General features: G+C 39.7%; 1 long non-coding RNA gene across 1 annotated transcript; it reads right to left on the bottom strand.

The window, feature by feature from the left end:
* Positions 1 to 31,687: 31,687 nt before the first annotated feature.
* On the bottom strand, positions 31,688 to 64,938 carry LOC145994321 (uncharacterized). Its single transcript, XR_014442332.1, has 3 exons — positions 64,847 to 64,938; positions 61,544 to 61,718; positions 31,688 to 31,812 (listed from the first exon to the last, which is right to left on the bottom strand). It is a non-coding gene; the product is annotated as an uncharacterized LOC145994321 (long non-coding RNA).
* Between the last annotated feature and the right edge of the window lie 7,151 nt (positions 64,939 to 72,089).

Genomic DNA, 72,089 nt, shown 5'->3' with positions numbered 1-72,089 from the left:
CTTCGCAGGAACTGAAAAGCGTGAAGAGGACCCTGAACCGAATACTCAAATCGGACGTCATTAAAAACATCCAAACCGAAATTGCAACGCTTCGGGATGCTGTTGCCACCTTGCCTACCAACAAGAACGTCGGCGAGCTACATGCCTTGTTTGCAGAAATTAGGACCCAGGTCCACGACCTTGCTGCTCAAAACTCCAAGTTGACACTTGTGGAGAGCCTGCAGCAAATTATCGCCAACGTAAAAGAGCAAATTGGTAGCATAGAAGGAGGCCAGGAATCTGCCATAGCTAATTTCAGTACCCAGCTGCGCGAGTTAAACGAAAAATTCAAGAGACTTGTCGACGTGAAAATCAAGCCCGACTACGACACTGTTGTTGGTGCTATCGAGGAACACCTGGAATCGGTAAACGGTAGATTGGAGGGTGTGGAGAGCGAGGTTCGATCCAACGTAACTACCCTGAATGCCAGCATCGACAATCTTAAGTCCACTATTGTTTTAGAACTGTACAGCATTCCGAACAGAGAGTTTACCTCCCCCTTCAATCCGAGGGCCAAACTTTACATGCTGACCCCTGCCAAAGCCTATCACCAGTTTTTTATTGCTGGTACACTCCAGTTTGTCAAGGTTTCTTATTGGTCTTTGCCTCATGCTTCCCACTACCCTACCATGACCGTAACGAACGTTGGGGACGAGCCTAAAATAAGAGAAGTGGAGTTGGTTGATTTTATCCATCCCGAAAGTCGCGAGACAGCCTATGCCGAAGATGCCACTCAAATTATCGACATAGAAATAGGGGACAAGCGCCCTATTAACCTTACTGTGCATAAAGCGGACTTAAACACCAACTCAATCAATCAATTAATATTTAGAAGGCCAAGACGAAGATCGAGGGACAACGTTGAGATGGACCTAAAGGAATGTAGGGATGGAAAAGAGTATACAGATGGAAGGTCTGTGTTGCTGCAGCCATGAACCTTCGGGTTTAAGAAGGGTAGAGAGTTAGTTAGTTAGTTAGTAGAAAAGTTGCATAAAATAAACAAAGCAGAAGTATAAACTGCGGAGGTAAAAAATAACAGGAAAAATATATGGATATGAAACCGAAACCTAATTTTATCTACACTAATCATTTAGTTTGATATCTTCAAATTTGCCTCAAATTTTGATATTTTTCATCCAATATCCCTTTTCGCTTAAAATTCGGTCCGAATATCCCAGCAAAGGGAAATTTTCCTTGAAGAAAGGGAAAGTTTCCTGCGAAAAGGGAAATTTCCCTCCTTGTGGCAACACTACCAATATGCACGCCAAGATGTGGAAACTCTTGGTGGCCATCTCTACGGATGACTTGCCGACATGCGTCTAGGAGGGGAGTCCCTCTGTAGATCCACCACGCCCTCTGAGAACAAGCATCGCTTATGCTCAAGAGATAAAGCTCCATGACAAATGAGCTTGCACGTTTGTTGGTACAGCAAATGCGAACGGAAGGATCCGCGGGGGATCCTTGTTTATTCTGCGCTGAAAGCAAGCTGGGATCACATCAGTTGATGCCACGTCACCCTCCGGAAATGGAAAGTATAATTACCGGAAGTGGACACGCGACCATTTTTCTTCTCTCTGTGCTGGTCCATTTCCGAAACGGAACCCCCCCCCTTTTGCAAATTGAAGTTACATACCAATTTGCAATTCAAGAATATTTTCGTCAACGATCGGACGACAGGGAGGACTTCGCATACTTCCGTTGCGGAATGTAACGATGCCAGGGACACTGGCGGTTTCAGGATTCGTGAACAAAGGGTACGATAAGCAAAACAGCGCCCCCCCCCCCCCGTACGTATACAGAATGAAAATCGATTACACAGTTACACACCTTCTTTTAATACCTTTACCAATTGACGTGACTAATGTAGTACAATTTACTGCAAAAACCAAACCTATTTTTGTTCACATTGAATTTCAATAAATTTAAAATTTCCTGTTTTTCAGTTGATCCATTGATAATTTTGTATAATAAAATTTGCTCATGGATTTCTAGTATTCTAGTACTTTAGAATATACCAGAGGCGCAACCACGAATTTTTGTCTGGGGAGAGGTCAAGTGCCAGGATAAACGTACCAATAATAATAATAATGCTAATAATAATAATGTTATCATTATAACATTATAGTTATTGCTATTATTGATTTGCTATATTTTACTTCGCCTTTGTGCCACTTTTGGCTAATGAGTGATGATATGATGAAATTAATGAATGGACACTGACAAACATCCAGCCCAAGCCGGGATGCGAACCCGGGACCAACATTTTTATTATTATTATTATTAGTAGTAGTAGTATCGAAGATGTTATTACCCTCTTAAATTATGCAAAAAGGTGGTAGAAGTTGGTGCTATAGCATTTGTGTTCGAAGAAACGATTTGAATTATTTTTTCAACAAGTTCAATTTCACATTAATAACACTGATTAACAAAAAAAAATTTCGGCGGATATCTTGGTATCCAACATGCGTTCTAAGACAATTGAAACATGCTGATTCAAAATATGCAAACCATTTGTCTGTAACACCCACCATTCTTGAGATATACGACATCAACCATTTATATGTGTTTAACATTGTATCAAAGCAAACAACTCACAGACGTAGGTTTCACTAGAGCACTTATTGCTACATGGAGTACTAGTGAACATGGCTTTAGCTAAGAAAATAGTGCAAATGCATCACATGACACATATTCTATATAGTGTAGCGTGACGTCGGGTAAGGTACGGGATCGAGTCACGCCGGGACGTAGCTCAGATAAATACAATAGGTCTTAAGTTTGACTTGGCTAACCACCTCTACCCTTAAGGAGGCTGATGAAGGATTGTTGGGAGCCTGTGTTGTTGAACGCTACTCACCCCTTGCTGTTGGTCTGGCCCTCGGCTTCTGGCGTCGGCGACGGTGACAGGTGTCCGCTGGAGAGATCGAAGATGACGATAAGAGACGGCAGGCAATTCGGCGACTTGTTTTATTCTTGCAGATTCTTCGGTTGGCTTAATCCGGACTGCTATGGACTTCTCGCTTGTTGCCGCCTCGTAGTGTCGCGATCTCTCAGCAGGCCGTCGTCCTCTTCTCGTCGATCAGTTTGGTGGTGATATTGGAGCGAAGTGAGAGATCGATTTACTGTCTCCAGCGGTTTTATACATTGGATTTGAGTCATAGGTTGGTGGACTTTGCACCTCCACTGTGCACCTGGGGTATCCCTGGATGCAGATGGAAATTTACAGTGGAGGTGCACTCACCGCTGGCGAGGGCCGTTGCCTTGCTGACTGTGCAGAGCCGAGTGGAAAAATTCTTGTTGCTTGGCTCTGCATCCGGTGGAATGTGGGGTGAATGAGCGTTCAACTTGCGAGCTTCAGAGCGATGTTTGAGGCAAATTAATGTTTCGACTTTTATGCTCCCAATTCCTTCATCATTCCCCTGGCCAAGATGTATCCACTGTGAGTGGATACGAAGCAGAGTAGAGATGGTTATGGAGAGTATATTTTGAAATAATACTTGAAAGTACATTGAGTAAAGAAAAATAAAAACCCTGTATATAATAATGTGGAAAAAAAAAAAAGTTGGAGCTGTCGGCATAGCTGTACTGCACGGGTCTGGCTGCATGTTCAGCTGGAATGCTGACTACTGGTGGTATGGTGTCTGGCTGGCTGCAAGATGTCTGCATGGTGTGCTGCAATAAGATATCTGCTGGCTGGCCGGCTGCATGATGTCTGCATGGTGTGCCGCAATAAGATATATGCTGGCTGGCCGGCTGCATGATGTCTGATGCAATAGGAAGGCTCCTGGCTGGCTGGCTGCATGATGTCTGGCTGGCTGCAATAGGATGCCTGCTGGCTGGCTGGCTGCATGATGTCTGCATGGTGTGCTGCAATAAGATATCTGCTGGCTGGCCGGCTGCATGATGTCTGCTGCAATAGGAAGGCTCCTGGCTGGCTGGCTGCATGATGTCTGCATGGTGTCTGGCTGGCTGCAATAGGATGCCTGCTGGCTGGCTGGCTGCATGATGTCCACTGGCCGACTGGCGGGCTGCATGATGAGCTGAAATAAGATATCTGCTGGCTGCATGATGTCTGCAATAGATGGCCGCTGGTTGGCTGGCTGCATGGTGTCTGCAATAGATGGCTGCTGGCTGGCTGGCTGCATGGTGTCTGCAATAGATGGCTGCTAGCTGGCTGGCTGCTTGTACAGCTGCTCCAGGATGACTGCTGCGCCATGATGATTCCTCGCTGACCGACTGCTGGGTGACTGGCTCTATGCGGAACTGCCGAAGAGATGCTTGAGAAGGCCGTGAGTGTAGTATGGCCAGATGGTGACGTTGTGCAAGGGGGAGCCGACAAGCGTAGGGAAGGGGAAGTTATAATAAAAGGTGTTCGCCTAAGTGCGGAAGAGTAAAGGTTGGAGTCGAAGGTGACATAAGTGAAATGACAGGGGTGGGTAGACAGTAGCCATCATCGAAGGTGATACGTGTGGGAAGAGGAGGAGCTAAGCGAGTGGGAGTTGTAAGTTGACGAAGAGTGGGAGGGGGTGGTGGAGAATGTGCGGGACGTTGAGATATAGCAGCTACGGAAATAGGAGGACTAATAATAGGGACGGAACATGTCTTAGGAGGAGATGGGGTTCGCCGGTGACAACATGAATAGCAAGAAGTGTGACGTTTTAGACGTAAGTACATGTATGTAATGCAAATACAAAGAAGCAGGAGAGCTATGAAAATTAAGAAGAGATAGGAGGTTGTATGTGCAGGAGATTTTACAAGGTCATGAGGGGTAAGTGCACGAGCCTTAGAAGTAAAACATAAGAAAAGGGGAATGTGGAGAAGTTTAAATTGGTATATGACACCTAGAGTGAGACATGTAAGCCAGACAAAAATTATAATGATAGGAAAATCCGCATGTCTGTAAAGTGGAGTTATAGGAGGGATGTCAAGAACTTTATATTGGGAGAGGTTAAGGTGAGGGATATGAAATGTCCATTGTTTATGATAAAGAGCCGTTGCATTCACAAGGGGGGAAATTTTGTAATGGGTGTCGAGTAGAAAATTGGGATTGTTGGTCCAGGCAGCAGGAAGGATATGAATTGTTCGGTGGATTGTTGAATGATCGAAACCACAAGGAAAGATAGCATGAATTTTGATATCGGGGGTGATAAGTACATCTGTACGGCAAGCCACGTGTAACAATACTGCAACGGGTTCGCCGTTTTTACTTTCTACTTCTTTATTATTATTTTGTGGAATTTTAAAATTTATTTTAGTCTTCGAACTTGCTTTTAAAGTTAATTCCCGACTCTTTTATGTGTACAGTATTTGAGGAGGAGGGAACAGGAAGAAGAGGGTACTATGTGAATCAAAATGTCGGAACTTCCGTTTTTACATGTGCTCGTTCTTGTGTGCGGCTGAGTGAAAAATGTTAGTTGTGAAAAAATCGCGTTGCGAAAAAATTGCGAAAATACAAGTATTATATTGACATGTGGGTGCGAAAAGAATATTTATAAAGTGTGAATGGACTGTGCAACGGTGAAAAATGGAAAAATTGAGTATTTAAGTGACAGACTCGTCCGAGTCAAGGTGCCTTGGTTTCAAACGGTGAATCGTGATAGCATCAGTTTTCAGTTTGCCACGACCATCGGTGTATTCCACCAAATAGGAATTTGCGTCGTTTTGTGAAATTATTTTCCCTTGAAATTTGTAGGAGGAGGAAAATGCCTTGGGTACGTGGGGATGAGGGGTAGTGTCCAAAATATACACTAATTGTCCAGGGGAGTAGGTTGTTTGTTGTGTCTTTTTGTCGGCACATTGTTTTTGCTGCTCAAATCGCTTTGCTAAATGTTTGTGTGCTAGTTCTCGAGCGGCTTGGAGTTGTTCTATTCTCTGTTCATTAGAGTGGATAGTGGTGTTGGGATTAGTAGGGAGAACAGCATCTGCAATTAACCTAGGGTGTTGTCCAAATAGCAAAAAATAGGGGGAGTTGTTCATGCCAAGATGTGTACTTACATTGTGGGCATGGGTCGCGCTAGCCAAAAGTTCATGCCATTTACCTTGTTTTTGTACCACATAAGTTTTCATGATGGATTTCAAGTAGTGAAAAGATGATTCGACTACACCATTTCTGAAGTGGGCAGCAGTATCAACAAATTTTAATGTGACACCAGTAATTTTGGATAATTCCTGTATTAATTTGCTACAGTTCGGGGAGCTCCTGTCAAGCATAATCGTCTCTGGAAGACCAAAAATGAGAAAAACATGGGAGACAAGAGCATTAGCTATTGAGTTGGCATCATGGTTGGGGAGGGTTGTAGTTATGGCAAATCTGGTACAATTGTCAACAACGGATAGAAAATATTTGTGTCCTGTGTCAGAGGTTGAAGTCAGTTGTCCACACACGTCAATATGTATTTGACTAAAGGGGTGACTAGCGGGTGGGCTCGTTTGCAGTGTATGTTGTACGGCTCCGTGAGCTCTTTTTGCTACTTGACATTCAGTGCATTTGCGTACTGCAACGTACACATATTTCTTTAGATTAGGCCAATAGTAGCGTAAAGAGAGATGGGAGTATGTTTTAGCAGCACCTTGATGTGCGGCCATCATTTTGTTACAGTGAATTAATTGAAACACTTCTTTCTTAGTTTTTGGGGAATACATAACTGTCTTCTATAGCCTGGTGAAAATTTAGTGTTCCTATAAAGGATTCCATTGTCAAGAACAAATGAGTAGGCTGTTTTCTCTAATTTGTGATCAGCATCTGGGTGGTTTTCATGAATTTTGATTAATGCTTGTAAGTATGGGTCCTCTCTTTGTGCCGTACCTATGTCAAAGTCATCGGATTGTAACACGAAGACTTGATTTAGTATGTCCTCCTCGTCTGTGTCAAGGGAAGTGTCTTGTGCTGTGTTGTTGGGCAAGGAAGGGGCTGGGTCTACAGGATTCCTCGATAATGCATCAGCAATACCATTCTGTGATGATGGGATATGGTGGATTTGGAAGTCGAACTCTTGGAAGAAGAGTGATCTTCGAGCAAGGACCCCGGACAACTGTTTTGTTGTTCTAAGGTAAGACAATGCATGGTTATCTGTGAAAACTATAAAAGGTGTGTTGATTAAGAAGAATTTGAATGATTTTAGGACATAAAAGGCAGCTGCAATTTCAAGAGAAAAGACGTCTGCTTTTTTCTCAGTGTCTGTAAGGTGTCTGCTGCAGAAGGCTATCGGATGTAGTATTCCATCAGTATCTTTCTGCATAAGACAACCGCCCATATCCTGGTATGACGCGTCGATGTATACGCATGAAGTCTGCTTTGGGTCATAAGGTCTAAGAATGGGTGCGGAAATAATTTTGTCTTTTAATGCCTCAAAGCTTTTCTGATGCTCTTCATGCCAATGAAAGTTTACTTTCTTTTTGAGTAATTTGAACAAACATTCTGCGGGTTCCGCAAACCCTTGTACATAGCGTCTGATGAAATTGCATATGCCTAGGAAAGATTTCAAATTCTTCTTAGATTTAGGTGGAGGGAATTCTTTGATTGCACGCAGGATGTGATCAGAAATTTTAAATCCCTTTTGCGACACAAGATGGCCTAAGACTGGAATTTCCTCAAAGCAAAATTTACATTTATTTGGCCCTAGTTTCAAATTGGCTGCACGTAATTTAGCAAAGACTTTATGTAAAACTTGTAGCATTGCGTCAACTGAGTTTGTGTAGCAAATTATGTCATAAGTATATGCAGATATCTCGGAACTATCTATGCCAGATAGAGCCATAGACATTACATTGTTCATGACCTGACTACTTGTCTTCAATCCCATTGGTAATACTTCATACTCGTAATTTCCACAATTACTAATTGCAAATGAGGTCATTTTCTTTGACCTTTCTGTTAATTTTACCTGAAAAAATGCCGATTTAAGGTCAAGGGTTGTGTAATATTTCTTCCCTGCCATGTCTGCTAAAATGTTATCAATGTTAGGTGTGGGGAGAGAAGAGGGCTGAATAATTTTATTCAGCGCCCGAAGGTCAGACACCACGCGGAACGAATTGTCTCGCTTGCGCACTAAGAGAACTGGGTGTCGGAATGGACTACCTTCTGACCTTCGAACGATGCCATCTTGTAAGAGCTTGTTAAGCTCAATTTTCATTTGCTCTCTAAGATTCAAAGGGATGGGGTATTGTCTCATATAGGGAGGTTGATTGTCGCCAATGTCAATGTCGTACCCATAAATTGGGGTTGTGGTGAGTTTATCGCCTTTCCAAGCTAAAACATCAGCATAATCAAATACTAACTTTATGATTTTTTGTTTGTCTGCCTCTGATAAGTCAGGGTTAATACTGATGCAAGATGGGTCAAATTTTTGCTGACTTTCCTTCAGTCTTGTGTTGTCTGTATTGTCTTCTGTGCATGCGTATGTGGTGGTAGTCATGTCAGTGTTGGATGCGTCTGTCATGTCTACTAGAATGTCACATGGGGTTGCTTGGCCAAGTGGGGTGTTGGATTTGAGTGTGACTGGTTTCTCTGAGGGGTTATGAATTAGTAACAGAGGGGAAGAAGTGTTAAGGAGAGCATGGGGTATGAGGATATTGTATGTAAGGAGTGTTTCCTGAGAGGGTGTGAGTAGGATATTGTGGGGGAGGGGGGGAGTGATGGAAACTGGAACATATGTTCGGGTTCTAGGTTTCAGGGTTACATTTTCTGGGATTGTTACTAAACTGTGTTGGTTGCTAGTAGGGTGTAGTTTAGAAAAAATTACATCAGGGATGGTGTAGGTGTGTGATTTTGTGGGAAAGTTATAGTTCGGAATATGGCCTAAGCGTCTAAGAGTTAACAGGTTAGTACTAAGTGAAATGTCACAATTTTGTGTCTTCAAGAAGTCATTGCCAAGGAGAGGAGGTAATTCTTTGGATTGCACAACTCTAAAAGGGTGGGAGTACCTATATCTTCCTATGTGAAGGGGGAGTATTACAATTTCTGAGATAGGAAGTCTGTTACCAGTGACGCCTTTAATAATGCTGTGCATTTGAATTTTCTTTGCATTGGGTGGAATTAAATGCTGAGGACAAATACTAATCTGGCTTGCGTTGTCAATCATAATTTCTAGGGGGGTATTATTTACATGAGCTTGAATGAAGAATAGGTTGTTTTTTTCAAGGATAGGAACTGTGTCAAATTTTGTCTTGCGTGTGGATCCGTCCCATCGATTCACACGGTTTTTCAGTTTAAATCGTCCTTGTTTTCATTGTTTGGGTTATAAAAACAGTCCCTGGTAGAGTGATTTGAACGGAAACAGATCTGGCATTGCGAAAACTGTGAATTTTGTCGCCCCCCGGCTGAATTATTATTTCCACCTCGAGATCTGAAATTACGTCGCATGCCGCGAGTAGAACCTCTGCGATTGCCATTCCCCTGGCCGTAAAAAGTAGGCCGGGTCTGAAATTGATTACTGTTATTTGATTGTATTTGGTCCGCCAGGTTCTGTACAGTGTGACACAACGCTTCAACTTTATTTTCTAATGTTAAGGTTTGCAATTGATTTGTGACTGAATCTAGTTGGTTCGCTGTTGAACCGCCAGATGGCAAAATTGCGTTGCAAGACTGGGAAACGGCCGCGCTGGTAGAACTAGCGGATTGCGTGTGTGGAGCTTGACTGGAGGGGAGGGAAGGAGGGGCTGTGGGCGTGGTTTGGACCTGCCAGGAGTTGGTCGGGAGAGCTGGTGTTGCTTGATAAGATTGCTGCGGAAGAAAGTTGTAAGGAGCTTGAGAGATCTGCGGGAGGGGGGTAGGGGGGAATACGTCACAAATGACGAAGCAGGCTGAGGTGTGGGGAAAGGATGCGTGTTGCTGACCTGTGGTTGCGTACAGCTGGGAAACTGAGGGGAGGCTGTTGCGTAAATGGAGTGCATGTACTTAGCAGCATCTATCAGTTTCATCGCTTCACTTTGTTCCTCATTGCGTCTAGCTTGAATCAGCATGTCTTGCCTTTCTTGATTCTGCAGATGTGCAATGAGAGAACTTGTGTCGGTGAACTCTTTGTCTCCTATCGCAGCGATGTGTTTAGATCGAAGTCCCGACACAACATAGGAAAGGATTAGAGGGTTCGTCGCTTGCGGGAAGAATTGAAGGACGAGATTTTTCTTACGAATAACATAATCATGAATGGGCTGGTTAATTTCCTCCTTTGTCTCTAATAAAATTTGGATGGGCATGCTGACTAAGTGACTGCCTTTAAATAATGAAATTAATTCTTTTTTGATTTGCGGAAAGGTGAGGGTGTTGAAGTTTGGCTGCTTCTTGAGATCGTTCAAAAATGTGAGCGCTATGTCTGCGAGGAACAATGGCAACATTTCGCGTTTTTTATTTTCCTCCCACGCCAAAGCGCCCGCAATACTATCGAACTTTTCAAAAAACTGCTCAACTTCTTGAGGGTTTTTTCCTGTGAAGGGGGCGGGGTATAAGCCATGGGGTATATTTACGGACATTCTTGACGGGGATGGATTGATAGTGGTAGGGGTAGGATTGATGGTGGTAGGGGTGTTAGTTCTAGGTGTACTGGTTTGGGGTTCTGGGTGTTTCTTTTTTCGTTTGGGAGTTTCTAGACCACCTAGAAACTGTGGATAATCGGGATGTTGAGCCTTGGATCTGGTTATTCGGGGGGAAGGAGCGGGGGAATTAATAGCGGAGGCTAAGGAGATAATCTGGTCAAGAGAACGGTCTAGCTCTTCGTGAAGAATAATTTGGGATTCGTTCATGCGAATTTAGGGAGGGGGAATTTTTATGCACTTATTCACAAGAAATGAAGGATAGTGAGCGGAAGAGAAATTTTACGAGTGGGGAGTTTATAATACGAAGTGTATTATCGAAAAAGAAGAATTTCTAGGGTTGCTGCTGTGTGCGGCGGGGATTTTAAATTATGGGGTTTTGAGTGACGTAAAAAAAAATTAAAATTTTATGGAAATCCACGGAGTGGAGCCGGCTATCTCCACCATGTAGCGTGACGTCGGGTAAGGTACGGGATCGAGTCACGCCGGGACGTAGCTCAGATAAATACAATAGGTCTTAAGTTTGACTTGGCTAACCACCTCTACCCTTAAGGAGGCTGATGAAGGATTGTTGGGAGCCTGTGTTGTTGAACGCTACTCACCCCTTGCTGTTGGTCTGGCCCTCGGCTTCTGGCGTCGGCGACGGTGACAGGTGTCCGCTGGAGAGATCGAAGATGACGATAAGAGACGGCAGGCAATTCGGCGACTTGTTTTATTCTTGCAGATTCTTCGGTTGGCTTAATCCGGACTGCTATGGACTTCTCGCTTGTTGCCGCCTCGTAGTGTCGCGATCTCTCAGCAGGCCGTCGTCCTCTTCTCGTCGATCAGTTTGGTGGTGATATTGGAGCGAAGTGAGAGATCGATTTACTGTCTCCAGCGGTTTTATACATTGGATTTGAGTCATAGGTTGGTGGACTTTGCACCTCCACTGTGCACCTGGGGTATCCCTGGATGCAGATGGAAATTTACAGTGGAGGTGCACTCACCGCTGGCGAGGGCCGTTGCCTTGCTGACTGTGCAGAGCCGAGTGGAAAAATTCTTGTTACTTGGCTCTGCATCCGGTGGAATGTGGGGTGAATGAGCGTTCAACTTGCGAGCTTCAGAGCGATGTTTGAGGCAAATTAATGTTTCGACTTTTATGCTCCCAATTCCTTCATCAATAGTAACATCTAGTTGTAGGTATAATACACATATAAAATACATAAATATAGAATATACTTCCTTAATTTGAGGTGTGTTTGGTTTGAATTTCTTGGCTGTAGAGTTGCGTTTGTGCTGAGCATTTGGCAAGTCGCGCTGAAGCATCCAACAGTAATCCGCCAACATTGCTGCACTCCATCGACCCTGATAGCGTGACTCCATCACCAAGATGTCCTGATGAAAACGTTCACCATGTTTGTCGCTGACTGAACCTAGGTTCTCGGGGAAGAAGTCAAGATGTGAGTCAAGGAGATGTATTTTGAGGGACATGTTGCAAGCCAGCTGTCTGTACGCACTAGCGCAGTTCTGCACAACATTCACATAGTCAGCAGATTTATAATTTCCAAGGAAATTGGCTACAACTGACTTGAATGCCACCCATGCGTCTCTTTCAGTGCCACCCAGTAAGTCCTGGAAGTGGCTGTCAGCAATGATCTTCCTTATTTGTGGACCTATGAACACACCTTCTTTCACTTTCGCATAACTCAACTCCGGAAACTTGTTGCACAGGTACCGAAAAGCATCTGAGTCGTTGTCTAGTGCCTTCATAAAATTCTTCATGAACCCCAGCTTCAAATGAAGCGGTGGCATGATAACTTTTTCACGCTCAACCAACGGCACACGAAGGACGTTTTTACTTCATGACTGCATTCTATCTCTGATCGGCCACTCTTTCTTTATGTAGTGGTGCTTTCTATCTCTGCTATCCCACTCGCAGATGAAGCAGCATCACTTCTTCGCCTTCCTTATCCAACCGCGCAAGTTGCATGCACATGCCAAACAGATGAACTGTGGTGACCACGACTTACCACTATCCACCTTCAAATCAAAGTATACGAGTTTCATATGCTTTCTTCAGAAACGGTGTAAAAAAACTTCCGATGGTGTTTGTCTGTTAGATAGCCGCACACGTAGCAAAACAGATCTGGTAAATTTATGCAACCTCTGGATGCCATAATCCACTCTCACTCAAAATAAAAAAGAAACAAATGAAAGTATAGTAATGCGATCTTGTAAATATATCGACGTATTACATTAAGTATAACTGTTTTCACAAACGACGAAAAAATATTTCGGTGTTGTATGAAAAATAACGAAAAACGACGAAACATTTTTCGACGAACGGTATTCCATGAAAAATAAAATGTTGTCGATATCTTCAAAACCTGACGTGATAGAGCAAAACGGTTTTTAGATTTGAAATCAGCATGAAAAACTGCATTAGAAAACATAAACATCATGTCAGATATCTACGGCTTGTTTATCAGTGTAATGGGAAACAAGCACGCAAACGATTTTTGAAAGACAGAAAATGCTTGATAAATGCATTCCTAATATTCTTTTTTACATTAACATGTATAACTTTCATGCACGATATATGTTTCACACATATGCAACATGGAGCGACGTGGACACTAAATTGTGTACGTATTCAAGGTTTCTTTAATATATATTATATATCTACAACATATACTATTGAAATACAACAACTAATTAATCCATTTCACAATAAACCAACAGCAAAAATTACATAAATTGTCTCTGAAATGTGCACTCTCACTTTCCTCAAAACAATTATTCATGCATTTAAAACAAAATCAATTAAGACAAGTCTTATTTCCCTGCCTGGTAATTTACAATGTATTACAGAGAATAATGATAAAATGCGAGCGAAGCGAGGAAGAAAATTTTTGGATCCAATTTTTTTGCAGGCTGAAATCAATATTGATTAAATAGGGCGCAAATAATTTCACGGGACGGCATTGCATTCTCTCATTTACAACTTTTGTGCCTCCCCGATGGTGTAGTGGTAACATCGTCGCCTTGTGATCAAGGGGTCCCGAGTTCGATACCCGGTCGAGGCACATGGCACGTTGGTTCGAATCCCACTTTAAACTGTAGGTCCAGTCCCGATTAGCCTTTCTGTGCTTAAATCAATCAATCAATCAATTTTACAACTTATTTTCATTTAGATCGTTCGGTGCCCAGGGCGGTCTCCCGCCACCACCCAGCTACGGTCCTGAACTTGATAAGACTAAGAAAAGCAGGCATATTGCGAGCTAAGCGAGCAAGAAAATTTTAAGAAAAGTATTTCTATTTGCATAAAATTCGAAGTTGTGGGCGGCAATTGTCCCCTGCGGGTACACTTGGTCGTCAATGTTTGCCCCCCTAGAACTTATTACCGTCCAAGGGTGGGTGGGGGGGGGGGGGGGCAATGCCCCTGCCCCGTGTTGTTGCGCCACTGTATTATACTATTTTTTTCTAGCAATTTTATATGTAGTATCTGTATGACGATTTTTTATAAGTTTAATAATACGTAAGAACACTAGTAAAAAGGATCCCATATTATATATGCTTCTAATGAAACTATTAACATTTAATTATTAATATTTAATAATTAAATAATGTAATAAATGCGTCTACAGGGTGGGCCAAAAGTCGTAGGACAGTCGAATAAAAAAATAAAATATGCGACAGACGGGAATGAAATGTCCCTACACATGTTATAGGCGAGGGGGAAAATGTCATAGACCATTCCGCGTTTCCGGCGGCCATCTTGAAATCCGCCATCTTGGATTAACTTCAAAATTTTAAATGGGAAGGGGGTGATATGAAATATCAAATCAGGCTAGAATTTCACGAGAAATGCAATGGTGAAGGTTTTTTCGACGTATCTTCAACCAGTAAAAGTTATGACTAAATTCTTTTACCAATTTGCTCCTTTTCGAAGTGTCAGAAATTAAAATTAAAATGTCTTTAGCGTGTCAATAACGCATAGAGATCAAAGTAACGTCTAGGGAGAGAAGTTCGCATGTCATTGCACACGATTTTAATCGGATACATCCACGAAGAGCTGCGAATTACGAATGGTTGTTTCGAACAATTACAGCTACTACCGTTGAATGAAAAGTCCTCCCTCTCTATCCCATCTTAAAATTACGTTTCTGCTATAGAACTATGGGCTTTCCGTGTACCCGAATGGTTACCGCTCGTGCCTTTAGTATCATATGTATTCCCGGTGTGAACCCCAAAATTTCTGAGTAGACCCATCATTGGGGTAGCTACTTGAAAAGTCAAAGTAACAGACTCCGCACTATAAAGAAAGGTGATAGCCATTGGCGTAACTAGGACTTCTGGAACTTAGGTTTAGCAAATAATCCTTGAAGGTATTTTTATAAGATGTAAAACTTTTCGAATCTACACCCCCCCCCCCAAGACCGATTCTGCCCCCTCAAAATTAATCCAAAGTTTCGCCCATTGTGATAGCCTCGACCCACGCAGCAAAAATATCCAAGGGATATCCACAAATGTCCAGATCAGGTCCATGGGATACCCAGCTCTGTATATCTTTTGGTTATTTCGTCCTGCACATCCAGAGAATGTTCGCCCTGGATATCCAGAGGACCTTAAATGCTGGATGTCCATGGTATGTACGTCATAGTTGACCACGCATCGCCCAACTTCTGCCACCGCCGTAGAGTTAGGCAACACGCATAGCGCCTTACAGGGTAGCGAGCATTTCAGGATGTAAGTGTCCATTTTTATTGCCGGCGAGTGTACATACATAAAAAGCTGGTAAACCTTGCCTGTAAAACACTTATTCGTTAAGTGTATAATCTCAATAAGGTTACACTGTGAGGTAAGAATTTAAAAGGCTTGATCAGAATAGAAACCAGCAGTGATTTTCTCTTATGAAATAAGTAAACTAAGCGAAAACGTATTTTCAGATAAATGTTTATTCTTGCACTTATATTTATGCTCATAACAGGTAAATGGTTTTGTAACAACACTAACTTTCCGTAAAATCATATTTTGCTTCCCATTTGCACCCCTAGGCACCCACCTACACACACACACACACACACACACACTATAATAAAAATATTGTGATTCCGTAGTCGTTCTGACAAGAACGTTCATTTTTGTTGAAAGTGTGATACATCTATGTATTGATCTGTCTTGATTTGCAGACATGGAATATTTATTATTTCATTACAAATACTTCTATATTTTATACTTCATTTAAATATTACGTATTAATCTTATAAATATGTCTTTAAAAAAATTTTAAATCCTTCAACCATGTAAAAAGACAAGACAACAGCTGCTCATTTTCATGGATATATGTAAATAATTCTGACGTTGTCAAAGAGAATTTTAAACTGAATTCTTGTATAAATAGAGCAAGCTCCTGGGCAAAGTTTTAAGAAATAAGGCGGTTGGGTAGATGGATTGTTTTATTCACGATGACGTAACGACGATAGAAGTTGAATTTATACACGAAACGAATACGAAATCTATGCTCTAGTGTTGCACTATTCAAACTGGGAAGAAAATGTCAGACAACATTACAAATGAAATCAAGTTCACAAATGCGGATTTACTGATGCCCGATAGTAAATCTCTTTGCCCAACAAGATGCCTCGCTCGTATCTCGCCAATTTTAAGAACAATACCGCAAAATCGACTTGTTCTCTCTGCTCTTGAACTTGCGAAGAAAGAGGGCAACAGGACTATTCTGGCTTCTGGATTATTTTCATGTTTAGAAGAAAAAAATATTCTTAGCCTGCAAATTGTTCTTGATGTTTTCAGTACTATCTTTTTTTTTTTTAATCTTAATCTTAACCATAGACTTAACCATGCCCTTTCAGCTATTGAAGAGGTACAGTTATTGTTTCAAGATTAAAGAAAAAACGAAAATATTGAGCACACCTTTCACGCAGGGGTGCGTCAAGTATTTGAGCGACGCTCGCTGAGCAAGATTTTCGCTCGTTGAGCAGACAGATCATTTACTTGACGCTGTGTGCTCACTGCTCATTGATCTAAATATTAGTGCTTTTGAATAATCTGTGATCAATGTCGCTGTGTCAAGTGGACAAGATTTCAGTTTGAAAAGCTGTTAATTATGTGGACACACAAAACTGTCGAAATTTTCATTTACACGCTTGCACAACTTTCCAAAACTACGGAGAGTATTTGGAATATACAACACTCTCATTTTAATACAATTACAAAAACTGGAATACTATTACTTATTACATTATACTCAGACCCGCACCCAGAATTTTTTTGAGGGGGAAGGGGTGCAAGCCCGAAACCTTGGTTATGTATGTGTGTGTATTTATACTCTATGTGATCAGAAGTATCCGGACACCCACCTGAAAATAAAGTACAAGTTTGGGCAACCCTCCATCGGAAACACTGGCAGTCAATACAGTGTTGGCCCACCCTTAGCCTTGATGACAGCGTTCACTCTCACAGGCATACTTTCAATCAGGTGCCGAAAGGTTTCCTGAGAAATGGCAGCCCATTCCTCGCAGAGCGACAAAATGAGAAAAGGCATTGATGTGAATCGGTGTGGTCTAGCACGAAGTCGGCATTCCAAAACATCCCAGAGATTTTCTATGGGATTCAGTCCATTAGTTGGACGTTGTTGTCGTCATACCACTCCCCTACAAGCCCTGGAATATGGACGGGTGCTCGGTTCTGTTGAAAGACACAATGGTCATCTCCGAATTGGTCTTCGACAGTAGGCAGCATTAAAGCTGTTAAAATGTCAACGTAAGCTTGTGCCGTTACATTGCCTTGTAAAGCAACAAAGGGGCCAAGCCTCCTCCAGGAGAAACATGACCACACTGTAACCCCGCCACCTCCGAATTTCACTGTCGGCAATATATGGGCTAGTGGCCGCGGTGGCTCAGTTGGTAACGCATCTGACTACCATGCTCAAGGTCCCGGGTTCGATCCCCGGCCGGTTCAAATCCGGGAACTTTTCTAACGGTGGAAGCGGCCCCGGCGCCCACCCAGCGTCGAATAACATGGGTACCTGGGGGAAACCCTGGGGGGTAAAGGCGGTCAGGGGCGTGATGCTGATCACATCACCCCCACTCACGACCGGATCAAGAAAGTGTGGGGCGTTACCCCCACACCCCCTATACGCCTTCATGGCGTGGTGCTATGCACAGGGGAACACTTTACACTTTTTACCTTACCAATATATGGGCTGGTAGATGTCGTTCACCAGGCATTCGCCACACCCACACCCTACCATCGGATCGCCACATTGTGTAATGTGATTCATCACTCCACACAACGGTTTTCCACTGTTCTATGATCCAGGTTCGACGCTCCTTGCACCACAGGATGCTGTGTTTGGCATGTGTCTGTGTGATGCTTGACTTATGGGCAGCTGCTCGGCCATGGAAACCAAGTTGCTGCACCTTGCGCCAAACAGTAATGGTGCTTGGCGTAGATCCTGATGCAGTTCTGAATTCCTGTGTGATGGTGGCGATGGATGATTAACGATAGTGCTGTACGACCCTCTTCAACACTCGATGGTTTCTGGAGGTCAACATGGGAGGTTGGCCTGCACGCTTTTTGGTTGTACACATACATCCCTTCACTATAACATCGGAAACAGTGGACAGAGGGATGTTTAGGAGGGTGGAAATCTCACACACAGACTTCCTACACAAGTGGCACCCAACGAACTGACCACGTTGAAAGTCTGCGAGTTCCTCAGACCATCCCATACTGATGTCTCACACTGTCTGCAGACTACTGAGTTGGCTGACTATGTGTTCCACGCGGTAGATGGCAGTACTGTGTCGCCCTCTATGATAAATACACGTTTCGCGGTGTGTCCGGATACTTTTGATCACATAGAGTATATATAATATATATATATTTTATTTATTTTACTTCGCTTTTTGTGCCACTTTTGGCTAATTTGCGAAGATGGGGATGAGTGATGATATGTTGAAATTGATGAATGAACTCTCACAAATATCCATGCCCAGGTCAGGATTCGAACCCAGGACCCCTGGCGTCGTAGCGCGATATGCTAACCACTCCGCCACAGGGGCCGGCATATATATATATATATATATATATATATATATATATATATATATATATATATATATATATTACGAATGAATCCTGCGAATCTCATGTATGAATATGCATACCCGAGTTCATGTAAAAGCCTATCCAGTAAGCATTTATTACCATATTTTCTTTCGAGTCAATTTCTAGTCTTTTTATTTTTAATAACAGCAGTAATTCTCCTACAACGTTCTTCAAATTGCTCGTCCAGCTTTTTAGATTGTCTGCTCTGCGCAATGTCTTATGGGAGCAAAAATATACCGACAGGTACGATAACAAGCGTCGTGTGAGGCGAGAACTATCAGATGGGTAGCCAACTTGGCCTTTCCTACTCGAAATCCAGTTCCGTGTGATTCGGCCTTGACACATTTCAAATGGTCATAGATAATATATGTCAAGAGGAAAAAAATAATCGAAACCCTCAATACGTCCAAATATACTATTTATTACTTACGGATTACAAGTTTTTTTCTTTCTTGAACTACATTAGGCAGATGGTCTCCGTTTACGTCAATGCTGTTGCTTGAAAGTTGGAAGTCTGGAAGTTGTGGTACGCGTGCATTCATAGGTCCTTCTTCATCAACAATGGCATGTTTTAGTTTTTAATAGTCATGGTAAGTTTCTTCAATATCGTATTCCGATAATACGTTGGTCCATGTCGACCACCAATGAACTGTTGTCGTCTGCTCCTTCTGTCACATCCTTCGTTTCGTAATAACTACGAACACATTCTCCAACCCGCCATTGCAACTGACTGTACGAAATGACGTCATCTCTTCTACCGTTCCCCTTCTAGCCAACCACGAAAGGCTATCGCTCCGGCGCAGTATTCATTTTATGTGATTTTATCAACTGTCGTTTTTTATGTTGATTCAACACATTGCATATTTATGTTGTGTAAATTACTATAATACTGCTGTTAATTCAGACACCTGTTGGATTTATTAATTATGTGTGTAAAATTGTAATTTGTATTTTCTCTGTTGCTTTAACTGTGCTGTGTAAATCTAGCAGACTTTGAGTTTGAATTGAGTTTTAAGTACACTTTTATGCACAGTGCACTATGTGTCCCCACCGGTCGAAATTGGTAAGATATAGCCTGGTGCAAATTCTCAGAAATGTGGCTGTAAAAAGTGTAGGAAGCATTTTTGAGGAAAAGCGGGCAAACAACATTTTCTGAATGTAATTGATGTGCTGATTACGAATATTTTGTTTGCCACTATCGATTTTGATGTTATGTGCTTCAAATCGCTAAAGAACAAAATGGCGGCCATACGAAATGATCTCCAAATAACGTTTGAAGGAACAGAAACAAAATAGTGATCATGGTGTCAAACATTATGTTTTTGGGTATGCTGAATCCCAATATTATGTTTTGTAATCTGAAATTTGAATCTATGTGCTCCAAATCGCTAAAAAACAAAATGGCGGCTATACGAAAAGAGCTCCAAATAACTTTTGAAGGAGCAGAAAGAAAATAGTGATCTTGGTGTCAAACATGTTTTTGGGTATGCTGAATCCAAATATTATGTTTTCCAATCTGACATGTTTGAAAATTGTTGTAATTTTTTTCCTCTTTTTTAAACAAAAGAACCACAAAATGACTAAACCTGTGATACCTTGTTTTTTCTTTTTTTACTTTATTTCAGAATGATATAAACATAGAACCATGGATCCACTTATAAATTTGAAAAGACCTGCACCTGTGAGCCATCATCTTAAGATGTTTCTTATCAGTTCCTCCAGAACATTGCCACAAAGAAAGGATTTAGCTACTTCAGATATTCAAGATACTCTCCTCAAAGCCGAAACACTGGGCCACCTTCGTGAAGGAAAGGATGATGGCCCCTGGTAAAAGTCACACACAAGTCAAGTTAAGTGATCCTCTACATAAGTCAAATGCAAAGACCTTTAAGTCCCTCTATGAAGTTAAATTGGCAGTAAGTGGCAAGGAAACCATTTTGAAAACTGACAGGAATATTCTCCAGCGCCTCGTAACTGCCTATGAGGCAGGTTGTAATGTGGATCTAAATCGCATTAGAACTAATGCCAATTCCAATCTCCCTTGCCAACACAAACGGAAGTCTGAGAACAGGAAACAAAGCCATTCTAGCTGATGTGATGACTAAGGATGTAATTTGTCCACCTGATATATTAATTCCGTCTGCGTCATACCTTATAATGGATGGTCAAGAATTAGTTGTGGCAATTGGAAAGCCTGCAGGAGTTTTAAACTTTGGTCAACTGGCAGATGTATTTCTTAACCTTCTTCTTTCTATGGGAAGAAGCTTTAAAAGGATTGATGTCACCTTTGATCGGTATAACGTAACTTCAATCAAGGCTGGAACAAGGGATATGCGCTTGAAACATGCTCATTTAGTAAGGAGAGTAATAGAAAATGGATCCGTGCCAATCCCCAACAAATTCAGTGACTTCCTTGCTAACTCTGAGAATAAAAAAGATGTATCCAGTTTTCTCTCTAATCATTTGATCAACAATGCTCCTGAAGACAAAATATTTGTGGTTTCCGGTGGATTTCACAAAGAGGATGACGTGCGAACAAACAATCGTGATTTGTCTATTGAAGGATTGCAGGCAAACCACGAAGAGGCGGACACGCGCATTGTATAGTGCAGGAGGCCTGAGAAAGATCGCTTCGCGGGCTTACAGCAGACGACAATATGGGGGTGTGTCTGCGAGAACCAATCAGGTCTGCGAATGAGCGTGCCCCGTTGCCACAGCTAGCTCGCTGCACCCTTCTGGAAGGGTGAGTGACCTCTGCCTCTTGCTACCTAGGCCTGTTTGTTTGGCTTAGTAGCAGACGACACGAGAGTATCGGCAATAGTGTGCGAGCGACGTCTGCTGTTAGCCCGCGAAACGCTCTTTCTAAGGCCTCCTGCACTATAGTTCACTGTCTTAATTCTGGTGCTGATAACATTGTTGTCTCAGCACGTGATGCAGATGTATTAGTGCAATTGGTAGCGTTATTTCACAAGATTAGATGTACGAAATTGTGGTTGCGAGCAGGAACATAAAAAAAAAAATACATTCCAGTACATGAAGTCAGGCAGAAGCTTTCATTTACGGATCCTGTCTTCGAAACTCTCATCCCATTCCACGCCATAACAGGATGCGACACAGTATCCTACATTGCTGGGATCAGTAAGAAGACAGCATGGAAAATATTAAACACTAATAATAATGATCTACTAAATCTTGGTGTTGACGAATTGAAACAAGAAACAACACACAAAGCAGAGAAGTTCATATTCAAGTTGTATGGTGTACCGGATGCAAGCGGTGTGATGAAGCCAGAGTAAAGCTGTTCAGCAAAGGAAAAACACCACAAGCACTGCCCGCCCCCCCCCCCCCCTACCGATGCACTACGGTTACATGTACAACGGGTCCACTATCAAGCCATGGTGTGGAGGCAGTCGGTCATACCAAAACCTGTGTTACCACCACCTACTATCTTGGGATGAAAAATGGTTGATGGCCAGCTCGTTCCAAAACTTCAATCGCTGCCACCAATTCCACAACCCTGCTACGACATTGTCACCTGTGGATGTTTGGGTGGTTGTATATCCGCTACATCTTCCTGCAGGAAAGGACAGCTTGTATGTACTGCAGCTTGCAAATGTGCAGATACTGGCACTAAGGAGTGCATGAATATCCGTGACTAGAAAAATGTTATACTATTTTTGTGGGAAAAATAAGGTTGAATAAGGATAACGTGCGGATTTATCAAACACTGGTACTGTTAATATTTCAATATGGTCTTATGCTTTGAATAATATTATTATTTTGCATCTTTACTTCAGAAATGTTCTATACCTTTTTTCTGTATTAAAAACGCACTGTTACACTGTTTTATTCCTAGTTCAAAAGTATGGATACGAAACATTGCATGGATGCACGTAGCCGCCATTTTGTTTTTTAGCGATTTGGAACAAACAGCTTTAAATTTCAGATTAGAAAACATAATATTTGGATTCAGCATACCCAAAAACATAATGTTTGACACCAAGATCACTATTTTCGTTCTGCTCCTTCAAAAGTTAATAGGAACTCATTTCGTATGGCCACCATTTTTGTTCTTTAGCGATTTGTAGCACATAGCTTAAAATTTCAGATTGGAAAACATAATATTTGGATTCAGCATGCCCAAAAACATAATGTTTGACACCAAGATCACTATTTTCTTTCTGCTCCCTCAAAAGTTATTAGGACTTCATTTCGTATTGCCGCCATTTTGTTTTTTAGCGATTTGGAGCACATAGCTTAAAATTTTAGATTAGAAAACATAATATTTGGATTCAGAATACCCAAAAACATAATGTTTGACACCAAGATCACTATTTTGATTCTGCTCCTTCAAAACTTAATAGGAACTCATTTCGTATGGCCGCCATTTTGTTTTTTAGCGATTTGAAGCATATTACACCAAAATCGAGAGTGGCAAACAAAATATTCGTAATCAGCACATCAAATATATTCATAAAATGTTGTTTGCCCGCTTTTCCTCAAAAATGCTTCCTACAGCCAGAATTTTCGAAAATTGTCCTAGTCTAATAGGGAAGAATGGTAAGAAATACGAAATGGTTCAAGTATGGAACTTACAGAAACAGAAGGAGTAATATTTCTTAGAATTCCCTACTCATTTTTCATTAATTTTTCCAAAAAAAGTAATTAGGCATTAATATATTATATATTTAGCTAATGTCCACTTAACTTCTTCGACATGGCATTGTCCATCTTATGTAAACATCGAAAGAGGGAAATTTGAGACGACTTCTGTTTAAAATGAAGTGTTTTCCAAACTACTACGGGATTGAAATAAACGCAAATCCTATTAACATAATTGTTGTAGAATATTTAACCCTACCAAATTTAAAAGTTATGTTTATGTCTTTCTCACATAGGTATTTTTCTTTTTTTTTTTTGAGGTACAATTGGGATACTGTTTTATTTTTAATGTTCTCATTGGTGGCGCAAAAGAATCGAAGTTGTAAGTAAATAGAACCTATTCTGACAATGCGTTTCACATTCGTATAAATGACAAGTGAGTGGCGAATGTTGCGCACTCGTATTATGCAAATGCACCAACTTGCTCCCTCTATTACATCATTTCATCAATCATCATCGTTAAGGCGATTAACCCAGGTGGTATAAGATCACCATAAGATAACTGAAATTGCCTTAAGAACAAACACCCACCCACACACTTTTAACTATTTACACCATATCAGCTAAACAAGATATTTCTGAATTTCAAAATTTTGTTCATTACTTGAAGAATTAACATTTTAATACTGCTTTACTACTGTAATTTATTTCACATTAACTATGGTGTTACACGCTTCTTGTTTCAATCAACACATGCATAGCAGTGTTCGAATTCTCCTACTAAAGTTTGGTTTGTCGTGTTCCACTGGTTCTTCGTCATCTCCAAGTTCTATGTCATTAGAAGGCTGCTCATTCTTTTCAGCATCTTCTGTCTTCATTTCATCCAATGATTCGGTGTTAACTTCGGAAGACCCTTCCTCCTGCTGAGCATCTTCCTTCTCATCCCACAATGATGTCTTTATTTGACCAGAGATTGCATCCATCTTCCAATTCTTTATTCCTAGCTTCCAATCCATTGATTCGGTCTTCACTTCGGAAGACCTTTCTGCCTGCTGAGCATCTTCTTTCTCAACCCATAATGCTGTCTTTATTTGACCAGAGATTGCATCCATCTTCCAATTCTTTATTCCTAGCTTCCAATCCATTGATTCGGTCTTCACTTCGGAAGACCTTTCATCCTGCTGAGCATTTTCTTTCTCATCCCATAATGCTGTCGTTATTTGACCAGAGATTCCATCCATCTTCCAATTCTTTATTCCAAGCTTCCAATCCAATGATTCGGTCTTCACTTCGGAAGACCTTTTTTCCTGCTGAGCATCTTCTTTGTCATCCCATAACCCTGTTGTCATGTACATCACTTAGTTAAAGTTTGTGTAATGTCTTCTGTTCCAGACCACGACAAACGTTACATAATAACCCATTTGAGAATAACCCATATTCTTCCGAATATGTTCCACTAGAATTTGCTGAATATGTGTTGTCTGGCTGCTCCACGTGAACAACCACGCTGTTGTCTCCATCCGTGCATGAAGAGGACTGGAGTAAACTTGATGCATCACTCTCTATTGGGCAGCTCACAGCTTTGCATTATGCCACCTGCGCTACCAACTCCAAAGCTGTTACTGTCCGTGAAGTCACCCTGTTTCAAATTGATGAAACTGTTATCGGAGCGTCTTTCATCTTTCTTTCCTGCTTCTTTTCTTGTTCTCTTCTTAAAATACACGAGGGCATGTTGGTGTCTTGGTGTTTTTGTCTCCATCCGTGCGTGAAGACTGGAGTAACCTTGATGCATCGCTCTCTATTGAACAGCTCACATCTTTGTTTTGTTCCTGTTTCCCTGTGCCAAGTGGGCTACTGATTACAAATCTGTCACTATCCGTGAAGTCACCCTGTTTCAAATTGATGAAACTGTTATCGGTGCGTGTTCCATCTTTCTTTTCTGCTTCTTTTCTTTTTCTTCTTTTAAAATACACGAGGGAATGTTGGTGTCTTGTTTGTTTTGTCTCCATCCGTGCGTGAAGACTGGAGTAAACTTGATGCATCGTTCTCTATTGGACAGCTCACAGCTTTGTATTCTTCCTGTTTCCTTGTGTCAAGTGGGCTACAGATTACAAATCTGTCACTATCCGTGAAGTCACCCTGTTTCAAATTGATGAAACTGTTATCGGTGCGTGTTCCATCTTTCTTTTCTGCTTCTTTTCTTTTTCTTCTTTTAAAATACACGAGGGCATGTTGGTGTCTTGTTTGTTTTGTCTCCATCCGTGCGTGAAGACTGGAGTAAACTTGATGCATCGTTCTCTATTGGACAGCTCACAGCTTTGTATTCTTCCTGTTTCCCTGTGCCAAGTGGGCTACAGATTACAAATCTGTCACTATCCGTGAAGACACCTTGTTTCAAATTGATGAAACTGTTATCGGTGCGTGTTCCATCTTTCTTTTCTGCTTCTTTTCTTTTTCTTCTTTTAAAATACACGAGGGCATGTTGGTGTCTTGTTTGTTTTGTCTCCATCCGTGCGTGAAGACTGGAGTAAACTTGATGCATCGTTCTCTATTGGACAGCTCACAGCTTTGTATTCTTCCTGTTTCCTTGTGCCAAGTGGGCTACAGATTACAAATCTGTCACTATCCGTGAAGTCACCCTGTTTCAAATTGATGAAACTGTTATCGGTGCGTGTTCCATCTTTCTTTTCTGCTTCTTTTCTTTTTCTTCTTTTAAAATACACGAGGGCATGTTGGTGTCTTGTTTGTTTTGTCTCCATCCGTGCGTGAAGACTGGAGTAAACTTGATGCATCGTTCTCTATTGGACAGCTCACAGCTTTGTATTCTTCCTGTTTCCTTGTGCCAAGTGGGCTACAGATTACAAATCTGTCACTATCCGTGAAGTCACCCTGTTTCAAATTGATGAAACTGTTATCGGTGCGTGTTCCATCTTTCTTTTCTGCTTCTTTTCTTTTTCTTCTTTTAAAATACACGAGGGAATGTTGGTGTCTTGTTTGTTTTGTCTCCATCCGTGCGTGAAGACTGGAGTAAACTTGATGCATCGTTCTCTATTGGACAGCTCACAGCTTTGTATTCTTCCTGTTTCCCTGTGCCAAGTGGGCTACAGATTACAAATCTGTCACTATCCGTGAAGTCACCCTGTTTCAAATTGATGAAACTGTTATCGGTGCGTGTTCCATCTTCCTTTCCTGCCTCTTTTCTTTTTCTTCTTTTAAAATACACGAGGGCATGTTGGTGTCTTGTTTGTTTTGTCTCCATCCGTGCGTGAAGACTGGAGTAAACTTGATGCATCGTTCTCTATTGGACAGCTCACAGCTTTGTATTCTTCCTGTTTCCCTGTGCCAAGTGGGCTACAGATTACAAATCTGTCACTATCCGTGAAGTCACCCTGTTTCAAATTGATGAAACTGTTATCGGTGCGTGTTCCATCTTTCTTTTCTGCTTCTTTTCTTTTTCTTCTTTTAAAATACACGAGGGAATGTTGGTGTCTTGTTTGTTTTGTCTCCATCCGTGCGTGAAGACTGGAGTAAACTTGATGCATCGTTCTCTATTGGACAGCTCACAGCTTTGTATTCTTCCTGTTTCCTTGTGCCAAGTGGGCTACAGATTACAAATCTGTCACTATCCGTGAAGTCACCCTGTTTCAAATTGATGAAACTGTTATCGGTGCGTGTTCCATCTTTCTTTTCTGCTTCTTTTCTTTTTCTTCTTTTAAAATACACGAGGGCATGTTGGTGTCTTGTTTGTTTTGTCTCCATCCGTGCGTGAAGACTGGAGTAAACTTGATGCATCGTTCTCTATTGGACAGCTCACAGCTTTGTATTCTTCCTGTTTCCCTGTGCCAAGTGGGCTACAGATTACAAATCTGTCACTATCCGTGAAGTCACCCTGTTTCAAATTGATGAAACTGTTATCGGTGCGTGTTCCATCTTTCTTTTCTGCTTCTTTTCTTTTTCTTCTTTTAAAATACACGAGGGAATGTTGGTGTCTTGTTTGTTTTGTCTCCATCCGTGCGTGAAGACTGGAGTAAACTTGATGCATCGTTCTCTATTGGACAGCTCACAGCTTTGTATTCTTCCTGTTTCCCTGTGCCAAGTGGGCTACAGATTACAAATCTGTCACTATCCGTGAAGTCACCTTGTTTCAAATTGATGAAACTGTTATCGGTGCGTGTTCCATCTTTCTTTTCTGCTTCTTTTCTTTTTCTTCTTTTAAAATACACGAGGGCATGTTGGTGTCTTGTTTGTTTTGTCTCCATCCGTGAGTGAAGACTGGAGTAAACTTGATGCATCGTTCTCTATTGGACAGCTCACAGCTTTGTATTCTTCCTGTTTCCCTGTGCCAAGTGGGCTACAGATTACAAATCTGTCACTATCCGTGAAGTCACCTTGTTTCAAATTGATGAAACTGTTATCGGTGCGTGTTCCATCTTTCTTTTCTGCTTCTTTTCTTTTTCTTCTTTTAAAATACACGAGGGCATGTTGGTGTCTTGTTTGTTTTGTCTCCATCCGTGCGTGAAGACTGGAGTAAACTTGATGCATCGTTCTCTATTGGACAGCTCACAGCTTTGTATTCTTCCTGTTTCCCTGTGCCAAGTGGGCTACAGATTACAAATCTGTCACTATCCGTGAAGTCACCTTGTTTCAAATTGATGAAACTGTTATCGGTGCGTGTTCCATCTTTCTTTTCTGCTTCTTTTCTTTTTCTTCTTTTAAAATACACGAGGGCATGTTGGTGTCTTGTTTGTTTTGTCTCCATCCGTGCGTGAAGACTGGAGTAAACTTGATGCATCGTTCTCTATTGGACATCTCACAGCTTTGTATTCTTCCTGTTTCCCTGTGCCAAGTGGGCTACAGATTACAAATCTGTCACTATCCGTGAAGTCACCCTGTTTCAAATTGATGAAACTGTTATCGGTGCGTGTTCCATCTTTCTTTTCTGCTTCTTTTCTTTTTCTTCTTTTAAAATACACGAGGGAATGTTGGTGTCTTGTTTGTTTTGTCTCCATCCGTGCGTGAAGACTGGAGTAAACTTGATGCATCGTTCTCTATTGGACAGCTCACAGCTTTGTATTCTTCCTGTTTCCTTGTGCCAAGTGGGCTACAGATTACAAATCTGTCACTATCCGTGAAGTCACCCTGTTTCAAATTGATGAAACTGTTATCGGTGCGTGTTCCATCTTTCTTTTCTGCTTCTTTTCTTTTTCTTCTTTTAAAATACACGAGGGCATGTTGGTGTCTTGTTTGTTTTGTCTCCATCCGTGCGTGAAGACTGGAGTAAACTTGATGCATCGTTCTCTATTGGACAGCTCACAGCTTTGTATTCTTCCTGTTTCCCTGTGCCAAGTGGGCTACAGATTACAAATCTGTCACTATCCGTGAAGTCACCCTGTTTCAAATTGATGAAACTGTTATCGGTGCGTGTTCCATCTTTCTTTTCTGCTTCTTTTCTTTTTCTTCTTTTAAAATACACGAGGGAATGTTGGTGTCTTGTTTGTTTTGTCTCCATCCGTGCGTGAAGACTGGAGTAAACTTGATGCATCGTTCTCTATTGGACAGCTCACAGCTTTGTATTCTTCCTGTTTCCCTGTGCCAAGTGGGCTACAGATTACAAATCTGTCACTATCCGTGAAGTCACCTTGTTTCAAATTGATGAAACTGTTATCGGTGCGTGTTCCATCTTTCTTTTCTGCTTCTTTTCTTTTTCTTCTTTTAAAATACACGAGGGCATGTTGGTGTCTTGTTTGTTTTGTCTCCATCCGTGAGTGAAGACTGGAGTAAACTTGATGCATCGTTCTCTATTGGACAGCTCACAGCTTTGTATTCTTCCTGTTTCCCTGTGCCAAGTGGGCTACAGATTACAAATCTGTCACTATCCGTGAAGTCACCTTGTTTCAAATTGATGAAACTGTTATCGGTGCGTGTTCCATCTTTCTTTTCTGCTTCTTTTCTTTTTCTTCTTTTAAAATACACGAGGGCATGTTGGTGTCTTGTTTGTTTTGTCTCCATCCGTGCGTGAAGACTGGAGTAAACTTGATGCATCGTTCTCTATTGGACATCTCACAGCTTTGTATTCTTCCTGTTTCCCTGTGCCAAGTGGGCTACAGATTACAAATCTGTCACTATCCGTGAAGTCACCCTGTTTCAAATTGATGAAACTGTTATCGGTGCGTGTTCCATCTTTCTTTTCTGCTTCTTTTCTTTTTCTTCTTTTAAAATACACGAGGGCATGTTGGTGTCTTGTTTGTTTTGTCTCAATCCGTGCGTGAAGACTGGAGTAAACTTGATGCATCGTTCTCTATTGGACAGCTCACAGCTTTGTATTCTTCCTGTTTCCTTGTGCCAAGTGGGCTACAGATTACAAATCTGTCACTATCCGTGAAGTCACCCTGTTTCAAATTGATGAAACTGTTATCGGTGCGTGTTCCATCTTTCTTTTCTGCTTCTTTTCTTTTTCTTCTTTTAAAATACACGAGGGAATGTTGGTGTCTTGTTTGTTTTGTCTCCATCCGTGCGTGAAGACTGGAGTAAACTTGATGCATCGTTCTCTATTGGACAGCTCACAGCTTTGTATTCTTCCTGTTTCCCTGTGCCAAGTGGGCTACAGATTACAAATCTGTCACTATCCGTGAAGTCACCCTGTTTCAAATTGATGAAACTGTTATCGGTGCGTGTTCCATCTTCCTTTCCTGCCTCTTTTCTTTTTCTTCTTTTAAAATACACGAGGGCATGTTGGTGTCTTGTTTGTTTTGTCTCCATCCGTGCGTGAAGACTGGAGTAAACTTGATGCATCGTTCTCTATTGGACAGCTCACAGCTTTGTATTCTTCCTGTTTCCCTGTGCCAAGTGGGCTACAGATTACAAATCTGTCACTATCCGTGAAGTCACCCTGTTTCAAATTGATGAAACTGTTATCGGTGCGTGTTCCATCTTTCTTTTCTGCTTCTTTTCTTTTTCTTCTTTTAAAATACACGAGGGAATGTTGGTGTCTTGTTTGTTTTGTCTCCATCCGTGCGTGAAGACTGGAGTAAACTTGATGCATCGTTCTCTATTGGACAGCTCACAGCTTTGTATTCTTCCTGTTTCCCTGTGCCAAGTGGGCTACAGATTACAAATCTGTCACTATCCGTGAAGTCACCTTGTTTCAAATTGATGAAACTGTTATCGGTGCGTGTTCCATCTTTCTTTTCTGCTTCTTTTCTTTTTCTTCTTTTAAAATACACGAGGGCATGTTGGTGTCTTGTTTGTTTTGTCTCCATCCGTGAGTGAAGACTGGAGTAAACTTGATGCATCGTTCTCTATTGGACAGCTCACAGCTTTGTATTCTTCCTGTTTCCCTGTGCCAAGTGGGCTACAGATTACAAATCTGTCACTATCCGTGAAGTCACCTTGTTTCAAATTGATGAAACTGTTATCGGTGCGTGTTCCATCTTTCTTTTCTGCTTCTTTTCTTTTTCTTCTTTTAAAATACACGAGGGCATGTTGGTGTCTTGTTTGTTTTGTCTCCATCCGTGCGTGAAGACTGGAGTAAACTTGATGCATCGTTCTCTATTGGACAGCTCACAGCTTTGTATTCTTCCTGTTTCCCTGTGCCAAGTGGGCTACAGATTACAAATCTGTCACTATCCGTGAAGTCACCTTGTTTCAAATTGATGAAACTGTTATCGGTGCGTGTTCCATCTTTCTTTTCTGCTTCTTTTCTTTTTCTTCTTTTAAAATACACGAGGGCATGTTGGTGTCTTGTTTGTTTTGTCTCCATCCGTGCGTGAAGACTGGAGTAAACTTGATGCATCGTTCTCTATTGGACATCTCACAGCTTTGTATTCTTCCTGTTTCCCTGTGCCAAGTGGGCTACAGATTACAAATCTGTCACTATCCGTGAAGTCACCCTGTTTCAAATTGATGAAACTGTTATCGGTGCGTGTTCCATCTTTCTTTTCTGCTTCTTTTCTTTTTCTTCTTTTAAAATACACCAGGGCATGTTGGTGTCTTGGTGATTTTGTCTCCATCCGTGCGTGAAGACTGGAGTAAACTTGATGCATCGTTCTCTATTGGACAGCTCACAGCTTTGTATTCTTCCTGTTTCCCTGTGCCAAGTGGGCTACAGATTACAAATCTGTCACTATCCGTGAAGTCACCCTGTTTCAAATTGATGAAACTGTTATCGGTGGGTGTTCCATCTTTCTTTTCTGCTTCTTTTCTTTTTCTTCTTTTAAAATACACCAGGGCATGTTGGTGTCTTGGTGATTTTGTCCCCATCCGTGCGTGAAGACTGGAGTAAACTTGATGAATCGCTCTCTATTGGACAGCTCACAGCTTTGTATTGTGCCTGTTTCCTGTGGCAAGCGGACTACAGATTCCAAAGCTGTCACTCGTGAAAGACACCAGGGCATGTTGGAACTGGCTCTGAGGAATAACCCTTTTTCTCCCTCTTTGTAGCCTGTGAATGTGTGCTCAGCACGATGTCCGACAAGGTCTGTCTTCTCCGATGATCCATCTTTGCTAGTCTGTCTTCATTGGTATGTTTGGTAACTGAAAACAGAGTTTGATTACTCACCTGCATCTAAATCTTAATGTACACATTCATTACATTTTTATTGCCATTCTTACACTAGAAATGCAGAATGGAGCTTAAAATAATTTAGAGGGTTTCCACAACCTGGAAACTAAAAGTTTTTTTTTCTTCTCAAAAATCAGGGAAAGTTTTATAATTGATTAACAACTCCCTATGAATAACATCTGAGAGACTCCAGACTGTTGTAGCATTTCTCATTTTTCTCATTTAACAGTTGTTGTTTGTCCTTTTTTTTATTCAGATGTTCTAGACAGTGATGTCAATTCTTGAGAAACATTTGATGGGCTGAACTCATATTTTTCGCATAAATTTATACAATACGTAACACATGTCATAAGCTCTTATCCACCAATATTTCCATAATAATGATATGAGCATGGATAGTGTAAATAATATAGAACACTGACAAGTATCAAATTAGAGATATTATTAAGAACCAGTAATTCAGTTGTGAGAATTATTTACGTGTATAATTACGATACTTTTTGTTTTGTTGAATGCAGAATTTTATTTCTAATAATAATAATAATAACATCAACAACAATAAACCGTCACACAACAACCCTTGAGGACCAGGGCCTGTCTGCAGACTGCCAGCCTCACTCCCATTTGTTATTGTAGGTTTCCATGACTTAGTGGGTAGCCCCCGTTCCCATACACTAGATGAAATCTCACGAGAAAAGTTGCAACAGTTTCCCCTAGGAGACTTGAGCCAGCATGCATCCCACAGCCTGAGTCCAAAACCTGATGCCTGCCATGGTGCAAGACACTTTATGTTTGAAATATACTAAAAATATGAGACATATTATTGGGTGGGCTCGAGCCCCACGGCCCCATATAACTTGGCACCACAGATGTAAATCTGATTTTGAACTATCTGTTGTAAATTGACTTGAATTATCTTAACAACTTGGTTTTAAACAAAGATGATACATCATCTTATCAGTTGGAAGCTGTGATCTTTACATTATGTTTCCATTTGGAAAAAGAAATGCAAAAATTTCGGGAAATTTATTTCAATTGTAAATGCTTTCCTTTCTTCACTGCCAACACTTTATTATCGAAGGGTTGAGATTCAAACTGTGGTGAATTATAGTTACATGTTCGTACTATGAGGCGGAATCATAATTTTCGAATAGTGCCAATTGGGGGGCCAAATGTGATATAATTGTGTCCAAAAATTTTAATTAATTGTAATGTAATTTCTGCATTTTTGCCAAAAAAGAGGCTTTTTCTTCCAGAGTTAGAATTAGAAATTCTTTATTGGTGGGCAAAGTTCAACCTGTGAGTGCTCTACCACTTACTAACTAACTAACTCCCTAGCCTTCTTAAACCCGAAGGTTCATGGCTGCAGCAACACAGGCCTTGCATCTTTCCATATCTCGAGCAAGTTCTATATACTCTTTTCCATCCCTACCGATTTCCCTTAGGTCCATCTCAACGTTGTCCCTCCATCTTCTTCTTGGCCTTCCTACAGGTCTCTTACCATCAGGTTTCCCAACAAGAATCCTGTAAACTCCTCTTTCCTCTCCCATTCGTGCCACATGGCCGGCCCACCTAAGTCTTCTTGATTTAATTATTCTAATAATATCTGGACATGAATACAAATTATGTAGTTCTAAATTATGTAACCTTCTCCACTCACCTGTCTCCTCATCCCTTTTAGGTCCAAAGATTTTCCTAGGGATCTTATTTTCAAATAACCTCAATTTATGTTCCTCTTTCAATGTAAAGGACCAAGTTTCACATCCATATAATACTACAGGCAAAATTACTCTTTTGTATATTTTAACTTTTAGTTTCTTAGATATTAAACAGGAAGACAAAAGTTTATGAAGAGAGAAGTAACATGCATTTCCTGAATTAAGCCTACTTTTTATTTCCTCTTTAATATAATTTTCATTTGTTAGTATTACTCCTAAGTATTTGAATTTGGAAACTGGTTCAAACGAGTTGTTATCAATAATTAGATTTTGATTATTACCTAACACTTGGTTTCGGCCTGTAAGCATATATTTAGTTTTCTCTTTGTTAACTTCCAAACCTATCTCTTTAGCAGTTTTGAAAAATATTTTAGCATTATTTTTAATTGTATTCACATCATCCCCCAGTAAGTCTACATCATCTGCGTATGCTAACAACTGTGTCACAGCATTTAATTTTAGTCCTTCTTTAGCTCTACCACTTAACCTGCAAAATTTGTACAACGAAAAAAAAACATACAAAACTAGTCCAACATATATAAATATTTAGTTACATTTATCCCTACTAAATATTTCGGTAACTAACAATATGAAAAAGATAAAGACAATTTTACTCATTCTCTGGTTCAAGTCTGGTCATATATTTGATTTCGAATATGCTGAATCTAGTCATCTAGCAGGCTCTGTTACTGCTCATAATAAAAAGTGGAAACCACAAGTAAGAGTGAAGTAAGAGTGGTATTTTGTCTTCATTACCTGCAAATTTAAAGGTAATTGCATTCATCTTTCCGGTACATGAGCCATATTTCAATAACATTGCAAATGTTTCTGGGAAAAATACCTATTATAAAAATCATTTTTTTAAAAGCTGAAAATAACTTATTTTGTTAGCCTATCTCCGATTTGTGAGTATACGTTTTATAAAAAAACATTTCAAGACGCAACTGGTCCCTTCATCAGGTTCACAATCCATACTTTTTACCATTACCTTATTCCTTGTCCTCTATTCTTTGACGTTGCCATGAAGTGATTCCACTCGCCAAGATTATGAACCTGATGAAGGGACCAGTTGTGTCTTGGAACGTTGTTTTTATAAAACGTATACTCACAAATCGTAAGTAGTTCATTTTATAGTATTTTTAAGTACTTTTATTGTATATATCCTTTCGTTGGTATAAGTGTCCCAGAGTAACACGGTTGGTGTACCGTGACTGTGGCGCTCACAAAACGATGTTATTGTTTTTTTGTCATTTTTCACATGGAGGAAACAACATTTTGTATAATTTTATTTCAAATTTACTTCTGATATTAACTAATTTGCATACCATTTGTACTAAATTCATAATTTATTACTTGTTGACGAGAGATATTTATTTACATTTTACTTTGTAGTTTCATCCCACTCGATATATTGAGGAAAATTGCAAGTAAAAATAGGCTCATCTTCATAAGGAGATTGATTCGTGTTGCTTGCATTATCAGTTTTCAATGACTCATCAGCAAAACATTATCTTCTGGGCCCTGAGAGTCGAACACTACCCAGGTCTTCTCTTTTCTGATTGCTTGTTTCAGCAAGCAATGTTCGGAACTGCTGTTGTTCATTCATACTGAATATCAGGTTTCAAGTGGCAGTAATAAGTGAATGGAGTCGAATAAAATAATTACCGAAGTATCAAATCTACACAGAAATAAAATACCACATTTACGCATGTATAATGCACACCCTGGTTTTTGATGGGGAAAAGTGACAAACCATTATTATTTGGTACGGTCAATAAATAACCGGAATGAATGTTGTACGGACTTAACCTTGAATTAATAAAAATAAAGAACAATTTTATATTAAAAATTTCACATAATAAATAAAATACTGGTCGCTGTTGAGGAAGGCATCCCACCGCTTCACCAGATTTTAGATGCCCCTGTCCCAGAAGTTCTGTGGCTGCTGTGAGCACCAATGGAAGACCATCTCCTGCAGATATGCATCCGAGGCAAAGTGGATTCCACTTAGGACTAAACACATGAAAGTCACATGGGGTAAGTCAGGGCTGTAGGGGGGATGATCTAAGCATTCCAGACCCACACCACCTCCCCTCTCCCTTTACTGTGTTTAACATTCCAAAGCTTTCTCTCTTTAACCACCTTATTTATTCTGTAATAGTAGAAAGCGAGATCAAAATTACGTTATGGATTTGCAGTGCTCAAGGAATTATTTTCTATTATTACTCGCCAACAAATACTGCTAATACGCATCCCATGTGACAGGAGATGCCTGCTCGAATTCCACCAGAATGGCACTGCTTTTCTTGGTGTTGCAGAAAATTACATTACAAAGTGAAAAATCATGAGAATTGACCTCAAACTTTTATACATTGTTTGAAGACTGGATATTGCCTCCTCCAAAAAAATAATTCTCAGTCTCCACACCAGAATTTCTGCAACATTCTAAGACAATAGTAATACACAAGAATTGGATACCTTAATGCTAAATGCCCCTCTAACTAAAATACCCGCCATAATCTAAGACTTAGAGTTGAATACTGTCCCCGCCAACGTTTAATTCAGAATTCCCCCCAGAACCCACGTGTCAATTAAGGCCTAATATATAAGAGTTGGATATTTATCCCCCCCTCACACCTTCAATAATGACCTTAAACGCTTTCTTTTCTTCATCTAATGGATTAAATATGGTGAATTTAAGGTGTAAAATTTTTTCCTGTATTTTGGAAAAATATATAAATGTTTACTTTACTAGTGTACGGGATAGACTATGATGGCGTTCAATCGCCTATCCCAGTCATTGACGTCAAACGTATGAAAAAGAAGTTGTGGAAAAATGATGGATCATTCTTACTACGAGATACAAAACTTGGTATGTCTGACTTTTTTAGGGCGTATAATTCCCCAGAAAATAATCATAAATAGCATGATACATGAAGTTAATCCCAGGCAAAAAGCTGTTCTTCAGTGCAGACAATGTTTCAGATATGCACACACGGCAACTCAGTGCCGTTCTCAACAGAATTGCGCAACCTGCGGAGACAATAAGCATGGTACCTCCTGTAACCTATCAGCTAAATGCTCCAATTGCCAAGGAGCTCATTCAACTCTTGATAAAAACTGTCCAATGTGGCGAAGAAAGCAGCAAATACAGGAGCGCATGGCGAACGATAATCTCTCTTACCGTGAGGTTAGACAAATTATTGAAGGCGCATATATACAACCGCCATCTACAGAGGAAATTCTGAATCCCATTATAAACAAAACAGATTTTCCTCCTATTCAGTTTCGTGCCTGACTAAATTCTTCACCCAGTGTCTCAAAAATTCTAAATCATAATGCACAACCCACCCTCACATCTAAACCCATCACAATTGCAAACCACAGCCCTAGCATTAACATATGGCAAAAACATTCTGTTGGATCAAATCTAACTCCAGTTGCTTCAATGATTCATCATCCTCTTCCACACACATCAGGGAAGTCGATAGAAGTACATAAAAATATCAGAGTGACATGAAAACCAAAAAAAGGAAACGTTCTAGGATGCCAAGGATACATACTCACTCCAACCCATCCACATTAGTGTTGCCCACGAGACGAGACGAGACGAGACTTTGGTCTGTCCCGTCCCGTCTCGTGAAAATGCTGTCTCGTCTCGTGTCTCGTCTCGAAAATATTCGTTTGTCCCGTCTCGTGTCCCGTCTCGAAGGGTTCTGTCTCGTCTCGTCTCGTCCCGTCTCGTTTTGTCTCGTCTCGTCTCGAAAAAGTGATCTGGGATATCATGCCAACAAAAGTCAAAAGAAGCAGAAACACGAAATATTTTTCCGGAAAGTGGGATAAAGCTCCAAATATTTTACCCATTGCGTGGTAAGAATAAATAAGGTTCGTTAATAATGAGGACATTAATATTAAAAATGCAGTTTGTTGGTTACTGATTGCTAGGTATCTTATAAAATCTACCTTGTGGTTTTTCTGGCTTCCATACAAGAGTGCTCTTTTCATTACTGCTATACCTTTTGGAAGTTTTGAAATGTTTTCCACTAGACCTTCTTTCTTTCTGAATGTCGAACTTCCGTGCACTATGAAAATGTACATTTCTTCTTTAAATTCTAAGCTTGGCACTCGGGAGCAACAAAAAAGTTTTTAAATGTGTAGTACGAGCACAAAAGACTATTTAAAATTTCAATACTTAGTATATTACATTTATTGTTCTTAACATTGTTAAACATCTTCTATGACATAAGTTTCAAAAAGTGTTTCTTTGTGATATTGTTCTGTTTCTTATGCTCAGCTTATGACGCACATACTTCTTTGTTTTCTCTTTAGCCTCTAAGTCTGGTACCACCACCGCTTGATCTAATTTATCCTTCGGCAGACACGCATCTAGAAATATATGTCGGGGAAGGGTGTCCGAGCCAAGTGTTTCAGAAAAAAATATAATAACAACATTAACGACAACAATTAAGCAAATGTTTAAATTAATACATTAATATAATTCATAGGTCTATTCACTTGAATATGTAAATTAATCAATTCTATTATTGTTATTATATGAAATGTTACAAAGATTGTAGAAGAATAGTAATATAACAGCACGAATATTAGCTAATAGCTAGCTTACGTGTAGTTAAGATCGCCTAAATTTGCATAAAAACAACTGTCCTGGCAAGAAGTTTAATGTAAAAAAAGGTGATGAATTGAATATTTGCTAAATAACAAAAAAGGATGTTAAGTCCACTTGACGAAAAATAAAATTGCTGATTAATATTTTATTCTCATTATTATAAGTAGTAGTGTACGTACATAAATCTTCATTGATACTGTCATTCAAAGCCGTATGATCGCAATAAAATCCTTGTTCGGCATAAAAAAGTAACCCTCGATTATGCTAAAGAAATATATTTTTGTTTAGCTAGAGCAAGGCCCCAGAAGGATGCAAGAAGCCGTTCCTGCAAAAGTGTATGTTTTACGAAGCGAAGAGACGTGACAAAACCACCACGTATGGAAGGCAAACCTGCATATATTTTATATCGCACATTTACAGAGCCGTGCCTCCTGAAGTTATAAAAATCCCAACTTCAATGATTCCTTTAGACATGCTATAGTTGAAAAAATATGTTTAGATGCACCAGAAGTGCATCATTATCAGATTATACATATAACGTGTTAGGGGAATAAACATATTTGTGTAAATTGGGTGCCTCCCCGATTACGAAGTAATAACGTCGAGGTCTTGTAATCAAGGGTCCCCGCGTTCGATACCCAATGGAGGCACAAAGTGGATCGGATCGCACTTTAAACTGTAGGTCGGTTCGCGATTTAGCCTATTTGTGAATCAAGTGGACTTAAAATCCAATATCAACCTTAAGAATATTAGAACCCACTAATTCACCCGCAGCTAAGTCAAATTTCACATATCCCTCTTCATCCTCGTTCATAGACTTCCTGCAATACTCTTGTGCATGTGGGTTGCATCCCACCAGGTGCGAGAAATGTGAAGAGTTATTCTTTCCCTGTACTGTGTCGGCGAATAATACAAAGCACTTGTGTTCACTGTCCCTCTTTCATTCAAAGTCTGCCGTTTTCCTTTTCAGCTTTTCCTGCAAAACTTCCTGTCAGCAAGCAAAGCAAATTACAGAATTTTTATTGCCCCTCCCTTGCATCAACCTTCATTCCTACTTTAGGCCTGGATTTATGGCACTTACCCGCTGCTGCAGGTCAACCTCGCCCCTATGTTTGGTGTTTACCCCCTGAAGCAACGGTGTCCATTGTTCAAAGCGAAACCTCTGTCAGTGAGGAACGGCGAAAAATAGTCTCGGAATACACCCTGGCCGTAAACAGGCTCCCGCCACCCTGACATTGGTGTCAGCTTCCCTCTGAAGTTTGATAAAACTACTTTGTGAAATTTGTTTAGTAACGATTGAAAATGTAGACAGTATTTTGCTCATAAACTTGAAGGCTAAATTCACAGAATAAAAAGAACAGCTACAAGATTCCTTCATCTGACTTACAGAAAGGCTAATCGGGACTGGACCCACACTTTAAAGTGGGATTCAAATCACTATGTTCCTTCACCGGGTATCGAACCCGGCACCCCTTGATTACAAGGTGACGACGCTACCACTGTACCATCGGGGAGTCCCCATAGAACAACGTTTCCTTCTACGACGATTATACAGAACTTAGTACACTTCCTTCATTTGAAATCTAATCTATATCAGGCTCAGTATTTCGTTATTACAATCCAAGGAATAGTATTCCCCTTAAATAAGAAATAAATAAATAAAAAAAGCATTGGAAATAATCTTCAAACGGACGTAAAAATTCGAATCCAACCACCTGTAGAATGCCTGAGGGAAACAACAAGAATTTTCTCAACAAAGACATTTCCGAAATTTCCATAACATTCTAAAAATTTCGCAACCCGTGCAAATAATCACGTGGCAAAATCTTGTCATGGTTCCCTGTAAACACTAAAATCACCAAATTACTTCTTTCCATAATACCCGTATTTTCTCCTCCTCTTTAGCTCTCAGCTGTTCGGAGTGGGATAATGCAAGATTATTTGTACCTAATTATCTCTTTCTCTTAGTCTTGCTAATATCTTGGACTCCTTAATAACTTTCCCAACAACTCCTTATCAATTTGTACTGCCATGTTTCCCACAATGTTTTTCCTACTTCCTAATAACATTCACTTCTGTACACCCTTTGATGTAAAAATTAAATAATAATAATAAACCCTATCCGTCGGTCCGTTTATTTTTCCAACCTATAGAGCTGAGACTATGTTTACAAGATAAATCTCGGACTCAGATACTCCACGATCTTTTGGCCCCTCCTTCCACCTTCTCTACCTGCCCTTTTACTTGATGTTATTCAGAATTGTATTAGTATCTGGAGTACTATCGTAACATAAAATTATTAGCCTGGAATGAATTGAAAAATAAAAATGGGGAGTAACCCTGTGTTTCGAAAGAGTATTGAAAATACGTTTAGGTATTCATTCATTACTCCCTCTAGAATAGTCTTCTTTTGACTTAACACGCGCTTATCAACGTTTCTAATTTAAATACTTTTTTCCAAGCAAACAAGTATTTGCAACTGATTAAATATTTTGCTTTTATTTTTTCGAGACATTCGAGACGAGACGAGACTTTTCAAAAGCCGTCCCGTCCCGTCTCGTGTCTCGTCTCGAAAACGAGACGAGAAAGGCATTCCGTCTCGTCCCGTCTCGAATTTCAAAAGGCTTGTCCCGTCTCGTGTCTCGTCTCGAAAACGAGACGAGACACGAGACGAGACGGGACATGTCCCGTCCCGTGAGCAACACTAATCCACATCATCAATTACAGACACTTCTTCTACTGAGTCAGAACCCAAACCCTCTTTAAATATAGTGCAAAATGCTTATTCTAATTCTATTTCCTCAAGGATACACCATGCTAATTCAGCAGATAAAAACTTGAAACAATCATCCTCTTATCATCCATCTGAAAATATTCACAAAATTTACACCTCATTATTACAGACAATACCGCTTCTATGGTCTACTCTTGTGCAAATAAAAGAGTTCCAGAAACAAAAACTTATTTTACATCATATTAATACTGTTGGAGATTTATCTATAAAAGTAACCACGTTTATTCTTTCTTTATATATTTTATATTGCATATAGCTTCAATTGTTTTTTTTGTGTATATCAAATGCCTTAAGTAACCTGCACTCCCATTGGCTAATTCATTCTGAGCGCGGTGTCTAGTTGCCGCCATCTTAGCGCGGTAGTTACTTCCAGCCAGAGTGCGTAGAGAAGCCACTCGGGACACAGCCAGAAACCGTCGCGGACAATTATGGATACCGTAAGCCTAACGTGGCTACGTTTCATTAGTGGTGCGTTGTTGTAACACCAGCTGCAACTTCGTGTAAACTTCGTGTAAACAGTTTTCCCTACACAGGAGTGCATGGGAAGTGTAATCAAGTGTTATGTGTATATACCTTATAATACATAGTTATAGTTCTCAGTGTGTGTGCCCGTGTTTTCTTTACAACTCCCAAGAGGATCGCGGCGAACTTTGCCCTGTAGCGACACAATCCATACCAGAGAGATGTAAGTGGTAACCTACACTTTCACTTACATTTAGATCCTACCGGTTCGGATCACCATTCATTTCTGGTCCTTCACAGCCGAACGGGTACTACATTCAATTTTGGTCCTTTACGACCCGGAACGCAATCAAATACCCTATCTACAAACCTGCTGGTCGTTTTACAGAACCTCACCTCTTAATTAATCAATTATATAAAAGTTGACTAATATGACATTATTACTTCAATGGAATGTCAATAGTTTCTCTGCACATAAACTAGATCTACTAAAACTAGTGACGGAAAGACATCCTTTAATACTGTGTTTACAAGAAACTAAGGGTCTTCAGCAAGAAATATATAGAATTTCACATTATCATTGTATAGGATCTCCATACAAATATACGGAACGGGGTATTGGTACATATATATGTCCATAAAAAAGTAGCCTACCAGGAAATACAATTACCTAAACACCAAAAACTATTTTGGATTTATAAAGTAGAAGCAAGAGCAAACCAAATTTACATAGCAGGTAATAAATTTACGATAATCAATGTATATATCCCTTCAAATTACAATTCTCAAAACATAAAACAAACTGATTTACAAGCTTTAACGTTCAACGTACCCAGTCCTTATTTAATTGTCGGGGATTTTAATGGGCATCACGATATTTGGGGTATGCATGCAACAGATAGACTTAGCACTAGTATAGTGGATTGGATGGACGACAACTCTTTCATTGTCCTAAATGATGGATCACCAACACATATACCTCGAAATGGAAGTAATCCAACATCAATTGATTTAACTATATTATTCATTATTCACTCAATTTCAGTGGTTCATAGAGGATGAACTCCATGGTAGCGATCATTTTCCCATCTATATTCGTATCCAATTCTTACCAAGCCAACCTTTTACCCCGTCCCATTACCAATTCTCCGCTGGAAAACTAACAATTTACAATGGGAAATATATAAAATATTAATAGATTCCTTTATTCTAAGTAAACAACTTACTTCCTCCAAGCCTATATCTTATACACTGCTACTTCAATATATTACTAAAGCTTTACATACTAACCTCGCGTAAAAAACTCATTGTGAAACAATGAAAAACTAAATATGCTGACCAAGGCAGTAATTTATTTTATTAAAAACATAAACTAAACGTAACGTTTCAACCTTCTAGCAAGGTCTTCTTCAGACTCTGTATCAAGTACAAAAGTAACAAGATACAAAAACAGGGCATTATATATACACAAACATTACTCCCTCCAGACTATTTAGAAAGTTGTTCGGAACTTTCTAGCAGGTGACTTTCACTTGCCAACTTTACTTTCACCTAAAAGGCTAAACACAATTACTTCCATATAGAATGTGGTTGGACTTTTAATCTCACGCTCTTTTCCCTTCATTTTTCTTCCTTTTCCTCTCCTCTTTCTCTCTTGTCCTTTCCACTCTTTCTAACATCTTCTTCCATTCTTTGTTTAACTTCAGTCCCCCATTCCAGTTCATTGTGTCTTCTTCACCTTTCTTCTCTATTTCCTTGGCTTCCTTCCATTTTCTCACTAGCATTCTCTTCTCCCTTCCTATCTGCTTAGCCTCATCCCACTCTATGTCATGTCCTGTTTCTCTCGTGTGTTTAAATATTGCATTTCTCTCTCTCTTAAGTCGTACATCATCCCTATGTTGTTTCAAACTGTCTTTCAGCCTTTTTTTCGTTTCTCCTATGTACACACTCTGACATTCTTTACATTTCACTTCGTAGATAATCCCTTCCTCTTCCTCTTCTCTGTTCTCCTTTTTCTTGTTAGCATTCCTCGCTATTCCTAAGATGCTTCTCCCTCCCTTCCTGTAAGTTTTAATTCCCGCTTTCCTAAGCACTTTGCATATCTTTTCTGTGGTCTTCCCCATACTCCTTATTCCAAATCTTCTCTCTTTTTCTTTCTCTTCCTCTTTTTCTTTCTCTTCCAATTCTTCCCTGCCCGTTTTCTTCCTTCTTCTGTTTATGTCCAGTCTATCCTGCTTCTCATAGCCACTCTTTTCCAGCTGTTTCCATAGGCTATTTATTTTGCCTTCTTTTTCACATTCTTTCATGCATATTTTCTTGATTCTGTCCTCCATATTCTTTATAAAATTTATTTTTGTCACCTCACTTACATCACTTCTTTTGTGGCAGAATACCCCTGCTGCACACTTCTTCTGATACCAAGCGGTTTCAATTTCTTGTCCTCTCTTCCTTTTCATCAATATATCTAGATAGCTTAACTTGTCTTCTTCTTCTATTTCAAGTTCCAATAATATCCCTCTTTCTTCATCTTGAATTTCTTTGGCAAAAATGTCAAGCTGCCTCTTCGTTCCCTTCCATATGCCAAAACACTCGTCCACATATCTGCTAAACAGAATTATTTTGTCACCTCCCTTTTCTATCACTTTCTTTTTCCATTCATTCAGCCTTGCTGCCTTGGTCAGCATATTTAGTTTTTCATAGTCATTATCCTCTGTACGGCACAAGGATAGCTTCCTTTGTTTTCGTAAATTACATTGTGAAGGGAATTTTATACTCAATATAGGTGTAAGGTAGTACTTCTTCAACCATTACATTTCTGATATCACGTGATGCTGAACACTAAAGCACAGGGGTCCATAAAATGGAACATGAAATCATAATTTACATTACAAAAGGTTTTTCCATATTGCCATCTATTTTAACAAATCGTCGTTCGCTCACGACACACCACATTGATAGTAACACGATGTAAAATATAATTGTTAGCTTGTATCTTCAGACGGGTGCAGATAGCAGACAATGTTATTTACACATTTCAACAAACAAACGAAATAAAAATGAAACCGAGAGAAGATTTACGATTTAAAGACCAGAAAAGTGACACAAACCTATTTCAAGACCTTCAAAACAAATTTTTGAAAATATGTGGTAGTCGGTTTGACATAATGATGAAACCAATTTCATAAGTTACAAAATCTAACAGTTACAACCTCAAGGTCCATGCATCTAACTTAGCATACATTCAAATGTCTCCATGCGTAGTGAAATATAATGGCTGTTGGCAACACTGACAGTGGTGCTCGCGTCTGATTGTAGGAACTACATTGAGTCTCACGTGACTTATTAGTACCCGGGTAAATAGAAAAACCTGGCAGGCATCGAGGCCTGTGAATTCTTGTTCGGGGAAGCTCGTTTGTGCACCTGGCTTGACGTGCGTGTTGTATATTATTGTAGGGGCAACTCCTTGTGGACGAGTTTCTTTCGGGTCTCATACAGACCTCTGTGCACCAAACCCACACATGTTTCAGTGACATTACATTATCACCGTACACCTCAACCAGTTGACGATTATTTTTCTCTTGTGAGGTGCCCTTTACACGCAAAAACCTGATCACACTAATCACTTCCACGCTTGACAATATTTCCGTGAGCGCATCCATCTTCCAATTGATATTGCGAGGATCTGGTGCAACATTTAGGCCATCTAACGACTGTGTGATAAAGCTGTGCTCTTCTGCTGCGAGCCTGGCGGGGAATTCAAAGAACAGGAAGGATATGACACCCGTGAGAGCTCTTGTTACCTTGCTTTTTGAATCACCCTCGTATAGCCTAGCAATCTAACATAATTTTGGTTATAGGATAATATAGGGAACTTCCATTTCTCGTAGAAAATTCTACACTTAAAGCACATGGTTAGTATGAATTCATAAATAATACAAAATTATATACAAGCAAATACGGGGTTTCACATTAACCAACCACCTAATTAGACAGTGTGTACAGAATATGATTTCTTGACCACATTTTCTCCAGGTGAGGTCTTGTTCAGTGCTGCTGCATATATAAAAATGGATGTGTGTGTGTGTGTCCCGCCATAACTCTCGAACGCCTGGAGCGATTTCAACCAAACTTGGTATACATGTCGCTTGAAATATGGAAAGAAAAAGTGTGGGGGTAAGACACCCCTGGCACCCTTCGGGATGGGAGTGAGAAGGAGGTGACATCTATAAATAATTAAAAACGACCTATATTACTGTGGAATCCATAGTTTTCGGGGCCGCTAAGATGAATAGTGACACTCCCAATGCAGTTCAACTCCAAGTTCATTTTACTCTATAGTTAGAATTCATTATTTTTCTGTCTAATAGAAGATTGGGATAAATAAATACCCGGGCAACGCCGGGCAATCAGCTAGTATTTCATCAATACCATGCCCCAGGAGTCTATGGAGCAACGCCATGCATAACGGTACAGAAGGAGAGAAAGAGAGTGGGCGGACCAAAGCAGTACGCGTAATGGGTCAAATGCCTAGTGGCTGCAGCTGCATTTTCCTCTCCATGCAATTTCTCTCTCGAGTCACATGCACATGTTTTCGTTCGCTTGCTGCGTAGACTCCTGGGGACAGAGTATAGCTGCAGTCATGATTACATATTTATTATATTTTCCCCTCAAATAACACGTCAATGGTACTCTAAATAAACGGCAGAGAACTCAACAACATGAAACCCTGAGATTAACCCTTTTGCTCCATTCATGCATTGTTGGCTGCTATTTAAAGGTCGTAAAAATATTTCGAAAGCACTTTTCAAACCTTATAAAATCTCTTCATATTTGTAATTTGTTTTTATCCTTTTAAAATCCTCATTTAGAGTTACAATTCCTAGACATACAGGGTGTTACCGTAACCTTGATTCAAACTTGCATGGTGGATGGAGACTGAACCAATATAAGATATGGAACAACGGTCTGGAAACGCGCCATGACAAAGTTATAAGCCAAGAGTAGTTGGGGCTGCCTATGACAGTGAAATAAGACAGCTGAAAGATGCGACTTCTAGCTTTAATACGGACATTACTACTAGTGTATCTTAGCACTTTACGACGCCCCGTGCATAGCCTTCTGGCAAGAATCCTTGCTGCGTGTGGAATGGTCAGAACGGCTCCAGGGATGTTAGAGCGGATGAGAGACTGTCGTGCCTGGAGGCCGCCATTTTGAAGAAATACTGTAAGATTTTCGTCGTCGCCTTGTAAACAAGGGGTCCTGGTTCGATACTCGTTGGAGGCACATAGTAGTTCGGATCCCACTGTAGGTTCAGTCCCGATTAGCCTTACTCTGCATAAAGTGAATTTCAAATCAATCAATTTCAATCAAATACCTGTGCTGTGGCACGCGGCTCACACCCATAACGCTGGACCAGCTTTATTCATAACTGCCCAAGCAACATTTATTTAACAACAAATTCAATTTTCCATAACTATGTTGTTGCAAGTATGCAAGTATGAGTAAAATTATTCAGTTTTCATACTTTTCAAGAATTTACACTTTGCGAAAATGTCGCACGGCATTCTTGTCTCTGTAAAAGTATCGACTGGTATCGTTGATTGAATTCCAATCGATAGTTTCCGCTACCGATGCATCGACAATATCGGCTCGCCCGTAGGGATTATTATGGACAGATTGTCCCCAATACCATCCAGAGATTCAGAAAAAAATTATCATCATTATGCTTGTAACAGAGGACAACAATAAAGAAAAATTAATATTGCAGCCAACAATGAATGGAACTTTGCCTAAGCGATTTGGATTGTAAGTATAAAGTTTATCTTCTTTTTAGCTCGATAAAAAATATATATTTTTCATGAATTAGTATTCAAATGACAGCTTCTTACTGTCAATTAGTTAAATGAGGCTTGCGACACCATATTGATGGTGTTTTTTCCCCATAACTTTCGATGCATACATTGGGTTATTGCGCTTATGGCCATGTAGTCAATGGCAACGATGAAGATAAATTTTTCGATGAGACTAATAAGGCTGTCCCTGTTGCCGACCATGTTGAGTGGTCGACTCACAATCTTACCATCGAAAGTTGCAGGTTCGAAGCAACAAGAGTTAGTAAACACTTGCCCCCAAACGGAATTAGTCACGCTTAATTCCAGTATGTCAATGCTTTACATCGTTTCTTCAGATCGCGTGGAGCTTTTCACTTCCAAGCCTCCCCGATGGCATGGTGGCAAGTTCGTCGCATTGCAATGAAAGGTTCCCGGGTTCGTTACCCGGTGAAGGCACATAGTGGTTCGGGTCCTACTTCAAACGTAGGTTCAGTACCAATTAGCCTCATGTGCATGAAGTGGACTTAAAATTAAAGAATCACATCAATGAAATTTTCACTTCAAATTTTCCCAAGATGATAACCACGACGAAACAAACATAGCCTGGCCAGGAGCCTAATCCAAAAATTCCATCTGAGAGATTGTGGCAAATTTTCAATATTAAGGGCATGTCTGAACAGCCTACGTATAAAATAACAGTAGTCAAATCAGGCACATGTGTGATCCTTAGAGCGTTTTCCGTTAGGGAGGAATCGCACCGAAGTGACAAGGGACCGTAAGGAACGGTTCACACCGTAGATGCGTGACAGGCCACGCAAGCCTGCCTTCGATTGGTGAAATCCTTGAGAGCTTTGGTCTGAATTCTCCCTTAGGTTGCGTCCGAAAGGTACCGACTGAGCCACCGCGGCCACCCTAATAAGTAGAAAACGAATTGACGGAGGGCGATGATATTTCGGATATGGGTAATTGGGGTGGGGGCACGATAGATGGGGCTAGTGTGTATCATGGCGGCCATCTTGAAAGCCGCCATCTTGGAATTACATCCAGATTTTCAAATAGGAAGGGGGTCATGTAGCATGTCATTTTACATGTGCGTCTTCTCATATATAAGAATATGCAGATATTTTCGCCCTAACTTTATGTTGTGAGGATATTTTCACAGTTGATGTTCACATTTGGCGTAATGTATGGGTTGGTATTTATTTGTACCACGTGATCTAACGTAGCTCTAACCCTCCAAGAACGGATCGAAATTGTTGTTAAAGTGGGGAGCGCAGTGCCAGAGTCATTGCAGATTTCAATGTCCGGCATCAGAGAGAGAGAGACAACATCTCACATACCACAGTATTGCGTGTAATGTAGAAGGAAGGAGACGGGATCCGTGTGCGACAGAGAACGTAGTGGACGGCCGAGAACAGCTACCGACGAAGAAACAGCAACGGCAATTGTGGCATCCTTGGTAAAGAGCCCTGAACGCAGTACCCGACGTTTGGCTTCAGTGTGAGGAGTCAATCAGAGATCCATACTCCGTGTGTTGCATACTAACAAGTGGCATCCCTACAAAATTCACATGCAGCCGTTCTTAACTGAGGATGACCCAGACAGGCGGTTACAGTCTGCAGACTGGGCTTTGGTTCGTTGCAACAAGGATCCCCAGTTCCCGAAAAGTGTTCTGTTTAGCGATGAGGCCATATTCTCCGTGAACGGTGAGGTAAATAAGCAGAATCATCGTTATTGGTCAGATACCAACCCGTCGTGGACAGATCCTCGTAAGGAAGTCGGTGCGGGAAAGGTAATGGTGTGTGGTGTGGGATTTGGAACACCCGAATTGTGGGACCTGTCTTCATCCATGGCAACCTGAATGGGTAAAGATATCTGAATATTCTCCAGGAAGATGTGTTCCCTCACTGATGAACTCAAACGGCGAATTACCAACCTATTTCCAGCAGGACGGCTCGCCTACGTACTACGCGTTATGTGTCAGGCAGTGATTGGATGAACAGTTCCCGGGTCACTGAATTGGTCGAAGAGGGCCCACCGAGTGGCTTCCCCGTTCTCCGGACCTTACGCCCCTTGACTTTTACCTTTGGAGTCATCTTAAAGTCATAGTTTATCAAGAGAAAATTACTGATCTCAACAACCTCCAGCACCGGATCCAACAAGCATTTCACTCTGTCGACCCTGCAGTGTCATTGCGTGTCCACGAGGACTGGCTGAAACGTCTTACGATGCGTCTAGCACAGAACGGGAAACACGCAGAGCACATCTTGTAGAATGCCAAATATGCACTTCAACTGAGAAAATATCCTCACCAAATAAAGTTAGGGAAAAAATAACTGCATAATCTTATTTCTGAGAAAACGCATATGTAAAATGATATACTACATTACCCCCTTCCCATTTGAAAATCTGGATGTAATTCCAAGATGGCCGCCATGAAACACAATAGCCCCATCTGGTGTGCCCCCACACCAAATACACATGTCCGAAATTTCATCGCCCTCCGTCAAGTCGTTTTCTACTTATTAGGGTGTCCTGGGACTTTTGACTCACTATGTATTTCTTTCTCACCCGCTAAGACACAGCTCCTTTATGTTTAAAATTTCGTACAGAGCAGTGGCGTATTCTTCACGTAAACCATTTTTTTTTCATATATTTTTACACATTTTGCTTTAATATATGAATAATTGCTAATTATATACTATGCAAACTATTAAAACAATATTCTAAACCAGAATGAAAGTGAATGGTTTGTGTATGGCACTGATCATTCCCCATCGCACCGTTCTGACGAACAGGTTTCCTCCCCGATTGTATACTGGGAGGGTGAGGAAGCCGAGCGAGTGGCTTTTCAAAATTAAGTGGCTTACGGTGTCAGTTCCACCACTGCAAACAGCGTTAGCAGGAGAAAACTGATTGCTCCTTCCTGCTTTTTGTTTCGCGCTTGGCAGAGGTAGTGTTGCTACATTGAGGGATTTACCTTGGTACAGGGAAATCTAGGTGCAATTTTAGGTAAAACACCCATTGGTGTTTTATTTCTATTACAGTTAATAAATCTAGATTGGGGTGTAAATAAATATATACAATAAATAAGAATTGTTGCGGTAAACCAAGTGAAATTTTCAGAATACGCCACTGGCACACTAAAATATGGTTTGGTTTGAGTTGTTGTTTTAAGTCCACTTATGCACAGTAAGGCTAATCGGGACTGGACCTACGGTTTAAAGTGGAATCAGAACCACTGTGCCATGTGCCTCCACTGGGTATCGAACCCGGGACCCCTTGATTACAAGGCTACCACTAAAATAGGAACTAGTAGTTTAAATTTAACTCTTGTGTGTTTCCTTATTTCTTGATTGCTATTATCTTTTGTTTCACAGTTTAGATAGCTGGGCTAAAAAAAGAAACATAACGAAGAAGAGGGAGAAACAGAACGAAAGAATACGAGAAAGGAGAAGATGAAGATAAAGAAAAATTAGAAGAGAAAGAAATTCAAGAAGAGAAAGCGAAAAGTTCACTAAAAGGGAGAAATAAAGAAGAAAAAGAAAAAAAAGCAGCAATGGAGCACTTGACTAACCAGGAATCGGGATCCATAGATCGTGATGGACATGATAGTCCTGTGCGACGGCTACCATGTAAGTTACTTATTCTCAATGCACCGTAAGAACCAGTTTAAACTTTAAAGTAACAAAACCACATCCACATGACTTCTGACAAATAGTTCATATCCTGTGTGTTAGTTTTGGTATTAATTAGCTCACGAATATACCTAGGTATTGGTCGTAGCCAGGGTGCGAGATCATTGAAGACTGTGATGGGGGAGGAAGATCGTATTTCACCCCCTCCCCCCACACACATATCAGTAAATTACATAATGCTTGAAATTATTTTATTGGGTACAATATTTTGATTAGATCTTGATTCTATTAATGTAAATCAATTATTAATTTCACCGTTTTACTTTTTACTTTCGTCAGTCACTTTTCGTTGACAACCTGGTATGTTGTTAGTACTGCATTGAAATGTAGGACAGGTGAAAGGAACGCGTTAAGTTTATTGGAAAAGAGAATTTTGAAAGTTTTATAGAACATTTTATTGTGATTTTTAGGGCATTATTGCAGTTTTAGAACATTTTATGATATTTTATTGTGCATTAAAATCCTAGCTCTGATAATAACTATTATTATTATGATTTTGCAGTAACTCCTAGAGCACCCCGGCTACCGAGGCTCATCCCAACCACGACCAGACGAGCTCATCGACGCTCACCTAACGGAGACATGACTCCACCGATCCTCCAAGGACTTGCACAGGTCGGTGTCTTCCCACATTTCTGTCTCATTATCGAAACACCTTGTCACGTAGGATACCGGAAGGGGTGTAGTCGACTGTGCATGACGGTATACGCCGAATATCCTCAGGGGCGAGTCAAGTATCTGAGCGCTCAGCGAGCAAAGTGATTGCTTTGCTATTTGACGGCCAAATAAATAAACTTTGATCGGCGAGCGGAACAGTAGAAAATGCATTAAAACTCCGTTTGTAGCAACAAAACACGTTTATTATGGTGTATTTAAAGAGCATAGGCCTAAATACACTATACAGTACATGAAAAATTCAATATGCTGACCAAGGCAGAAAATTATTTTATTATAAAACATAAACTAAACGTAACGTTTCAACTTTCTCGCAAGGTCTTCATCAGACTCTGTACCATGCACAAATGAAACAAGGGGCGGAGCGGTAATTCTAGTTGTCGGAGAGTATCGGGTCTAGCCCTTATCTCTCTTCATATGTTGAAATTTCAAGGAATTTTTGTTATTTTCTTAATTGTTTTATTATCATATTTTCAGAGCGTTGATTACGCACTTTTTTATTATAATTATTATCATTATTACTATATATATATTTTTTTTTTAAGGTCTGGGCCTTTTATAGTTGGTTCTATGTGTGACTGTTTTTCCAATGTTTCTTATGATTTCGTTCTCATGTGATTGGTTTCTTTCCCATCTCTTTTTTCCAATCTTGTATATGTACTCCTCGAACATTTCGAGTCCCAGTTGAGTATGTAGTACATTTATTCTTGTTTTCTTACTCATTCCTGTTATGATTCTTGCTGCTTCATTTTGCACTTTTGCAGTTTGTCTAGGTGGTCCTGGGCTGCATGCTTCCACGCTATGCAGCCATATGTCATGGTTGGTCGAATAATCATTTTATATAAATGAAGTTTTGTCTCCTGTGATATCCCATTAGTTTTAAAAAGCCTGTATAGTGCATGTAGTTTATTCTTTGTTCTTATGCAGCGTCTGCGATCTGTCTTCCAAAAGTCAGTTCATGATCTAAAATGAGACCCAGATATTTTGCTTCATTTTTTCTTTCGATCTCTTTCCCTTGTATTTTTAAAATCTCTTCTTTTCTATGAGAGCCTTTGTTAATAGTACAGCACTAGTTTTTTTGTGTTTTTTTTTGCATTTACTTTAATCTTCCACTTATTGGTCCAGTCGTCATATTTTAAAAGTAGTCTCTCCATATATTTGTACGTAAATTTTTTATTCCTGCTTGAGGCAAAGAGTGCCGTGTCATCCGCATAAATACCTATTGTGCAGTGCTCTGATGAGGCTATGTCGCTGGTGTAAATAGAATATAGAAGAGGTGAAATCACTTCACCTTGCGGTACTCCTGCTTTGATTATCATGATAGATGATAGAGCTTTTTTATGTTGAACTTGAAAAGTCCTGTCGTCCAAATAATCTGCTACTAGCTTGATGTATGCGTCATTGAATTTAAAATATTTGAGCTTCAGGAGGAGTCCCTGGTGCCATACCCTATCGAACGCTTTTTCTATATCCAGGAATATCCCTAGGGTATAATGTCTTCTGTTAAAATTGGTAGTAATAATATTTGTAGTTTTTATTAGTAAACGTCTGTACCATGTTTTTCCCTGAAACCGATTTGGGTGTTTGGGATTATTTTATGTTCATTGCAGTGATCTTGCAGTCTTTTTATTAAAATTCTGTCGAATACTTTACTGAGCTGAGACAGAAGACTTATCGGTCTGTAATTCTTCAGGTTTGTAGAGTTCTTACTTCCTTTTGGAATCATGGTTACTTTGGATTTTTTCCAGCATTTTGGGAAGTACTTGTAGCTTGTACGTACACAAGATAGCATTGAAGATTTTTGTTAAGAGTACAAGGGTTCTTCTTGGAATATGTTTCAGCATTTGTGATTTAGTTTTATCTGGTCTCGCTGCTTTGTTAGTTTTTAACTTTTTTTTATAGTGATTAGGACTTCTTGAGGTGTTGTCAAATCTGGTTTTTCATTATAATTATTTGTTTTTAAGTTTTCTTCTGCTTCACTTGTTGTTCCTTTATTATCCAGTTCTTTATTTATTTGAAATTGTTCTTCTAAAATTCTTGCGAATTTTTCTGCGATTTCTTCTTCTTGTAAAAACTGGCCATCATCGTCTTTAATTGCGCTTGTTTGTTCGTCTGTTCTTTAAATTTTTTCCCATTGTTTTTCATTGGATTCGATTATTCTTTCCGTAACTTTCTTCTTGAGAATGTTCCACAATGATTTATACTTTTTGTTTTTGGAATTATTCTATTTTTTCTGTACCATTTATTTTTTCAATTAACATGTTTAAAACTTTATCCTCGTTCTCTGTCTTTTTTTACATTTTTATGGCCTTCAATTCTTGATTACTACCATTGTACCTCCTTTTGCAATGTTTACTCTGTCATCTCTAAATATTGTATAGTTCCTTATATTAAATGGGATTTTGGGTTTTAAGTTTCATTTACTAATGCTATATCTATCTTACTGCCTGTCATGAATTTGGTGAAAATCCCTTTCTGTTCTTTTATGCCATCTGCATTCCATGCCGTTATTCTAAGTTGTCTTCTAAAGACTCTTTCAGAAATACCCATCATCACTCATTTCCGAAATTACTTCTATCGCTGTAGTTATTTTTGAAATATTGTCTTTCTTTTCTTTTAGTTTCTTCATTCCTCTTTTCAGGTGTTTCAGTATTTTCTTAAATTGTTCACTTTTCAAGAAGTTGAAAACTATCTTGATGTCTTCCATGATGTTTCCTTCTTCCTCATCTTCGTTTTTCTTAGTTTCTTTTGATGGATTTTTCTTTCTATTGATTTTGCTAGCGTATGTTGATCTCATTTCTTTTTGTTTTTCTACTTTTCCTTTTATTTGCTTGTTTTTTGTAGAAGGTATATTTTTGTTTGATTGATTTTCTTCGACTTCATCTTCTTCTTCGCTTGTACAGCTGCTGCTGCCAGTGGTGGTAACAGTATTAGATAAACTGTCTTGTACTTTATTTGTCTTATTTCCATCTTCTTTCTTCTGCTAATTTTGAAAGTATGTACATTCCCTGTAGTTAGCTGGATGTTTTACGCTGCAATTTCCAAATTTTGGTGCTTCATCTTCTTTTAGCTGACAATTTGCAGCAATGTGGTAATCTCCACATTTGACGCATCTTGTAGCTGTATTAGAGTTTTCTTGTTTCTGGCGGATCCTTTGACAGTTTCTACACTGCATTGCACCAATTCAGCGGTATGGTTCTCTTTTACATGGGAATTCATAGATTTATCTCACATCGTAAATTCTTGGAACATTTTCAGTCCTCTTGAGCAAAACTTGGAAGAGTGGATGGTATATTTTGTCTTGGGTTTGTCTATCCTTTCTGTACATTTGGTTAACTGTTTCTAAAGTGAAGCCATCATCCTGTAGAGCTTCTATAATATCATCCTTTATTGTGTCAATTGGTAAAAATCTTATTACTACTGTCAATGATCTGTTATTTGTTTGCATTTCCAGTGCATATTCATAACCTGTTTGGTCGCAGAAAGCTCTTATTTTTTCAAGGTGCTCATTACAATTTGTTTGCAATTGTAATTATTCTTTTGTTTGATATACTTGAGGTCTTTAAGCGTTCTTGATATTGACTTTACAAAGTTTTATCTTTCTGTGACTCTGTATATGAATATTGGTTGAGTTGAAGTCTTCTCAGGTTTCTCTCATGGTCGTATGTCTTTTTGTTGTTTTCTTTAACGTTGTTCTTCATTTGGCTGGGTCCAGGAAGATTTTTCTGTCCTTCTCCACGATCATCGTCCTGCAGGTTTTGTTATCTATTGCTAGTGGGTATTCCATTGTTGTTATTGTTGCTTTGCTTCGCCATCCTATTCCTCTTGCTGTTCTGTTCATATATTGGAATACTTGTTCTTGCAGTATCTTCTTCTTCTTGGCTATTTACACTCGCCATTCTATGTCTCTTCTTGTTTCCTTTTACTGCTATCATAGATTCGTTAAGACTTCTGTGGAGCACATCCATATTGGCCTCTTCTCTATTCGTGAAGTGCTTTAACTGCTCTCTTTCCACATTTCTTATATTTGTTGCTTCTTTCTTCTTCGTTTGCTCCTTTCTCATAATCCAATTATCAGTTCTTTAGTTTTCACTATGATGTTCCATTTTGTAACCCTTGTTAGGGCCACAAAAAACTCGTGAAGCAGTCCTCTCTCGCAGTATGACTCTCGAGTATCACTTTCACTTAATAGGATAGGATACCAAGCTCTGTGTACTTACATGCCTCTTTGCTCGCTTCTGGGGGACGTCTCGTCTCAGTAGGTTCCCCTCCGCAGGCTCTCCACGGCTTCAGCTCCTATCCGCTGCATCGACGCTGCTGGTACTGCTTCTATATTATCTTTTCCAAGGAAAGTCCTTTTCCTCAATCGATTCACACTACTTCTGCTATAGCACTAAATCATCCAATATCCAATGAAGATTCTTCTCTATTTCCGCTGCCTAGGCAAACAACCGGGCATGAAACAAGGTACAAAACAGGACGATATATATACACAAAAATTACTCCCCTCCAGACACAAGACTATTAGAAAGTTGTTTTCTTGGTACATTCCAGCAGGTGGCCTTCCCTTGTCAACTGTACTTTTACCAGACGGGCGATTTAGCTAAATATTTCCTTTCATCTGGAAGGTGGACTCTTTATCTCACGCTCTTTTTCCTTTTTGTCTTCACTCTTCTTCCTTCTTCTCTCCTCATTCTCTCTTGTCCTTTCCACTCTTTTAACACCTTCTTACATTCTTTGTTTATCTTCAGTCCTCCATCCAGTTCATTGTGTCTTCTTCACCTTTCTTCTCTATTTCCTTGGCCTCCTAACATTTTCTCACAATTATTCTCTTCTCCCTTCCTATCTGCTTCGCCTCATCCCACTCTATGTCATGACCTGTTTCTCTCGTGTATTTAAATATCGCATTTCTATCTCTCTTAAGTCATACATCATCCCTATGTTGTTTCAACCTGTCTTTCAGTCTCTTTTTCGTTTCTCCTATGTACACACTCTGACATTCTTTAGATTTCACTTCGTAGAGAATCCCTTCCTCTTCCTCTTCTCTGTGTTCCTTTTTACAAACAAGAAAAAGGAAAACAGAGAAGAGGAAGGGATTATCTATATATAAAAAAATATATATAAAAGAGTCCGCCCCCTGAATCCGACAGCAAGATAATATGTTGATAAAAAAATCCCCTAAAGCCTAAAAAGGCAAAGTGCAAAGTGTAAGGTAAAATATGCTTCTCGCACGAAAACTATCGGATTCCGCGTAGATTAATAAAACTTCATATTCATCTTTACGTTTAGCTCATGCTGCCATAGCATCTTACGATGACACGCTGTGTGTCCCAGTCTTCCCCATTCCCAAATCCAAACTTCTACACGAAAAAAATTCTCAAATTACCCGGGGTATATCGAAACAAGTCGAAATTAGTGGCAAAATTAATTTTGAGTTCTAAACTCTATTAGAGAATAGAAATTTTGATAAATGAGGTTCTCTATTTGAAGAAACTAACCTTAGGGAGATATATAAAAATGAATTCAATTGTCGTCAGGCCATCCGTTGCATTCAGTCATGTAGAATCATGCATCATGAGAAAAAAAGAAAATTGATGGTTGCAGAACCATTTATATTGAATTGTTATTATCCTGTACTTGTATCCAAATGCGAGGTATGATAGTCGACTTGGTACTTCCAAGAAAGATGAAATATGAAACAAAATTCTCGGAACGTCAAAGTTTTCAAAAAAACAGCTGGCAACACTGATTTTCAATACCTTTAACTGGTAGTTGGTTGCAAAACATATTGAACATTTACATTAAATATTTAAACAAGTTTGAAATAGATACCATGAAAGAAAACTAAAATTTTTACATAAATTCAAGATTTCTCGGTTTTCGTTTCTCGGATACGACACTTCCGTATAAAAACTGGGTATTTAAAATTAAAATTATACAAGTTCTGGGTGTTATTTAGTAATTTTCCTCAAGGGTAGTCTATTTATGACTCCACTAATTAGTTTTCATAAAGATTTATCTACAATTTTGCATTTCATGGTTGATTTAAAATTCAGGTCTCTCGCAAGAATGGCCATTTTGGACAATATCTGGATTTCAAGTTACAATAAATCAATTTTATGAAGCAATACAAGTTTAATTCTTTCTGGCTTTTGGACTTTTAACCACTGTTAATTTTTAAAGACATTTAGCTACGTTTCGGAAGCTGAATCTGCCTCCGTCTTCAGGGTAGCATGTAGTCATATAATGAAACGTAGGTAAATCTCTTTAAAAATTAACAGTGGTTAACAGTCCATAAACCAGAATGAATAAATCACCACTGATTAGCTACAAAGAAGAAGTTTAATTCTTTATATTTAAGTAATTTATAGGTTAATTGTTATTTTTAAGTTCAAAATGTATAAAATTGTTACAAAAATTTTAGTTTTTATGCTGAAAATTCATTTTAAGTGCTTTATTTAACAGCATAATCACGCTTTTAAGTTTGGAAAATGAAAGATAAGTCAAATATTGTTTTTAAGAACCAATTTTTAGGTTGAAGGAGAAATAAAGGGCTTGATTCTGTACACCGTCCTGAGAATCAAGTGTTAAAGAATCTCCCAGCCTCCAGTCCTTTATGAGGACTTCCCTTTCGAGGTATGGGATTACGGAATGCCATTCGCAACATATGATCTGACATCTCTCTTCGTATTTCTCCAAAATACAGTTCTAAAAATCTTTCTCTTCCTTTTTTCTACTCTATAAATGTATTAAAATATAATGGTAGTCTAAAAACACTACTGCTACCAATAGACCTGGTATGCAAAGTTTCCATTCGTTCAAAGCTAATAATCGTAGTGGCTGCTATGCCATTTTTCGTTCCCTATTGGTCCATACACTTTAACTCCTCCCACACGTGACTTAAAGTTTGCACTGAAGAGTGATAATCGTGCAGCATGGAAACACAATAACTCCTTGTTTGCGGGGTTGATTTCAAGGGCGAAACGTAAGTTAAATTAAGTTCCTCGTGAGTCCACTGCGAGCACTTTCCGTTGACAAGGGGTTAAATTTATGCTTCTCTTGGCTGTCATATCTCCAGTGGCGGAAAGAAATATTCTCGAGTAAGGTCGCAGTTCAATTTTTCGTCTCAGTCACTTTGACAGGGAGATGTTCAAATTGTACACTGGCTGGCGCGCTCGCAGGAGTTATGTCGTCTGCTCCGGTCTGTTACGTTTGGTGCGAGTTCTCTCTCTATATTTTTCCCAAATGGCATAACGCTGTCGCATTATAATGAAGAGGTCCCTCCTCTGGTGGAAGCTCAATGAACACTGGTTCCGACTACACGTTAAACTGTAGTTTTAGTCCCGATTAGCCTATCTGAGCATGAAAGTTGGCTTAGAAACAAACTAACAAAATCGTCTTCTGGATACTTCGTGACATAACTTTTTCTCTTTACTTCAGCTGCATCTACAGATTCTGTTGACATTTTCAGCTGATTCACGTGACAAAATTTATGTGTGGAACGAGGATTTCTAAATAGGATAAGCCACTCATTAGCAATTGAATAATTCTGTAGCTTTTTCCATATATAACTGATTTATTAAAATTTATTCACTTTGGTTTTGTAGTGATTGTTGTGATTCCTTCTTATTAGTAGAACGAATATAAAGTTGATATTTCGTATACCATATTGATATTTGAAGATGACAGGTATATAAAAATTGTAATGAAAAAAAGGGACACTTCTGGAATTTCAATGCAAGGCTAATTAAAATTATATTATACTCTATAGCAGGCATGTCCAACTTCAATCAAGCAGTGATCTACTTTTTATTGTCACAACAGGCAGTGAGCTACTATTAATCGTTAATCTTTGCAAAAATGTGTACCTACTCAGCCATTATACATTATAGAAGTTGAATTCAAATAACGTATATTCGTATAATTACAATAGATAACTGGGATCGACCAACAAACACCCCGCGATCGACGCGTTGGACATGCCTGCTCTATAGCATACTTAAACCCGAAGGTTTATGGCTGCACCAACAAGCCTTCCATCTGTCCCTATCCTGGACAAGATCAATCCAATCTTTCCCATCCTTACCGATTTATTTTAGGTCCATCTCAACGTTATCCCTCCATCCTCGTCTTAGCCTTCCTACTGGTCCCTTACCATCAGGTTTCCCAACAAGAATACTGTAAACTATTCTTTCCTCAGCCATTCGTGTCACATGGCCTGTCCATCTAACTAAGTCTTCTTGCTTAAATTATTCTAATAATAATTAAAAAGTCGAAATAATTTATTGTGTTGCTGGAGAAAGTAACGCTAAGATGATGTTTAGATTTGTTTATTTGGAGATTATTTTAACCATAGCCAGGCCGGAATATACGTATATACATAGTGGAGGCCCGGAGCTGCAGTCCTCAAGTTCACCCTCAATTCTGATTTAATCTTGATCATACCCTGCATAATTTTTGAGCCTCCTAAGCCTACTAGCTGCTTTTAAACATGGAAGTATTCATTTGATCAAAGTTTTTGTTTCAACATTGACAAAAGTGGCTTTTTATGGGTTGATAATATGTGAACATTTCCAGTATAGATAATATTCACAAGTAAAATATACATGTTATGAACACCAGGTTACACTTAAATATTTAATCATTCATATATCCCAGAGTATATGTACTTATTGAATTTGATTGGGTGGGCAATCGGGTGGGCACCCCTGTCACCGTCCCTAATGTGTATGTGATTACTTTAATGTTATTTCATGCATAATATGGACCAATGAAAATACTACCTCTATTATATTCATCTTGAGGTGAAGGGAAGAATTGGTCCAAATAGGATATTGTGTCCTGTTATTGTGGCAACAAGAACGTATTTAGGCGTAGCATATCCGTTCGATTAAGAAATATTGACCCTGGCAGATCTTGTCAGCTCCTGCTCAGAATTGTGTAGCGTAAGCCTTTCACAGGAAATGGTAAGAACACTGACCTTTGGCTAGAGGTGACGAGAGGCCAAGCGAGGGTTTAAATAGGTGCGCATGAGAGCGACACGAGGTCTTTTTACTGGAAATCATCGGAGAAGCAGGAACTATTGGTCTATATTCTAAACCGAACAGGGTAAGCTATTCTATACCCTTATCTGCCATTCGCATTGCTCACTTCAGTCTAAACCGAATCATGAGTTTATTTTAATGTTAATTTAGATAATTGTACCTGGCCCGTTCAGGGCTGTCTCTACCATCAATAGGGTTAATCGGGAGGGGCAAGTTACATCCCTATTTAAGATCCCCGGTTCATGTTGGAACGCTACGTAGGGAGCGGGTCCTGACCCCACCCCCTTCCCCCCAAAAGACTTACCAAGTACTAAAATTAAATAATCAAAATAAAATTGTTTAGCATTTGTTATATAATCAATACTTATTTAAAACAAACTTATTGGAAGGCAAGGAAATGGGACATACGGCTTTGAAGTACAGTTAAAAATATTTATACACGCTACTACTTATGATGGTATCCATAAAATTTTAATCAGGACTTTACTTTTCTTCAATTGGATCTAACTCCTTTTTTGTTGTTCACCGAATATTCAAATCTTTATCTATTTTACATTAATTTCCTTGCCAGGGCAGTTGTCTCATAAAAGTTCTGGTGATCTTCACTACACGTAGATAATGAATAACTGCTGTTATATATGTCCTTTTTACCATCTTTTTAACTATTCATGTAATATGAATAATACAATATTAATTAATTTACATATTTAATTAATATTGTAATTTACTTAAAAATTATTATTTTTGTTGTTATTGTTAATGACACACTTGGGTGGATCATCCCCCCCATCCAAAATGTATTTCTAGAAACGTGCCTGTGTGGCAACACTGTTTACAAAGTGCTTGGTACTCACTGACGACTGGTTGATGCCCGTTGCCGATGGCTGGAAATCACGGCCGCCAGGAGAGCTTCTTTTGCCTTCTCTTGCTGCGCGATGAAAGACTGCCTGACGAGACCGTTGGAGAACAGATTGGAGTCCCTTTCCTCCAAGGTCCAGTTGCTTGTTCCTGTACTGGGAACTGGAGACTCTGAAAGGATAATAAAGGCATGATTACCACCATTGCCACATTAGAAACAATGTTTTGATTGTTTATTTAGATGAAGCTCGTAGGCTATTCCGTAGCAGGTAGATATAATTAAGGTAGGTGAACCAAAGGTGACCATAGTTAAGCTTCTAGGACAATTTACAAACCTCTAATGGAAGATAATTTTCTGAAATAAAAAAAATACCTTCTACAACTAATTAACAACATGTACCAAATTGATATTTTGTACAATTGCTTGTAAGGTCACGTTGATCAGCTTACTTTGATTTTCAGATATTTAGATGAACACATCCCTGTTCAAACATTTGTAACATTCATGCCTAACAAAGATCAAGATATGTTTCAAGGCTTGAGCAAGTTTTTGAAAGAGAATGACATAGACATTAAGAACTGCCGTGGTCAGTATTATGATAACGCTTCTTCAAATGAGCGGAAAGAACAATGGGCTTCAAACAATGGTACTGGCAGGAAATAATTTAGCAGTATGGGTACCTTGCGCTGGGCATTCACTCAATCTTGCAGTGCAGGCTGCTGGCGAGTGCTCTCTGAGTGCTGTCAGCTTTTTTTGACATTTTGGAAGCACTTTGTGTATTTGACAGCTTCAACTAACATAAAGATCGAACCGATTTCTGGAAAAAAAGCAGAAACTGACAAACCCATTCTCGTGCCAAAAGGGACAACGACAACAACACGTTGGTCATGCCAAGCAGATGCTACAAAAGCCCTCTTGCGAGGCTATAAAGAAATAAAAAATGCACTTGAAATTTCAGAGGACAAAGACGATTCAGGACAATCACGTGTTACTGCTCTAGGTTTGCATAACAAAATGTCAAAGATGGAAACGGGGCTCTGCACAGCGTTTTGGGATGATATCTTGGGACAAGTCAACAAAACTAGTGAAACACTGCAGAACCCTCGATTGGACGTGAACACAGCCGCCTCAGCACTGACATCGCTAACAAGCTTCATAGGAACAAAACGGGATAACTTTGAAGAATATGAGGTGAAAGCTGCTGAGTCAGCTCATTGCACTGAGTATGAGAGTGGAAGTGAAACAGCGCAAGCGCAAAATAAACGTGCGTTTGGCACTTCTTGACTGCGTCCAAGCACCAGAAGTTGAGCTGACCCCATCAGAAAAATCTCGATACCCGAGTTTCCTTCCTGTCATAGATCAATTTGAATGTTCATTGCGGCAGAGGCTTGAGGCATACAAGCTAGTTGATACCCGTTTTGGGTTTCTCAATAAGTTGGATACACTTACTAATGAAGAGAGAATTGCAGCAGCCCAAAACTTAGTAGAATCATATAACAATGACTTAGACGATCAATTGGGAAATGACCTGATTCAGTTCAAGGATTTTAACCACGAGTTTTAAAAAGATGATGAGAAAAATGAAAAAGTCATTAGTCAGGAGAGGTGGATGTATAAACTCCTCCTAGAAAAAAAACGTCAAAGATTGCTTTCCTAATATCGAGGTCGCTCTAAGAATGTACCTGTCATTTATGGTCACAAACAGCAGTGGAAAAAAGTTCATTTTCAAAATTGAAGTTGATCAAAAACAGGCTTCGAACCTTCATGTCAGAAGACATGTATTATAAGTAGCTTCATTAGTATGAAGTGTAGGTGCAAACCAATTAGTCACTAAGATTATTTGACACTTTCATTTTAAGTCTGATTGTTTGGGAAAGTACTTTATTTGAATTAAATATAAGTAAAATTTGCTTGTTTGTTACATTCCTTTTTTATCTTGCATTTGCCTAACATGTTTACTTAAAATTTCAATGTTATTTTTAAAATTAAAATATTATTTTGTATTGAAATATTATTTTATTTTTTTTAAAAAATGCTAACATGCTTACTTAAAATTACAATATGTTATTTTTAAAACTAAAATATTATTTTCAATTGAAATGTAAGGGTCTACAGATCCTCCTCCCTTTGCCTGTGCTTCAGTGCTTCACATGTATAGTTTTCCTCCCTTGCTTGCTTGTCGAAATTTTTAACAATGTTAAATATTATTTCTCTACTGCCCGACCCTGTGGCCGAGTGGTTAGCACATCGCGCTGCGACGCCAAGGGTCCCGGGTTCGAATCCCGGTCGGGCTTGGTTGTTTGTGAATGTCCATTCATCAATTTCATCATTTCATCACTCATCCCCATCTTCGCAAATTAGCCAAAAGGCACAAAACGCGAAGTAAAATAAACTAAATCAAATCAAATCAAAATTTCTCTACTTTCGCTGGTTAAATTATCCCATTGATGATGATACAAACACTTGGCACTAAATCAACGCGACGACGTTATATAGAAGAATGCCACACATTTTGGCAACAGAGGGCCAACATATCTAGGTATGTAGTAAACAGCTGATTACATTGATGACAGTGTCAGAGGGTTCTTCTCTTCTTGGTCAAGCTGTGGTCGTAGGGTCTGAGAGAGAAAGGAGAGCAGAAAGAGAGAGGAAAACCAAGAAATAGAATCCAATAAAAACCTCTAAAATGGAGAAATTCAATAAAAAGTTTTAAATAGAGAGAGAACAAAAGAAAGAGGAAAAAGTAAATGAGGAATTCAAATCAGATATTTCTCTCTCTCTCTCTCTCTCTCTCTCCCTCTCTCTCTCTCTCTCCTTATTTTATTAGTCATACAATTTGTCTATACCATACTAAATATTGTTTTTGTTCTCCGCAGAAAATATAACTGCCACTGGCAACCGTGCATGTGTGAAACATGGTGGCAGACATACAGGCTATATATATAAAGGTTCTTTTAACACCGGCCATTGTGTCGTAACGAGCCTTCAAGAAGCGAAACGTTAATATGCTCGTATTGAGGCCTCCCCTACACACTGTGAAAGATTGCCACTGTTGTACAGCCAACGGCAAAAATAACAGCAGGCAAATTGTCCATCGCTATATTAATTCTTATTTTATTTACTTCCTGTGTTGTTTTAAGGAATGAAATTCTGCTGTCCTCTGCTTATTGATGTTTTCAAATCACGATCGTCAGATTGTGGAAAACAGAATGAATGAAAATGGTGATGGACAGTTCGCCTACTGTTATTTTTTCCGTTGGCTGTACAATAGCTCCGTGTGTTTTTCTGAGAAACTTACCCATTCGTGGTTCACGTCTCCTGCAGCACTTGAACGCTCTTTTTAATCTGGCTGCCAGACTGGATTCACATTTTACAAGGGAGCCAAAGCGTTTCCTACAAAGAGAGAAAGGTTTCACTTGAAATTCTCATAGCTATTTTACACATATAATTTCATTTCAATGTAGGGAAATGTAGGGAATTTTGTTTCCCACAAGCGTTGCCTTTTCCTTCAGCGTCGCCATTTTACTGTTTTGTCGCAATGCATGATGGTACCGAGTGTTGCCAAGTACATGGAAGAAAATTTTCGAGCTGTTGTTCATGTTAATGGCAACGACCTCCACTCCACTTGCATAGAAGGTTTCTTATGGACAACATTTATGGGGCGAACAAGATCTGTACACGCTGTATATTTTCGGCCACTGAACAGATTTCTGTGGCACAGATTGATTGAATGAAAAGCAGAACTACCCTAAACACAAATACCCATCAGACTATCAAATAAAAAGTTTTAAAATGTTCATATCCGTTGACGACATTTCCGTTAATGCTAGTGCTACTAGAATTGTTTGTACGTCGATTTATATTTACCGAATCCTTTGCAAGTCGCCGTCCGTGATTTCGTATTCAATCCTTTCACTCGGAAGGCCTAGCATCTCGACTGTTAATTCGTGGTCTTCTCCCCTGTGAAACTTGTATCTTTCATGATCTAAGGCGAGAACTACCATCTGTAAGAAAGGACGTTTTTCTTAAAGCTAACATTGAAAATTCGACACACACACACAAATTTGAATTCATACACACACGCAAACATTTGAAAAACATTGTTGTTTTTTATTTGCTTTATTTTACTTCGCTTTTTGTGCCACTTTTGGCTAATTTGCGAATATGGAGATGAGTGATGACATGGTGAAATTGATGAATGGACACTCACAAACATACACGCCCAGGCCGAGATTCGAACCCGGGACCCCTAGCGGAAAAACATTGTTCTCACACACTTCAGTTACAAGTTCATCCAATGCTGTAGTACCAAAATTTTCAGAGGTTATACCCTACGTTTCGTGACACGTTGACTGGAGACCATATTTCCACACAGGCGTACCCACAGGAGGGGATTTTGACTCAGTTTGCGCCATGGAGATTTTTTGTGGGGATTTTTTCCCTTCAAATAATATAGAATTCAACATTGATATATTTTTTTCCAAAAGATATGTAAAACTTTACACCTTAAATGCACCATATTTAATCCATTAGATGAAGAAAACAAAGTATTTGAGGGTATAATCGAAGGTGGGAGAAATATCCAACTCTTACAAATTTGGTCTTAATTGACACGCGATTTCGGGAGGGGGGATTCTGAATTAAACTTTGGGGGTACAGTATGCAACTCTAGGTCTTAAATTAAGGCGGGTATTTGAGAGGGATTGATATCATTAGATTGATTTGGGGTTTTAAGTCCACTTTATGCAGAGTAAGACCAATCGGGCAACCAAAGGTTCACACATAGAAGTCTACTGAAAGGTAAGAAACTTGGAGAGTTTCTCCTTGCTTTGACACATTGTTCATCTCTCTACCATGATTTGTTCCGAAACTATGGTTGTTTAAAACCCCACTATTATTTTACGGACACACGAGAATTCTGGCTACGCCGCGTCGCTGTTATTTTTGAAATGAAATTGTTGCTATTCGTGAGGTTTTACAAATCTTTAAATTTGACATATTTTTTTATTTCATTTATTTTCTTTATTTGCTGCCATCCTGACTAATCGCGACGACAAGGGTAAGTGATTATATCGTCTAAAATCTAAATGATGAAGGGACACTCACAAAGGATACCCGTGACCAGGCTCGAATCCGGGACCCATGCCATCGTAGCGTGCTGTCGATTTTCTGCCACTTCGGATAAAAGTAACAATGAAGATTAACGATTTAATGGATTCCTGACCAGGATTCGAACCTGGGACATTTTGGACAGGAAGTGATGAACCTGGCATGTATGTGAAAAAATTGTTTAACATATTTTATTCATTGGAACATGGACCAACGGAAATACTACTACTGCCATTACTACTACTAATAATAAGTTTTTATTAATAATATGTGATTTCTTTAGGTGAGGGGAAAATTGGTCTAGAAAGGGAAATTTTGTCCCTTTGAGAGGGAAACTGTGATCTCCAATTGTGGCAACACTGTTGGAAAATACGATCAGTATGTTGCTCTCTCCACGAAAATAGACCAGTCAAGTTCGGAGGGAGCTTCCCCTTGCCTCATCCACACCCCTGGCTCTCCAGGGTTGCCACACTTCTTCTAAGTTGCTCAGTGACACTTCGCGCGTTGTACAGTCACGGACACTGCCGGCTTGTAATCAATACATTAACTTTCAATGGAATCGTTACAAGCCGGCAGTGTCCGTGACTGTACGTATGCTCGGTTGATTTCGTCGGTTGAAATTCCTGCATATTGGCAACACTGTAGGTGGACTGCGTAACCTTGACTGGACTATTTTCATGGTTTTAGCTTTAGAGATAAAAGGAAAGGTACATGTCCTTACCTTCGTGGCGAAGGCTTTATTTTCAGGACCCCTCACTATCAATGACGTGGTTCTAGCAACGTCCTCGACGCATCTACTTGACCGCGGAAACGAGAACTGAATCTTGTCTTCCAACTGATATGTCTCCAACAGTATCTCTCTGGTTCTCCTTGTGACTTTGTCTTCTTTAAATAAGCCCAACATTGCTCTTGCTTTTTTCTGGTCTGTCGCTATCCAGTCCTGTACTAAATTGTACATCTCCCTAACTTTAAGAAGCGCGTCGTACCGCCGAGATGAGCACAGAGTTTCATAAGCATACAACCGCATGATATCTTCATCCAGTGCTGTTAAATACTCCCTTAGCGAAGTGGCGTACTGAGATACCTGACCCTGTTAAAGGTAAAGAAGGCGATTTGTTTGTATCATACCAATAAGTATCGATCTACACAGATATGTCGTTAAATGGGTAAGCAGTGCTTAGTGTGTCAGTACATGGTAGTAGTGTATATTTATTCTTTCTACGCCATCTTTTTCGTCGTTTTCAATCCTTTTGGTCGTTTTCCATTTTCTTGGGCGAAATGCATCGCTACTTTGTTTTTACGACCTTTTACGGGCTAAGTTAACCTACAAGGTTGTTTTGTCTACGTATTTATTTTCATATGAGCTTTTACGATCTTGTGTGATATAACTTAACCTATTCGCCTTTTTTTTCTTAAGATTTTTCACGAGTTAGAAAACATACACATCATTTGACCTACTTGTGTAGTAGTAGTGTGAAACTGTATGAGCGTAGTAGGTGAAACGGTAGGAGCTGGAGATACCCTTTGACCTATTTTTGATTTTACGATCTTTTACGTGCTAAGCTAACCTAATAGCAGAAAAATTGCACGGTAGAGGCTCCGCAACAATTTTTTACCTCTTGCAAATATGCACCATGTTTCTTCTTACGCTTAACGCGCCTTTCGACCTACTTTTGTTTTTTACGATCTTTTACGAACTAAACTAACCTCTAACATCACATCACACCTCTTACAATATTCGACGGAGTAAAATGATAAAGGCAAACTCTATAATGCGTGTTAAAAAAAGGAACTTGTTAAGAAAATTATCCCGCCAGGGATTTTCTTGGCAACGCAACAATTCCTCAGCGACTCTCCTTTCTCCGTCGATCTCTCGATCTAGTTCTATAGCGAAAAATTGTTTTTCTAAGAAATTAAATTTGCGAGTTAAGTATCTGATTTCACCATCAACAGTAGTGTGTGCACAGTGTACATTGATCAAATATCACGATCGTCGACGAAAAGATATAGTTAGTCATAAGACAAGAGAGTGGTTATAGTGTAGTGCAATACTAATATTAAAATTCTTGCTTCACAAAACAATAACCGGGTGCTATGAATGAGAAGTAAACCAAACATTTTTCACAAAACGTTGTTCGAAATTTTCTTATGCACACACTTGCACAACTTTCCAAAACTAACACTACAAAACTAGTACTTTTTATTACTTGTACAGTAAAACCTCGTTAATCTGGACCCCGATAAGCCGGACTTCGCTTAATCCGGACAGGCAAACCCCCCCCCCCCCAAAGGCAGAATGCAGGGTTTTCAATGTGGCTAGAAGTCAACAAAGAAAAGGCAGTCAACCACTGATTAGATTCTGTTTTTCGTAGACTTTGTACTGTACTGTATATTATAACACCATTAAGCCTTGTTTCCGTGATATGAAAAACTCAATATGCTGACCATGTATGACCGATGTACCAATTTCCATGTACCATTACCATCGGCCTTTCTCCGCACTTCCCCAAGATCTCATTTTTCTTCTCTCTGACAAAAGGACACAGCCGTCTCAAACGAACCAGCATTCTTTCCCAGGAAGCCAGGCTTATATTTAATCACCGGGCCTACTTCAAGAGAAGGCCAGATTGTTCCCGCAATAAACTCAGAATCCATCCAGTCTACATTCGGCTCATGTCACCATCAATTCACGTTCGGCTTGATGGTTGAAGAAGGGGACCAACGGTGAGACGCAGCTAATATCACGAAGCTTCAAACATTTTAAAATTTAAAACCCCCAACGCGACTCTCGCCCTCGTCCCGAACAACGATCCTCTGTTCTCGAGGGAGTATGCAGCTGCCCAGAATCAAAACAACAGCTCTGCACATAACAGACCGGAGCAGACGACATAACTCCTGCGAGCGCGCCAGCCAGTGTACAATTTGAACATCTCCCTGTCAAAGTGACTGAGACGAAAAATTGAACTGCGACCTTACTCGAGAATATTTCTTTCACTTCCTTGCGGAACGCCACATGTGATCTCAGATAGCGCCGAGCACTTGCCATCATAAACCACCCTTTGTTTACGTCCAGTTAAGTAGGATTTGACCCAGTCGGTTGCAGAGGTGGTGAAATTAAAACATGATTTTAGCTTGGAAATGAGAATATCATGGTCGAGTGACTGGAAAGCTTTCGTGTAGTCCAATAAAACTAAAACTGTCGCCTGTCTGCAGTCCATCGCTTGTCTGACGTCGTCGGTTATGTGAGTCATGGCGGTGCTAGTGCTGTGATTAGGTCTAAATCCCGACTGAAACGGAGCCAGAACTTCATTTGTATGTCGGCTGATTTGGTCGTGAGCAATGTATTCTAATGCTTTCGATAGCACGGGAAGAATACTGATAGGTCGGAAATTGTCAATGGAAGTGGAGGGGTCAGTCTTGGCGAGAGGAAGAACGTGTGCAATTTTCCACTTATCTGGAAAAATACCAGAGCGCAGAGAAAGATTAAAAATGTCAGTGATGTATGGCAATACATGAGGTAAAATCAGCTTTATTAGTCGCAATGGTAGGTTGTCGGCTCCTTCAGAACCAGATTTGATCCGACCGATAGCAGTTGCAACTTGGAACTCATAGACTGGGTTAAAATTAAACTCTATCGTTTCTGATTTGTGGTTTGCTATAGCTCTAATAGTAACATTTTTAGATCGTTCTTCATTGAATTAGAGAGAGAGAAATATGTATTTAATTCATCAAGGGACGAAACACGAGTAGGATCTACGTTACGTTTCATTCCTAGCCCTAGATTTTTTAAGTTATTCCACAACATTCGGGGGTTGCCTTGCATATTTAATAATTCGTAAGAAAGCCTCCTCTTTGCGTTGCGCACGGCCTGATTACATCGATTTCTCAACACGCGGTAGTTATTAAAACTATTTAAAGTATTTGGAGATTTGAGGCGCTTGTCAGATTTAAACCTGCGGTGAGCCAAATCGCGCTCCGCCATAAGTGCGAGAATGCTGTCGGTCATCCAGGGAGAAGCAGGCCGCGTGACGCGTTTATTCTTTAGTGGAGCATGTTTGTCGAAAAGGTGTAAGATTAGACTATTTAATTCATTAAGCTTATCGTTAATATTAGTGAAGCTGTATATTGAATTCCATGGGGTTTTTGTAGCATCTTCGTTTAGAGAAGCGAGGTTAATTTTCTTTAAATCGCGGTATTCAATTATGTTTGGCTTGGATCTCGGAACATTGAGCTAGTAAGCAACGTAAATAAGGTCGTGGAACGAGAGACCGCAGGCGCTCGTGTTTGTCCATGTTTGGTGATTCGAGAGCAGTCTCCTGTTAAGATGACATCTAGCCAAGAATGCGATGTAGCAGTGTGGAAGGTAGGATCGAGCTTCAAAATATTTAGATTGTAAGAAGAGATAGCAGCACGGAATTTATTTACTTCAGGTTTGTCAGTTTCTAAATGAAAGTTCAGATCGCCCAGAAATAATACATGCGAGTACATGGGAATGAGTTTAGCCAGTTCCTCCTCACAATTTACAAAGCACGTTCCAGGTGGACGGTACGCAACAGCCAGCAGTAGCTTCTGTTTGTTGATGGTAAGTTCCAGGAAATGATATTCTGTCATTCGTGCGTAGTTACCGTCAGATTTAACCACAACCACAGAGTTAATATCCTCCCTTATCAGTGCCATCACCCTGCCACCTCGTTTCCCCAACCTGTCGTTTCGGAAGACGTTGTAGCCTCTCAAGGAGACCATGCTGGAGGGTGTGAGGGGATTAAGCCACGTCTCCGATACAAGAATGCAGTGGAAATTCAGGGGGGAGAAAATAGCTTTGAAGCTATCGAGGTGAATAGAATGCCAGGCTAGCTGAGGGGTGAAAACGCGGAGCTCTATTCAAGCACGTCCATCCACTACAAAGCTTCTATTGTAACTGGTATTGTAACTACTATTGGTAAAGAAAGTATTCATGAATTAAGTAATGATAATGGTATAAGATTAATTACTTTTGCAACCTCAAAGAATTTAATTGTGAAAAGTACCACTTTTAAACATAAAGATATCCATAAATATACCTGGTCTTCTCTAGATTGTAAAACTCATAATCAGATAGATCATATTGTCATTGATAAAAGAAGGCATACTAATATAATTGACGTTCGTTCACATAGAGGTGCTGACTGTGCCAGTGACCATTATTTAGTAATTGCTAAATTAAGAGAGAGACTCTCAGTGATAAATCATAAGCAACAAAATCTAAAAGCTCTAAAATTAATACAGGAAAATTTACTGATGATAGAATTAAGAAGGATTACCAAAATAAACTGTCAAATAGATTCAATATTTTGCAGGATTTAAATGATGATGAAAATATAAATGAAACAGACGTAAATAAGAATTGGGAGCATATACGTAATGCAATAGAATCAGCAGCTAAAGAAAGTATA

This window comes from Lepisma saccharinum, chromosome 10, assembly GCF_977018435.1.
Source record: "Lepisma saccharinum chromosome 10, izLepSacc3.1, whole genome shotgun sequence".
Taxonomy (NCBI): Eukaryota; Metazoa; Arthropoda; class Insecta; order Zygentoma; family Lepismatidae; genus Lepisma; species Lepisma saccharinum.
The sequence above is the reverse complement of the archived record's forward strand: the minus strand, read 5'-3'. Positions and strand labels throughout refer to the sequence as shown.